We start from the raw sequence: 72,089 nt of genomic DNA on the forward strand, positions 1-72,089 counted from the left end.
TAATGATGCTAGATCTAGCATAATTTGCATTTCTTTAGATCTAGCATCTTGCTTTTAGCATCCTACCCAAATTTAGCATAATTTCAGCAAGTTTATCAAAAAGCCGTAAAACCTGAAGATGAGAAATAAGTTGGTCGTGGGAAGAAAAAGAACGGCAGAAATGTATCCTCTTTCATCGATTCATATAGTCGGTAAACCATACAGGCAGTCTTATTTTCCGAAGTAAGTTAAAAATGGCTTTGTTTGTTTGTTTTTTTTTTTGGCTTCACCCACGGTTTTCTAATTCTTTAACTGCGAGGCATGGTCGGAGCTATGGGGGCCATTATCCCCTGCCAACTTTTTGACAATTTCACCATCTTTATTTCTGACTTCATGACCACCTTTATTCCTGAAATGAAAGGTCAGGGACCAACCAAAAATTTGCCCCCCCCAGCAGACAATTCCCAACTCCGTTTATGCTGATAGGTAATTTTCTTTCAAAATATGTAAACAAACACTTTGCATTCATTTATACGATATATACGCCATTGAGTTTGGGAACGACTGCACTAGTTAGTTGAGTTAAGCTTTGGTGCGTGAAGTATTGAGTTCTATCCACGCATTCTTGACCTCTGCGTATTTTAAGTTACGTTATCGTATCTCAACTTCGTTTTTTTTCTTTTAAAACTCCTGAAATAGTAATTATGAGGATCTAGCATAATTTGACCGAATCTAGCATAATTTCGATCAGGTTTTGGAATAATTCCGAACTGTCAGTCTGGCAACGCTGATTTGAACCAGCGAGTTTTGAAAACAAATGAGTGTTAGATACTGGTGGATCATTCATTTGTGAAGATGAATACAAATAAATTGCTTGAAATATTCCTTCCATTGAAGAAAATAGTAACAAGTCAAAATGTTCAATAGAGATCACCTATCGAATTTAGCATTTGGAGCCTACTAAGACTACATTTAAGTCGGAGGCGAGAAAAACACTGTTAATAGTGATGAAGAAAGAAAGAAAGAAGCAAAGAAGCTAACATTTGAAACAAGTAAGTTTTTATTTATTTATATATTTATAACATTTGACAAATTTCTTCCATTTTCAGATTAGGGTAGAGCTTTGTATTTCTCTTAACGGCTTAAGTTTAGAGTTGCCCCTCAACCCCAAACTGGTTTGTGTTTTTTGCACGGGTTAATTTACAACGTCCGCTCCAGCAGATACTCTCACTCAGAAAGGAGAAATTACACATTAATAATTTTATGAAAAAGAATCAAAACTTACCTAACTTTAAGCTAAACCCTACCCTACTTATTTATATCTTACTCTACTTTACCATACCCTACTCTACTATATTTTTTCAAAGGGCCCTACTTATCGATGCGTAGTTGGGGCGTGTCTTACCCTTATGCACTGTAGTTTTTATGTTGTACGTCCATACTGTCCTTATACTGACCTCTCCTTATGTCAATCTGCACCGCTTTTTATGAAAATCAGGAAAATTTACAGGAGAAATGAGGTAAGAAATGATAATTTGAAGTTTTTATTTGATGTTTAGGAATTTAAGTTCGGTATGAGAGTTATGTTTAATACGAGAAAAGATATGTGGAAGTTAGTACTATTTGCCGGATGCGGAAGCATTCGCGGAAGGTTTCAGCAGCATGGTAGTTGTAAAATATGGCGAACAGGTGTAATGAATGCTCAAAAATAATGAAGAAAACCTTTTAAATTTTTGTAAAGCCAACGGAGTACTAAAGTTAAGTGAAATGTAATAATTTTTAATACTTTAAGCACTGTTTTTTGTATGTTGCAAAGTCCCAGGGCACCTACAGACTGGAGGGGCAACTCTAAACTTAAGCCCCAGTTTGTGCTAGGTAGCCACTGAAAAGCGCGAGTGCTATCTAACTGAGTAAGGACAGAAGTGCAGCACGAAAGCCCGAGTGATAAGGGTGCGCCCGTAGGGAGCAGGCGCGTCATCGACGGGGGTTACGCGCATAAACGATGATAGTGGAATAGCACACTAACAACTATTTATTCCGAAGTTGGTCGTCGCCTACTTTTTGGCTAAAAGTGTAATAATTGGTTTCTTTCTTTACCAAAGCTTTACATTTAATTCACATAATAATGCCGAGTGAGCGTTAGCGAGTGGAGACGGGTTAGTGCAACGCAGGGCACGTTGTTTTCTGTTTTTATTACTGCTAAATGGAAATGAAATGAAATCTTTGAGTTTTACGTCCCACGGTTATGCCGGTTAGGCTAATGGAGACGGTGATAATGGGAGATGAGTGAAATGGTGGAATGAAGAAAGTGGGAGGAAACGGGAGAACCCCGAGAAAACCCACGAGCACGGTGTTTGTCCACCACAAAGTTCACTTGGCGTAGGCAGGGTTCGAACCCGGGACCCCAAGCACCAGAGGTTACTGCTAAATGGGAAAACGAGCCTGTGTTCTAGAAGATTGCTGCCTTCTTGGTTATGTCACTAACCGTTACAGTAGACAATATATCTTTCTCCACGTTTCTTTATATTAGTATATATCAGGGTTGGCAAAAACCATGTTTTTGTTAAAAAAAACAAAAAAAAACTTTTTTTGTTTAAACCAGGTTTGTTTGATTTAAATAATTTGCTCTATATATTCATATCATATATGGACAGAAATAAGTTTGTTTCATCTTGATGTTATTATGCAACAACCGGGTTATCCTGAAAGGGGTCACATAAGCTTAATGCGGAATAAAAACCGCTTCTCGAGTTACATCCGAGAGAAATTGTCCTCTATTTGAACTCGGAACCAGGACTAATTAGCCACAAATGCGATACGTCTGCCGACTCACTCACGAAGGAATCCTCATAAAAATACGTTGAACTGATCTTTACATGCTTCTTGATATAATTGTCAAGAGTAATTTCAGAAGAGCAAAAAGATAAACAGCTCCACAAGTGAAACTATTACACAGAATTACATATGGACAATTTCAAAGTACTACGGAGTACAGAAGAACTAATTTAGTTCAAGTTAGTTAACAATGACTTTTATTGATACAAATTAAAGAAATACAGCGACTTAATTTGCATATCAGTAAGAAAAGTGAATAAAGATACGAATTATTTGAGTCCACTTTGGCTCAGACTCATTTATACATAAATAGATACCAGAAATACTTCTCATTTCACTAACTGCCTCTCGTGGGGTCTGTATGACTCCCCCCCCCACACACAAAGTACGGCATTTCGAAGTATTTTATCAATAGTAAACATTGAAACGAAACAATATTTAGTATTTTTCTTTGATTGCAATTACATAACAATAATAACTACAAAAAAATTACAAACATTTATAAGCTTAAAAAAAAAGTTGCTTTTGTAGTATAATCTTTTTGAGTAATGCATGGGGAATTTAGGTCTGAATATAACACGAATAATGGGAGTGAAACGTGATAACCCACAAATGTCTGTTCATCAAGATTTTACAAACACTTACACTTTTACGAACATTTTTCGTTTTTTGGTTTAAACCAGTTGGTTTTTTTGAAAAAACCAGCTGGTTTAAACCAGCCAACCTTGGTATATATATAGGATGTAAGAAAGTTTAAAGCATCAAACCTACAGAGGTGATTTGTCACATCAGAGCAAAGAAATAGTTGATATGGACCTGTGGTCAAAAGTCCATACTTCCGAAGCTATAGACTGTCGAAAACATAAGAAAATAAACTTTAAAAATCTATAGCTTCAGTGTGGGAGCGTGCGCAGTCAAGGAAGACATCACTTAAGAACTAGTATGTGCCCTATTCAAATACCCATGTTTCAGAATACTGCGGTGCTTGCGTATCAATGGACAGTTTATGAGCACTTCAACTTTTCTGAGTATTCCTCAACTGGCTCTATAAAAATTAATGTGTAAGTGCCACAAGATTCTGAAATATGGATATTTGGATAGGGCACGTAGTAGCTCTTAAGTAATGTGTTGACTCGACTGGGATCGGTCTCACAGTAGTGGAACTCTGGACCTCTAAATTTCCTTTTCCCACGTTTTCGGCAGCCTGTAACTATAGACGTTTGACCACGGGTCCATATGAACTTTTTTTTCTTTTCGTGTGCAGAGTAAGAATTAAATGATAACTTAGCTGCTGGTAGTCGAATTTCGGTTAAAACTACGCTAGAAGTCGTGTAGCCGAATAGTAACCGAGCAGCACTCAGTGAAACTACACTTTGCCTTTTCTTGGATTACTATAGTACGGAAGGTATAACGTCGTTGCTTTCCCGTGAAAAGTTGTAGTGACGTTTATGGGGAGTTGCCAGCTTGGTTACTCGTGGCTCGCTGAGCGCAGTGAATGGTGGCTGGTGATTTGCTATCCTCTTACCACACCCCCAGTGACGAGCAGGTCCAAGTGCGGGAAGCCAACGACGCTATACCTTCTGACCTTTAGTTACCAAGAAAATTGTCAAAAGGTGTTAACCAACTTACTTGATTACATTAAGCAAAAGGAATAACAGCTGTACAGTTTTGCGGTAAAAATAGCCGTCTCGTCTTTGTAATTGCTCATTGCACTTAATTATTGCCGGTACTTGGGCTGTTATAGACAATTAGTTATTTGAACCCCTCTTCCTTGGTTGAAGGACTCAGTTATTCAGGATAAATTAACACGTCTCAATTGATCTTTCTTTTCGAGTATCGAAATTCTTATATAATATTAAATTAGCTGCAGTATGGGATATTTCGAAGTAAAGTTTTCTGGTCACAGTATGAAACATCCTCAGATATGCTAGTTGTCATTGTCGTGTATGCGATGCACTAACCAATTAAAGTAGTGTCTACTAATTACGGCTCTCGATTAATTTAATCGTGTGGTTGGCGTAATCATAAATATATTCATCTTCATTAAAAATTAGTTGCTATATAGATGTATATGTAGTATATAAGCGAATTTTAAAGGGAAATGTAGACATAGTAACTCCCACAGGACTTTTTTACAGGGGGGAGTGGGCAAAAGGACCGACATACAAGCAAAGTCACGGATACAAATACCTAGAACCACATAATATTTAATGTAAAATACAATTATTACAACTCACTGCTAACTTTACTAACTGTTGTGTGTGAATAAAAAATTTAGCATATTTTAATACTAATTAGGAAAGTCCATTGTTAAAGCAAGTGCTCCCTGCAGCGGGCGGCTATGTTTACAGAATACAGTTTTAGTGTTATTGATACTTCGTAAGTGAAATCCTCATTTAGTTGGGTGAGGAATCTAGAATACGATAGTGCTATGATAAAGAAAAGAGTAAGTTTTTATATTTTAGGTATGTTTTGTATTTGTAACCTGTTCTTCTTTCCGAAAGTATATTCTGCTTTAGAACAACTTAACTCTGTGCATCAGAAGTGCAGAAGTACAACTCTTATGTAAATCAGGCGCAAATATATATGTATTGAAAATTGAAAGTAAAGATTACCATAAAAAAAGCAATGATAGAACGACAGTGCGAAAAATACGAACCAACCAGTGCTAGATAGCCACTGAAAAGCACGAATATTATTAACAGAGTGAGCACAAGGGCGTAGCAGGATGAGCTTAGTGTGCTTCCGTATGGAGCGGGTATGTCAGCGATGGTGGATATGCACGTAACCGAAGGTAGTGTAAAAATTTTATATCCCATACAACTATGCCTTACATCTAATATGGCTTTACTTCACTCCTGTGGTTCTGCATCATCACTTTACATAATGCCTTGAGTTCATAATAGCTTCCTTACGGAGTACTATGCATTACGTATTACGTATTTCTACCTATGATAAATATTATAATAGATATAAGGCTCCGATATATAGTTACATGTAGATTGCTATTGCAAAATGAATCAACATATAAATAACATAAATAATGGTTTGCGCCTTTCATTTCAACTCAGCAAAAAAAAAAAAAAAAAATAGCATCACCATCTCAGATATTATTGGAACTTTTTTTTATAGCAACTAGACATGTTTTTTAAATGACCCGTATTTTTTGTTGTCGGAAAAGATTTTCCCGCCAAGTAATGGGCCATCAAAACGGGAAGTACAATTTACGAATTTTAGAGGACGTGGAAAATGGTAAACTTCGTAGCCTCACCATTCAGCTATGGAGACAGATAGTTATAATTCTTGTTGTGGTATGTACACTCATGACAATAATTATTGTCGCATGTATATAAATATGTTGTTGTAGGAATATAATTTGATAACGAATTCGTCCGGTATTTCTTATAATGTAGTATGTGTATAATCGGGAAGGACGATGTATGTGGCAAATTTCATGTCAAAAGAGCAGTAAATAAGAACAATAAAACGAAAATAAAACTTTCTTGTCAATTTAGCAATATTTTGTTTTACTCATTCTAATTTTCGTGTTTGTAATTCTTTTCTTCTGAAATTTACTACGAGTGTACATTTCCTGATTATACATGTAGTATCAGTATCTATAGTACCCTGCAAAATCATTATCAAATTATATTCTTACAAGAAGACAGTTATAGATATGCGACAATCATTTTGGACATGAGTGTACATACGGATATAAATAAAATATATTTTATTATAGTTTGGTTTGCGCATGCGTATCTTTTGGTACATAAATTAACAAATGAACGTAAGTTTATCTGAAAAGTCGAAGGTTATGCTTTCTTTCGAGCACTTCCGGTTCGAATTTTAAAATTCTATTTTACGGTTGGTAAGACCTAGTTACCCGCTTCGAAAAAAATGTATTGCTTGTGTGTGCAACCGTTTTGTCGCAAAAAATTCGAGAAACCGTCAAGTTTTCAAAAATCACCTTTCTCGAAATCACCATAATTTAAAATCCTGAAATGTTGTCAAATTGTTCAACTTTACATGAATAATAAACACACCAAATAGCATTGTCGACCAATGCTTCACGAATGAACTACAGCCTCTTGAAGTTAGCGAGGTTTCATTAACTTCAATATCACCGTTGGCAACACTGAAAACAATGAAAGTGCAACAATTTGATGATGTTTGTGGTTCACATTCATTAAATAAAGGATAAAAGTTTTTCCTGGCTCCTTTTTATTATTTTGATCAAAAAGGCTCTCTGAAATAATATGAGCCTCCCCCTACTCCGTTTTCTTAAACCGATGTAACCTGAGATGAAAATTACGATTACGAAACAAATTTTAAACTTACTTAAAATGGTTTTCGGAAACAAAGTTTCACTGATTTTTTCCACTCTGAAGTAATTATTTGCTTGCTTAGTGTCTTCTTCGCTAATAGCATGTCACCATGGCAGATGCTCCAATAGGTGTTGGTGCACTCACAACTCGTAGCACGTTGTCGATAGTCACAAAACACTTATATTCTCTTCTCTTATTCTCTTCTGGAAACGTGTACCCTGTTGAAGGTCCATGTGGAAACAAAGAAAAAAATGAAATGAAATCTTGGGCGTTTTACGTCCCACGTTTATGCCGGTTAGGCTAAAGGAGACAGTGATTATGAGAAATGAGTGAAATGGTGGAATGAAGAAAGTGGGGGGAAACGGGAGAACTCCGAAAAACCCACCAGCACGGTGTTTGTCCACCACAAAGTCCACACGGCGCGAGCTGGGATCGAACCAAGGACCCTAAGCACCGGAGGTGAACGCTCTACCACTGAGCTACCGCGCCTCCTGGAAACACAAAGAACACTGCAATTTCATGTAATTTATGATTTATTGATAATATTTCTGCTATCCATCACTGGTTATCATATATGCATGTAACAAAAGTTCATTTTTGCAGATTTCTTAAATCTACACTTTGAATTGCAGAAGCTCGATTTTGGGGAAAGCATGAAGTTAGTCCATGATGAGCCGTTACTGCCATAAAAGCCAAAGATGACTTCGGTAAATACCAGTTACCGGTCGCACACTTTCCCATTTTTTTTTAATTGTCGAATTCGGTTTTTGGCAACAAGACGAGAGTAATACCCGGAGTTGGTACTTGCACTATACTCACGAATTTTTCTGCAGGTTTAATACTTTGAATCTGTTTTTCGTTTTCCCGGGTTGCCACATTCTTATCCCCCCTCTCTCCAGACACTTATTTTCACGTGTTCGAACCTTTTTCTATAACATATTATCGCTTTTCTTCGAGTATTTTTAGAATCTTATTCATGGCTATGAGTACGAGCCGAATTGTGTGTTTTGTCATCGCTTATTACGGCAAAACTGTCAGTTGTTTCATAATAATATATCACTCCCGTAAAGAAGGACATTTGCTCGTTTCTCCAGTTATCATTCTGAACTTCCCTTTGCAGAATAACAGTCCAATTTAAGCGAAGTTCACATGCAGTCAAATAGAATTTGTATCTTGAAATTTTACACGATGCTTTGCGGTAACATTTTTTTACACTTTCATTGTTTTCATTGTTGCCAACTGTGACTTCAAAGTTAAAGAAAGTTCGCTAACTTAAAAAGGCTGTAGTTCATTCATGAAGCATTGGTCGAGAATGCTATTTGGTGTTTATTATTCATGTACAGTTGAACCATCTCACAAAATTTAAGAATTTTAAATTATGATGTTTTCGAGAAAATGACGATTTTTGAAAATTTGACGATTTCTCGAATTTTTTGCGATAAAACGGTTGCACACAGAAGCGATACTTTTTTTTTGGGGGGAAGCGAGTAACTAGGTCTTACCAACCTTGAAAACGGAATTTAACATTCGAACCGGAAGAAAGCATAAACTTCGACTTTTCACATAAACTTACGTTCATTTGTTAATTTATGTACAAAAAGATACGCATACGCAAACCAAACTATAATGAAATATAGTTTATTCATATCCCTATGTACATACCACAACAAGAATTATAACTCTACATGTCTCCATAGATGAATTGTGAGCCTCCGAATTTGACCATTTTCCACGTTTTCTACAATTCATGAATTGTACTCCCCCGTCCTTGATGGCCCATTACTTGGTGGAAATTTTTTTTCGAAAAAAAAATACGGGTCGCTTAAAACACGTCTAGTTTCTATTAAAAAAAGTTTGAACAATATCTGAGATGGTGATGGTACAACTTTATTTTTTTTTTATTTTTGCCTCAATTGAAATGGAAGGCACCAGATATCTAATTTAAGTTAAAAACAATGTACGTTTTTCATTAATTTTTAGTTACTATAAAGATGTCTTAAAATTTGTAAAATACTGTACATATTTTAATTTTTTGCATTTTCTTTTTCTATAATAGATTATTAAAACACATGGTACAAAACATAAGAAATGTTTATTAAGTACTGACCTATTCCGAGAGATCAGAAAAGATGAATACGAGCTGGTTTTGGAATGAAAATGGTGTTCTTTATGCTATGTATTGGGTAGTTCAGGAAGTGAGTATTTATTGAATGTTTTATTATTATTATTCGATATGCCCATTATACCATATAGTTGAGACTCTATTGTATTGATAGAAAGTTGAGACACTATAATATTAATAAATTTTCATAGAAATAGGCACTAACTATACATTTAAATAGAAAGAATGTGTCAAATAAAATTTACTGTAGGTAGCCAATGACACCCCAAAATAAACAAACTTCTGTTCTTTATAATATATCGAACGTAAAGAAACGACATTGGTTGATTTGGCGCTTTATTGATGCATTTCGAAGGAAAAAAGAGAAGCAGGACACAAGGCAATGCTTCGAGAAGACGATTCGCCCAAGAAAAGAAGAAAATTCCCGACGAGAGCTCACGTCGTGGTTCGGATTCCACGTTAATCAGTAGGTTCACGTTTTGTATGGCCTCGCTGTTCACGGGACGTTAAACTCAAATTCAACTGAACTGAAAGAAGAAAATAGATTCAAGCTGATGAAAGAAGTCGCCGTACAGAATTTTGAAACTGTTGACATTGCAGAATAATGCTGGATTTGGCCCATAATTCCGTCATGGAATGTTAATGTCATGGTAATTGTAACATAAGACAAAGTAAATTATTCAATAGGTATATTAGATTTCACTGTTGTTTCCTTTCCAATTATCTGTGTTGCAAATACGTAGTAATAAGCAGTAGTGCAGTGTTATGAATTGCTATGAAGTTATGAATATCCTTTACGTTAGAGGTATTGTAAAGATAACTTCACAGAAGTTTACTTTGGGGTGCTGTAGGATGCCTACAGCAAATTTTATTTTAGCCCAATATAGATTCATGCTGAGAAAAATTTCTGCAGGTCATTGTCTCCGATTTTCCTGAAATTAGGATATATCATTCTAAAATCAAAATAATTAGACCCATTTTTTTTTGCATTATACAAAAAAATATTAGAACTACATTTGTTGCAACTGAGACTTTCAGTGACTGTTTGCCATGGCGTTTTAAAGAAAACGTGGATCAAATTTAACCTTTCCGAACTTCTTAATTTTAGGTTGTGCAGTTATTTTTTGAGTTTTAGTGATATTAATGCCTATTTTTAAGGCTTTTAGTACGTAATCATCCGGTTTCTATTTTTGAAGTACAATATATCCCATTTAAGTAGATTAACCTATTTAGATATACGGCTTTGCGTCCAAACGTCTCGCTCCCAAACGTCCTGCTCCGGTATCACAGGGTGGTATAGGAGCAGAGGGCTGGTGTTATTTATCACTAGCCTTTAAGATATATATATATATATAAGTGAGCATAGTGAGAAGGACCACATATACTTCTACCTTATTAATTTTTACAGTATGGCGCTAAATTCGGTGTACAAAAGCAGAGGGGTGATTCCTAAGAGTAAAAAAAAAAGTTCCAATAAACATAGGGCGAAAACCCCATCGTTTATGTGTTATAGGCTGCTGAAATCATGAAAAAATGAACTTTAAAGGTTCATAGCTCCAAAACTTTGGGACCTACCTTGGTCCCGTCAAGACTTCACTTAGAACCTAGTATGTTCCCTATCCAAAAATGCGTGTTTCAGAATCCTGAGGTGCTTCCACAACAATGTTTATAGAGTGAGTTTGACTACGGGCCTATGATATAAAGTATTCTCCAACTAGCTCCATAAAAATTGTTGCGTGAGTACCTTAGGATTCTAAAACATGTATTTTTGAATAGAGCACATATTAGTTCCTAAGTGAAGTCTTGACCCGACTTTGGTAGGTCCCATAGTTTTGGAGCTATGGACCTTTACAATTGATTTTTTCATGTTTTCGGCAGCCTATAACACGTGAACGATGGGCTTTTCGCCGTAAGTTTATTGGAACTTTTTTGTTTGTTTTACTCTCAGGACACACTCCTCTGCTTTTGTACGACGAATTTAGCGCCATACTGTAGGTATCGTTAAAAAAATGTAAATATTAAGCTAGGCTTAATCTGCACTTTTTTAAAAAAGTTTTTATCTCTATTACTTTATGGCAGGCATGCATATAGCGGAGTTGGGATTTGGGCGCCAGAGTCCAGCGGGCAAGTTCTGTGTCGGTTTTCTACATTATTTATTTACAAATACTGAACAAAAATTCAGAATAAATTAAATCTTTTAAAAGTTTTTTTCTTTTTAACTCTTTTTAAAGCGAGCTTATCTTCTTTATCTTTTAAGTCGAAGCAGGAAATATAAACCACCGAACGATTTCTGTGTATGAACTGTCAAACTCGTAACCCAGCTGAGTTACTTTCCTTCCTTCGCTCAGTAATACTCATGCATCTACAATTTCCATTTTCATCCTAAATTAAGTTTATTGTGTTCTGTAATATTATTTTAAGTTTGGATCATAGTTTCAATTCTATATCTACACTATAACTTTATTCAGCGTACCAAATTTGAGTGATATTTATTAAGATATTTAGTATGTAACTTCCAAAAGTATAGGAAACAATGTTTTAGTATTTTGGATAGCCTGAGGTAAGATAAAAAAAAAAACGCATAAAACGCTTCGTTTGACTTAACCTTGATTCTGAGATATCTTTCGTTTTTAAATTTTGCCACACATGCTACAAATAGTAATTTTACAATTGCTTTATTTTAGGAGTCCACTGTGTTTGGAGGCTATCAACCGAGATGATTTCAAGGTACGCCGCACACAGGTACTACATAGACGGTACCAAATTTGACCGTAAGTAAGGATGAATCCCAGAAAAAGGAAGAAAGTGTTGTGACTCACCTAGCATTTCAAAGTGTCTTCCTATGTGATGAACTATCATCAGCCTCCCATCATTAGCGCGCGGCTTGCTCAATTTGCAGATTCGACGAAAAACGTTGTATATATAGAGAGTTTGGCATAGAGACATTTAGTATAGGAAGCCCAAAATTCATAGCGTCAACATAACACCAATTTAAAAATATAGACTGAAGATCTAATTAATTCTTATTGACTGTGATTTTTTTTATTGGCGTAGCTCGTTTCGTGTGATGTGTATGGTACTCATTTAAGCTAATTTGCGTGCATATTATGCTGTTTTAATTTATGGCAGTTAAATCACACTTCAGATTCTAAAGTAATGTATAATATACCTACTTCGTATCGTTAAATATATTCTTAGATGAAGGTGACAGAGAACTTTTCAAGAAATAGTTTAACTTATTTTGTGTGTGTTGAGGGGAGGGGGGACGTAAGTAAATGCATGATTCTGCTGCTTGGTTTTCGGTGATTGGTACAGTCATCTTCTGAACTACAATACTAGGGTGTGGGAAAGAGTTTGTAAGATGCAACTCTGTTCAAACTTTTCTTACACAGTGGTGCCCACCCCCCCTCATGCCCATGACGCACCCCCCTCAATTGTCTATCCGTAGGAGTTCTTCCATGAAAAAAAATCTTTTCGATTATTTTTTTACACCTCCTCAAACATATTTATATAAATTTTTAACCCCTCCCCCAAATATTTCAATGACGCACTTTGCGTCATAGCCCCCCCCTTGTGGGCACCCCTGTCTTACAAAGTGTTTTTTTTAAATGTTAAATAAAACTTGTTAAAATTGATACACTGATGAGGTGTATATACATTTCAAACTATTATAATGTACGGTATGCAATTAGTAGACTTAAATTAATATAGACTTTTTGTTTATGTATTCACAGTAAATATATTGTGTACTACAAATGTATACTTAATGTAAAATTTAATAAATTATTACTGTAATTATTCTCAATAAATGTACAGGATTTTATTTTATGTATTGTCTTTTGAAAGTTCATTCCTTTATTTGGCTTTCGGTTTGTTATGTAATCATAAGGAATGTAGGATGGTGGAATTTAGATCATTTTAAGGATAATTTCTCTATTATATACGATAACTCAAAGAAATAATCGATTGTATATCGCATTAAATATTTACATGATATAAAATAAGTTATTTTCCCCATTTATCATGTATAAATCTTACCACCAGTGGGGTTCTGTAGTATAGACACTAGTTGCCCAAGTACTTCACAAGTTGCGGTATAGTCAATGCGGTCTGGTTGCTTGAGCACTGACTTCAGGAGTGGTAGAATGAATGACTATTCGGAAACAGTGAGTAGCCTAGTGGTTAATGCATCGATACGGTAAGTTGAAGTTACAGGTTCAAATCTTAGTCCAGTCTTGCATTTTCTTTCCTTTTATAATTATGTACTTTAGCTTAGTAGACCTGATTTCTTTATACTCGAGTTATTCCATCATGACTTTCAACACAAGGACGACATGAACCACTCACATGTTGATAACTGGGATGTCTTCCTTGTGCTCTGTCATTTATTCTACGCACTACAATAGCTGTTTTAGTGTTGTGTAAAACATACAACGTAGAGCACAATTAAGACACCTCGACTGTGGACATCTGAGTGGTCCACGTCGTCCTTGTGTTAAGAGTCATGGTGCAATAAAATGGTTTCATGATGATATGATCACGTTTTATAGTGACTCTTTATAAGAAAAACTTATTATATACACGTGTTTGTAAGTTTCGTATATTTTTAATACTTCTGTAAGAAACTGTACTATAGCATTTTTATTTTTTTAGTTCCATTAAGAATACTTTTCACAAAATGCATGTGATTTATTCCGATTGTTATTGTTCCTCCATATTTTTAAATGAATATTGACATAGATATAGAATGTGTGTCCGAGATAATTTAGTTTTCTCCACTTGTACTGCACAGTGCCCCCTGTGGTGTCGCCTTGTAATATTAAGGGATCCCGGGTACATGACAAAATATTTAGAAAATATTTTCTGTACATGATAGAAAATATTCAGAGAATATAAGGTAGACAAATCAAAAACATTTTCAAATTACTTTTCTTGGTGTTCTGTAGCATTAGCAAATGTTAAGAAAATATTAAACTAGTTTCAGACGAATTTGTGCTAACAAAGAAAATATTTACGATTTATTTTTCAAATAGCAATTGATATGTTTTTGATTTGTTATTGTATGTAGTTTCAGAACGTACTTACAGTATTTTCTAACATTTTCTGGTTTTCGCAGAGAAATATTTTAAATTCTTTCTGAATATTTTTCCGTCATTACCACCATAACACCTACAGTTTGAAATACATTTCTTTCTTCAACCCATAAGTTAGAATACTAGAATTTATTTCAACAAATTTATGTGATGATAGAAGTTTCCGTGTGTTCTAAACCGGTTCCAACATACACAGACTTCTACCACCCCATCAATTTGTAAAAATGAAATCCAGATATTTTAACTTACAAGAGTTGGAAAACTGTTCAGAATGCATTTCCTTCAGTATTGAAGAAAGAAATGTATTTGAAACTGTAGGTGTTATCGTGGTAATTACGAAAAAATATTCAGAAAGAATTTTAAAATATTCTATGTGAAAACCAGAATTCGTTAGAAAGTATTTTAAGTACGTTCTGAAACTACATGCAATAACAAATCAAAAACATATCAATTGCTATTTGAAAAATGAATCGTAAATATTTTCTTTCTTAGCACAAATTCATATCTAAAACTAGTTTAATATTTTCTAAACATTTTCTACTGTTACAAAACACCAAGGAAAATAATTTGAAAATGTTTTTGATATGTCTACCTTATATTCTCTGAATATTTTCTGTCTTGTACAGAAAATATTCTCTAAATATTTTGTCATGTACAGAAAATATTCTCTAAATATTTTCTGTCATGCACAGAAAATGTTCATTAAATATTTTCTGTGATGTACGGAAAATATTCACTAAATATTTTTTGTCATGTATAGAAAATATTTTTTGGTATGAGTGGAAAATATTTTAAAATTATTATTTTACAGAACATTAATTTTTGTTAAAAATGGATTAAAAATCTTCAGAAAACATTTCAACTAAGTACCCAATACATTGTAAAAATATTTAGAAAAAATTTCTTTATTTTAGACAAATGATTTTCAGTGTTATTGGCAAATGATTTTAAAATATTCCATGCGAAACATTTTAAAAACCATTCCGTTAACATTGTATAAAACGTTTCAAATACATTTTCAGTAATGTGTGGAAATGATTCAGAAAACATTTTTCGGAAAACTTTTCTAACGGCGTATAAAATATTTCTACAACGTTTTTGAGTATATTGCGAAAATATTTTCAGTATTATTTGGAAAATGTTTTCAACAACATATGGAATATATTTCCTTAAGGGAAGTAGGATACATTTTCTGAAGGAAAATGATGGTACGTTTTAGAAACGTTTTGAAAATATTTCATTGCTGTGTGGGAACCTTGTCTTGCTGAAATGATCATTTTCAGAGGCACAAGGTTCTAACTGCACTTAGAACCTTGTCAAACCAAAATGACGAAAAAAAGCCGACACAATTTAGGACGATAACGGTGTAATTGCACTTGCTTGGATTAACCATTCATATTTTGTTTAAATGAAATATGCGTCGAATACTAGTTGCAAGTTTACGAGTGCAGCATAATATTCCCTGCCTTCCAGGGGCATGAATAAAAAGAACTCTTTAATGTATTTTTTCTTTAATTTTGAAAACCTCGCACAATGCTTTTGTTTTAGTTTGGTATAAAAAAGAAAAAAAAATTCAAACTGCTGCTGAAACGCGAAACTTTAGACTGTCAATTTGATGTCTGCTGCATGAACAGACTCGTAATTGTCATGGTTTGATTTGAACAACACGGTAGTGAAGTGTTGAGTAAACATAAAGTTAGCTACTTGAGTGAATGGAATGGTTTTGTAATTTAGAAGTTTTGCTGTCGTCCCAAAAGTTTCTAAAATCACTCGGCCTCATCTGAACAACACGGTGTGGGTTGTGACGGTCTACACTCTTCACTATTCTTACGAGACCTAAACGTGAGTCCGTCTTGTTCATTGATTCTTTAATTGCACTGCGCACGCGATCAACTTCCTGAACACAGGAATGTCCTGGAAGAGAGTATTTCATTAATACAGAATTAATGTTTGGATTTTCTCTCAAATTCCAAAATTGCATGTGATATATAAGAATTACAGACTTGTGGTACACAGGAATCGACAAAATATCAGTTCCATGATCTCATTTTGTTTGAGCACTGAAACTAATATTCTCCTGAAAACACTCGCAACGTCATTCCCAGGAAGTACTGCCATTGTTTTTTTAAAGATAGCAGAATACATTTTTTTTTCAAGTACGTGGTCAAGTTGTAATCATTCAACTTTATTTTATAAAATAAGCTACTGATATCTGCATGGGGACATGTAATAACGTCTTGCTAATCGATGACAAGGACTGGAATTTTTTTTCCACTTTTGTGCTCTCAATTTGGGCCTTGCGCAAAATACGCGTCTCATAATTGTCCTTTTGCTCACCACTTAGAAGTTTCCGTCTCTTTCGCCACCTTATACGCCTTGCACACATTGCACCTGTCACTTTTGGCAAACGGAAATCTAAGTTAAACTCCATTCTAAATATTCGGTACTTTATTGATTTCTCAATTGGTGTTTTGTTTCCATTCTGATACTTTTTAATGTAGAAATCATAAAATTTTGCAATGTTCAGATGACTTTCTACTGGTATAATCTACTGGTATCATCATTTCGGTAGTATTGGGATTCCAGTGTTGGGGAAGGTTTTGTGTGTACCCTTGCAAAATCTTTCATCTTCTGGTTTCCGACGACTATTACTGTTTTTCCTATTGGATTTACAGTGAATGTGTTTGCATTCATAGTATTGGTTTTGTCTGCAGTATACACAGGTTTTTGGGAATGTCGATGGTCGACAGATAAACTATTTGCACACTTGAAACTTTGTCCTGCAATATTTAATAAGTAATGAAAATACTTCCTATGGAGTAAAAGTGGATCTGAAAAGGTAGGGAGACGCATGGCGTCACGCTGTTCCCCTTGCCTATCTTTCCCCATTGTAACATTTTAGAAAGTAGTGGACGGCACAGATATTTTCTGGAAGAGGTGGGACGACATCCCCGCTTTCCTCCTCACTTTTACCTCTGCTTCCTAGGAGATTGAGCTCTCTTTGTTTTCGTATTTTCAGTCTGGACTCCATTTTCCTTGATTCCTCTTCATTATCCTGAACACATTTTCTTTTAGGTTGATTCATTATAGTTAGAATAGTCGTATTTCGTAAAATTGTCTAATCTATCAAAGAATAGAATGAAACGTGAATGTCAAATCTTTCATCGGCACTGATTTTCTTGCTATATTCGTACCAACAACGAACCTGACATTTTTTCGTTTTAGTCTCCAATTCTATACAATGCACTATCTTTCCCCTCTTGCTCACATATTCCTTGCCTGCAAGTTTCATCAATCCGGTTTAACATCGACGATTTACCAATTTACTTTTATATAACACGGTTCAGGAAGTAGAAAAATGTGTGTGCTTAGAGTTGGAGTACCAAGATTATAAAAAGTAGTGAAAGAAAAATATCATTATTTACTTCTCAAGGTAAGTTAGTAGAATACATCTTACATTTTAATCATCTCTTTAATTTAAGGCAAGTAACGTAGAAAGTACACACGTAGCCATAAAAGAGAGGAACACTTCTGTAACTTACAGCTTCTCAAGCTGCAGCTAGAACCTTGTCAAACTGAATACTATATTAGAGTCACAAGTAGTTAGAACCTTGTCAAACTAGTAGACCGTCTAGTTTTCAAGTTACAACAACAAGTTATATATTTGAATAAAGCTCAATTTCTATTGTTAGGTATTACATACAACTCAATTTTCCCAAAAATGTTAGTTAAAACCTTGCCAAACCAAGGCCACGAATGACATGCTTCAGCTAAAAATTAAGACCACGACAATCAACTAAGTAAGAAAAGATACGTAAAAATTATTAGTTATTAATTCTTTATCAAACGCCATGTATTGTCTTGCCTGTGGTTGTGCGCTTCTGTCGCTCTGCTCCTGCAGTGACGTCATGTCACCAGCCAATCAGCGTCTTGTTTCTCCTATAGCCCAACCTTATTATCTATTAACCTTGCGTTGCAGATTGGTGAGTGTTGGTAGGGTTTGCGAGTGGATTGTGTTTCATGTCCCTGTTGTGATGGGGCAGATTAGTATTTGGTATTCAGAAGCATCCTGTAGTGGGATGTGCAAGGAAGCATGTGCGTAGGTTGCGCTTGTCGGTAGATTTGATAATTAGGAAGTTGATTATATATTTTAGTACATGGTATAATTCGACTGCTGTGCAAATATTGGTGAAGAAAAACTACTACCCACATTACTCGTATATATCATTAATGGAAATTAGTGAAGTGCTTGAAGATTAATACAAAGAGAGTAAATAGCCTGTCAAAAGTCTATGTAGTTCTATTTTCCATGTGATCTTGCGCAGTCTCCGCTGAATAAAAATGCTTTTGTAACGATTATACAATTTGTTATGCTATTTTTTGCACCAAACTTTTCCTTAAAGGTAAATAATGAATTTTCTGGTCTTCTGATGCTTCTGGTATTGCCTCCCTAGTCGTATTTATTTTGTAAAATATATCTGTCAATGTGTTCATTTTCTTCATGTTGAATATAAAAGGTTTCGAATTCCATCCTGGAAACCAGTAATTTAGGACGATTAAGATCTACAAATTTAAACTTTAGTTGCCTCTAAGTAAGAGTTGGGCTTTCAGTTGCACAACAAAATCTAAAGCGACGTCCTGCAAATACAAAAGAAGCAGTTCTCTCTTTTTGTCTACTGATCATGACTTAACTCTTTCACTACCATTTTTTACGGAGTGAGAAAAAATAGTATATATTTATTTTAAGTTGTTGCCGAAAGTATAAGTAAAAAGATCCGCCGTTTCGTTTCTCCACGTAGGAAAGGAGGGACATATGTATCCCACTGGTACTTTTACGTGGGACCTATATGTCTCAATAGCAGTGAAATGAGTGATCATCTTGCATTTTCAGTTATGATATGTATATTGTCCGAAAACTAGGCGGAAAACCTTCAAGTGGAATCTGCAATTATAAGAATTCTGTAAACCGTTAGCAGGCGTCTTTACTAGTGGAACATCGATTCATAGCAATAACATGCGGTAAATTACCACGGATTCTCTGAGAATGTATTGTTGGACACATATGTCCCAGTGGTAGAGAAAGGGTTAAGTAATGCTAAGTGGTCAAACAACTTAAAGAACAATCGGGGTCGACAGTAATGTATCTAATATATTGGTTAAACGTGGAATATTAAAAGATGGTCTAGAACCTTTTTCATATTTGTTGACTACGTGTTTTTACCTGAGCTAGTGTGAGGTTTAAAAGTGTTTACAGTTGAAAAGGGAATTAAATATTAACACAGTTTTTTTCCCAAAAATCTTAAAAATCCACATTCCGGTCAATAAAAAGTGTCCCGACAGGATTATTTAGTTCCATTGGTTCGGGTTCAGTCCGACGCTTCTACCATGTAAAGTCCTGCTGAAGCAGGTAGAGTAATTTTATAGGGGGATCATTTTCTCCAGCTACGAATTTTATTACAAAACTTTCAGGTATAGTACAATTTCACTAAATAAAACTTCTCCAATGATTAGGATACGCAGGGTCTCAACGCTTGATGGTCAAAGGAAGTATTCCTCACAAAGATAGACTGCAAGCTGCGTGAGGTGGAGTACAATTTTCAATGCTCCACTCAAGCAATAAGGGGTTAAAGTCTCGCAGAGTATCACAGGAAACAAAGCAGGAAAGAGGACCACGAAGCCCCACGCTGGCTGTGTGGTTTTGTGGAAAGGAGTCTCTCAAAGCTCCGCTGCAAACGGAGAGATTGGAGTTCCCAGCTGAGATCCGCTGCAAGCTAAGTGGGAAAGGAAGGTCCTAGAGTTCCATTGCAAACTAGAAGGCTTGGGTTAAGTGAAGATTCTCTTAGAACTCCCTGCAAGCTGGAAGGCTTGAATTGTGTTAAGGTTCTCCCACAGCTCCGCTGCAAACTAAGGGATGAGACTTGACCAGCCAAGTACTGAGTCATGCAATTTTCGTTGATCCTCTTGATCTTATAGCTGCTCCACTGTAACGGTGGTGCTGGCTCTTTCGCTTTATCACATGACTGGTGGTGGATCTTTCATCGCATGGCTAGAGGTAGGGCTGGTGTTACTGTCGTCTGCCTCTTTTGTAGTGGCTTGTTTAAATATACATGGTTTTATTTGGAAATAAGAGAATATGTTACAGTTTGCAAATAGAATCATGTACGAGATATTACAATATGTAATAATCGTATAAATTATGTTTGGAGTTGAAATGTAATTCTGTCACAAATGCCATTTTTTAAAAATTTTTATATAATTATCTTTCGACAAGATTATTTAAAGTAGGTATTTGTAAATCATTTGATGCAACACTGATAGTAATACAGATACTGAACTGAGGCGTCTAATATTGCCAGATTACTCGTAGGAAAACATATAACGGTAAATTCATTTAGTTTGATGTCTTTCCTAGAAGCAAAGCTATATAAGATTGCCCGAAATTTTTAAACTGATAGGTAGAAAGTAGAAAGAAACAGATGTTTGGTATACCAAAAAAAAGCAGGCAAGAGTAAACCAAGGGTATAAACAACATGACAATATATATATATATATATATATTATAATTTCAAAATAAGATAAATGCCTTTATCTAAAATAAAATTCAATACAATAATTTTCTATCTGTGGTACTAAATCTTCCAGATCCGTAAGTCATATGGTTAATTCCTAGTAATTGCCACATATTTGTAATGCAAATATTAATCATATACAAACTACATCAGTTTGTAATCATTTTTGATTTTATGGACCTTGATATAACGTTGTTTGAAAGCAATGTATAATATTTGAAAGAAGCCGATTCATTGCAACGTTTGACTAAAAAATGTTCAATTTTCTGTGTAAGTTCACTGTACTGTTTTAAAAAAGCAACACACGTATCATGTATTCTGTAAATGGCGTTTTTTTATAAAACATAGTTGCTTTCTTTAATCACAATTTACAGGTACCGAAAAAAATTTTTTAAAGTATTTCTTTAGTAAAAACACGAAATGAATTACATACAAAGACCTTCATTATAAGCTAACCTGTCTACTAGGAATACCTTGAAACGGAAATTTCTAACTGGGATATTTTTCTTATCAGTGCCAAAGTAAAAGGAAGTAGTAACAATAACTCCATTTTGCAGGAAATTGCTGGATACCTCTAAAATAGCTGTGTTATATAACTGATTTCATTGTAACCCTTAAAGTTTGCTTCGGAGAAGTGGGCTATCGGACTTAGAGATACATGGGGAAAATCGTGATTTTCTATCATATTTTTGATTATGTTACCTGCAGATCCCACACCTTCACTAGTAGTTTCTATATAAGACCAGCTCTAAGATCATGTTAGAATATTGTCCTGCGATAGAGTCAATGAAAGTATAAAGTTGGTGAAACGAAACGTTGAAGGTTCAAGTCCACCTCAGTGACAAACACTTTCCTAAGCAATATTGTGAAACAAGTAAGAACAAAGAAACATTTGGTAAGAGAACTCATACAAGGCTGAAAAATGAAATACTGAAAGTGATACCGTAACGTCATACAGATCGAGAAACAATTTAGATCGAATGAAAGGTCTCACCTGAATGATACAATACGTGTCAATATTTGCAAGATGTTGAAATCATAGTAAGAGGAAAAGAAGGGCTACTTATTGAATGCACTTACTTTTCACTGAAAAATTACTTTTCTTGATTGGTATTCAAGTGTAACTATTTCAAAAGCGTAACATATGTCTACACAAACTATATTGGTTTCTAATTAATAAAAAATGGCTTTGTGTATATATGGGTCTATCTTGTTAATAGTGCAGATTTGTTGTAATTATTTAGGATTAATTAATTATTAAAGATCTGTGCAGTATCTGTGTTGAGTGTCCCATTACGAGCAGTCTATTGCAAATGATCGTGCCGAAATAAATACTAAATACAAATTTCAAAGTAATTAGCATATGTGACAGACTTTTTGCTCGAAGTATAATGTATATTCTGATGTTTCCAGCTAGTAAATCGTGCAAAACTTACACAACACGACTGTCTTCTGTTGACCGATAGAGTAAGCAATTTCATATGTCTTTTAGTTTTTAAGTAGGTAGTGGAGAAAGCTAAATATTTGAAAGATAAAAGTTAAAGAAGCAGACATACTTGAAGAGAATATGTCAAAGTATATAGTAAAGGGTGCGGCAGAAATAGTTAGACGATAACGATGTAAAATGAACATAGAAAACGTGACCCGATAGATAACGTGCTCATTGTTGTTTTGTTTTGTAAAGTGGTTCAAATCATTATGTATGCATGTAGGTTTGTTCGACTGTTCGGTGCGCATGCGCAGTATCGGAAGAATTAAGTAAGTTTTCCGTCAGTAGCCATGAAGCTTTGGTCGGACGAACATCGCGCTTTCGCAGTGGAGTGTTTCTTCAAGAACAAAGACTCTGCAACAATTACGCAGCGTAAGTTTCGGAGTCATTTTAATATTGGCAGAAATGGACAAGTACCGACATGACAAACTATTCTTAATTGAGTGAAAAATTTCCAAGCTTCGGGTTCTGCAAGATCAAAGAAATCCCCAGGTCGTCGAGAACACCAGGCAACATAGAGAAGGTTCGAGAAGCATTAACTAGAAGTCCAAGTCGTTCAGCTTGTCGGCATGCTGTGTCACTTGGCATGTCAGATAGGAGATTGCGGCGAATATTACACCAGGACCAACACTTCCACTCATTCAAAATTCAGATGATTTACAAGTTGCTCCCTGAGGATTTTAATGCTCGCGTACAATTTTGCAATACACTGTTTCAAATGATTAATGAGAACCCAAACTTTCTACAGAGGTTAATCATGTCCGACGGGGCTCATTTTCATATTGAAGGATGTGTAAATAAGCAGAATTTCCGTTACTGGGCACCCAGAAATCCAATGTTGTTGCATGAAGTGCCCCTTCGTAGCCCTAAAAAACAGTATGGTGTGGTGTTTATTTTGATGGGATTATTGGACCATACTTTTTCAACGACGAGGATGGTAACACTAACTGTTACGTGTGCTCGATATGTGGTCATGCTCGAAAAATCTTTACTCCCAGACCTGCGACGGCATCGCATTAGACAGATGTGGTTCCAGCAAGACGGGGCCACGTCACACACAACAATTGCATCGATCAACATTCTTGGGAGGATGTTTCCAGGACGGTTTCTCTCTCGTCGCGGAAATGTTCCTTGGCCTGCACGCTCTCCCGACCTATCGAAATCTGACTTCTTCCTATGGGGTTACTTGAAGCAACAAAACCTACAACATTACAGGATTTGCGTGAATCCATTCAACATGCAATCCATCAAACCCCACTAGACATGGTTCAATGAGCCGTGAGTGTTGTGAGGCGACGTGCGGAGATCTGTTTGAATAATCATGGTGCACACCTCACTGACATAATTTTAAGACGTAGTTACCATATGTAATGCTTTTGTATGTACATTCTGGACATGCAAAATTTTTGTTCATAAAAGGTCATTAAAATAGTTAATTTGCAAAAAACATCGTCTAACTATTTCTGCCGCACCCTATATTATGCAGCCGAATATGTATGGAATGAGATTTGCCTGTAAAATGAAAGAAAGTATTTCAAACGTGAATTTTGTAAAATGTTAAAATAAATAACAATTTCCAACTTTAATTAGTCCTAAAGATAAACTGAAGCAGTTAAATGTTTAAAATGGAGATAACCGTAAAAATTCCGAATCAACAAATTCCCTATTGGTCACTGAATTAAAGTGGTACTCATTTGCGCGCTTCTTGGAAGTTTGATGTAGCATGAAGTGAGACTAGGGTCAATATGATGCGTCAAATTTCACACCACGAGTACTAGGTGGTAAGTACACGCTGCGAAAAAGTTTTGTAATTTTGGCCAAATCCACTGATGGGCTTCATCTTAATGTCCAACCAGTGATTTCTACGACAAATCGGTGACAGATTCTTTCAAAATTTCCTTCTTGATGGACCACTGGGTACCTGCTCTCGCGATGAGTTCTATGGTATATTTTACAATTGTCAATTAGTCCAATAAACGAAGGCCAAAAACGCTGATTAGAAAAGATAAATTATACACTTCCAAGAATTAACACAGTAATGTGGAAGTGCGGTAAGGAACATACTAAAATTCATAAGGATGGCAGTCGGTTGACATTTAAGGAGGATTTAAAATAATTTTTAGAGTTCTTTAATATCTTAAAATCTATGAGTTATTTCAAAAAACACTTAAAGTATGAAATTAAACAGCAATAAATTTTTCACGAAAGTAGTCTTACTGTTTTTTTCGTAGGATCAATAATATAGGAACAAAGTGCATAAATATTCAGATTCAAAAAGTTTTTATTGTAAATAAGAGTTCAGGTATTCCTCAGAAAAAAGAAACTTATGGGTACAGAACAATGGAGAAAGCCAATACATAATTTTATGCACAAACACCTAACGCGCAGACTGTCAGGGTGGTCCTAGTGATGGCAATGGGAAAGAACATAAAAAGTGGCTAGATTCTGGGTTATCCCTCTGGCATATGAATTCTCGGGACAGAATTTATTTCCTTTTCTTTACTTTATTTTCCAAATTATAAAAACTATATGACAAATTATTTTATTATCATCTACTTCTATTTTTTAAAGAAGTTCGAGGTTAAAAAATAAAATTTATTGATTGTACTTTATAGCTAATAAATAATAATATTTTTAAGTTCCATTATCATTTGCACTAGAAAGTAGCAAAGTACTAATTTGCAAATGATGAAAAGAAACCACTTTGTAAAATAACGTAGAAATTCTGTAGAAATAGAGACGAAATACTATGAACACACTGCGAACCACCATTAGTAAGAGACGTCGGTCTGTCTGCTGTCTCCAATTGGAATTTTTGAGCATATATTCCAACTTCCATTATATATGAATTCACACATTAAATTTCGAGAAATGGGTAGGTAGAAACTTAGTGTGTGGCAATGTTACGCGCAAAATTCTAAAGATTAATCCGTATCTTGAAAATGAAATGAAATCTTTGAGTTTTACGTCCCACGATTATGCTTGTTACGCTAAAGGAGACGGTGATGATGAGTAATGAATGAAATTGTGGAATGAAGAAAGTGTGGAGGAACGGGAGAACACCGAGAAATCCCACGCACACAGTGTTTGTCCACCACAAATTTCACTTGGCGGGGGCTGGGATCGAACCCGGGACCACAAGCACCAGAGGTGAACGCTCTACCACTGAACCACCGCGGCCCCCGTATCTTACAAATGTTTTGGACATAAATATGTTTGCGGAAATGTTGATAAAATGTTCTTACATGTGTTTCCTGGCAGTTAGTCAACCTAATTTCTTTATAACGTTTAAAAATTTAATGTTTAAAATATCAGTAGTAGGGTCAAGGTTACAAAATTCACTTATATATAAACTGTTTATCGGTGTAAAAGTATATGGACTTTTTATACCAAATGTTTTTCCAGCGTATGTACTTGTAGAAAATATACATTTATATAAATATATATTTATGCGTACTCTCCACATATAATAAAATCACATAATACTGTTCAGAACATACATTTGAAAGAATCCTCTAGCAACAACAGTAATAAATATCCTGCGATAAAAAAAAAGAGTTTAATTTTGAAATAGTCGACGTATAATTCAAGACGATATAAAATGAAAAGAAAAGAGACTGTAATACTTGATTGAACGCTGTTTCGGTTATCTGCGACAGTATATCATGCAAACAATATATCAAGCAGTTGATCATGCAATCCAAAGATAAAGGTTATTCCCGAATCCCCGCCTTCTTTTTTATGCTAGAGCACAAAAGCTTTTACGATTCAACGAACTACTCGTTTTAATATTTAAATATTTTTTATGACTTCCAAAATATCTGCTTATCATACACATTACCATAACTTATGCTTTAAATAAAGCGGCTACTATATGTACCTCATAATGTGTGTAATGGCGTAAATTGTTAACGTTGTTTTCATTTATAATATCTGGTAGGGAAAATGTTATAATTTGAATGTTTACTGTATAAATTATGTAAGTTTCTATATGAAATACAGACCTATATATTTGAAAGGAACGTCATTTTTTATTACTATAAATTAGTAACAGCAGTATCAATGTTTTCTTTGAGCGAAATTGTCTTTCATATCACCGACAGAAATATCTTACCTTTGAGATAAAACACCTTACATATACGATATGAATGAGATTACAATAAAATGCGTAATATTTTTGCAACTGAAGATGTAAATTAATTGATTTTCCATACTAACGAAAGGGTTTTGGGCGATTTTATGGCTTAGTATATGGTTTCTCAATTTGTAAATTATATTGTAACATTTTATATAATAATTGCAGAGATACCATTTGTGACATTTATCGTGAAGCTCCATGGGTAAGAATGTGTTGTTTCAACTGTTTAGAACAGGAAAATGATTTTCGGCATTTATCACAGGGGAAGGGTTTATTAGTTTTGTGTATAACCTGATGTTTTTTCAGCTGCTCATTGTTACGAAATAATTTCCCACAGAACTCACATGAATGGTGTTTATGTTCAGAATGAATTTGCATATGCTTTTTCAAATAAACCTTAACGGGAAATGACTTTCCACATATTGGACAGGAATATGGTCTTTCACCTCTATGAATTAAAACATGTCGTTTCAAATCTTGGCTCCAACGAAACGACTTATTACATTCTTCACAAGAAAATGGTCTATCATTTCCATGGCTTAACATGTGTTTTTTTATGTCACGTTCTAAGCGAAACGATTTTCCACATACGTCACAGGGATATGGTTTCTGACCGGCATGGCTTAAAATATGCCGTTTTAAATCTTGATTCCAACGAAAAGATTTATCACATTCCTCACAAGCAAACGGTTTATCATCTCTATGGGTTGACATATGCCTTTTCATATGAGTATTCGAGCGAAATGACTTACCACATACTTCACATGAAAATGGTTTTTCTTCCGTGTGTATTAACATGTGTTTTTTCATATCATGATTCAGACGAAATGACTTACCACATACATCACAAGAAAATGCCTTCACATCTTTATGAATTAAGATATGACGCTTCAAACCTTGACTATAACGAAATGACCTACCACATTCTTTACAAGAAAAACTTTTGTCACCTGTATGAATTACCACAGAGAATTTCAACTGATTACTCTCAGACGCTGAACTTTCATTGTTCTTATAGTAATTGTCGGTCATAAAATTTTCCACGTTGATATGGGCAGTTAGGTGTTTCTTTAAATCAACTCTTCGGGAAAATATCCTATTACAATGTTGACAGATGTAATCTGATCCTGTTGTACCCGCAAATATTTTTGCATCACCGCCAGAAAAGTGCCTAATAGATAAGAAAAAAAAGCATAGATACTATAATATGCTGATGTAAGAACATTTACTCTATTGAGTACGACAAATATGTAGGGCAGAAACAGGTTAAATACATTAAACTAAGTCAGGCAGGCTTCAAATACATGTAGTTCTGTCTCAAGTACTGCTGTAGAATAGAAATAGAAATACCTCCAAGAAACGGTTGTCTTATTAAGAAGCAACATAATTATCTTTCCTGGCTATTAAATATAGTTTATTCCTGATTAATACAGAAAAATTATAATACTCATCTTTGATACAGTTGTTGGCATTTTCAAGTTAGTAACTTATGTATATTTATTTTTCTTTCTTTTCTAGCTTTTATAGTATCAGAGATTCAAGTTGTCAAAGCTTGAGAAAATTACTCGTAAATATTCTTTACGAGCAGAGCGTTGCAGAGAAGACGTCGTAACTCAAAATCTAATGAACTTATCCGTTTCAAATCTTTAAGTAAGCAAATACCAACCAAAAAGTGTATCTTATAATAGAAGTCGTATCATGAATCTTGCGGATATGGATGGTGCAAAATTAAGTATTTTCAATGAAGACAAATCTTTGTGTATGCAGAATGGAAACTTAAAATGTGTTTTATCACCAAAAGGCATCAGAGTTACCTCTTTTCTTTTTGTTTTATAATTAACCTGATAATATACCGAAATATCCTATTAAATAGATGTACTGGGTCTCTGAATGAATAAAGACCTTAGCTGCATTCTCAAAGGTCTGTTCAAAAATATTTTGGCGTAAATAATCTGGAAACAAACTTTTTACTAGAAAATTGCTTGAGGAGTTGAGATCAAATTATGATTATGTTAAACAGGGGTAGAGTGCTACCTAATGTGGATATGTGAAAATCATGCCAGCCATTTTGAAACTCATTTTCTTGGGAAGATTTAATTTGATTTTGAATTTAGCGTCTCTTTCGGCAGCGAGGCTATAGGAGACGAGACCTACTGATTAACGTGAAATCCGAATCACATGAGCTCCAGCCGGGAATCAAACCCGGGTCCCCCATGCTAACCGCTTAGCCACGAAGGAGCCCATTTTATCCTGGAAAGAACTTGAAAATGATAAGTAGGATGGGATCGAGTGATGTATCGTTTTAGGTTGCTTTCTCAAAAATGGAAATGTAAGGTTACCTTTCACCTACGTTTACTTTTTCATGACCCATTTTTTATGTAGAAAAATTTGACTTTGTAAGTATTTTGTTCCTTGAATCTCTTTTTCATGTTTGAAACTCTGAAGAGAAAAATGAATATTTCGAAAATAATGTATTTTCTAATTAGCAATCTTTCTTAGTGAGGGTTTTACGCTGATCTTCAAAACGAGGACATATCAGAAAAGTTTAAATAATTGAAGAAAACTCCAAGAAACGATTTCAGGTGTGGCGAAAACCAGCAAAATTCCTATATATTAGCAGGAGTATCTCGGGTTTTATTTTAGCTGTACATATGAGATATGAAGAAATCTTAAAGAATCAAAACAGATTGAAAAGATGATAGGAAACGGCTTAAGAAAAATTATCTACAAAGAGTAAAAGGGATAAAGAAAGAGGATCAAGTAGTGCCATTATAAAATTTGAAGCTTTGAAAGAACAAATTAAATACCAAAATCTAATGCTACAGAATGATAGATTTGTTGATTGCAGATAATATAAGAGAAAACCAAATTATAATATTTGTTTACTTGTTAATGGTTATGAGTGCATTCTGAATTATGAGATCTTACATATATCATTAGTGCATAGATAGGACTGCTTCATTGTACTCCAGATACAGGAAATTTGAGTTATAATTGTATACAGTAAGAAGGCAAATTTATACCGTATTTTTTTAAAAAAAATACAGAGGGTTGAACAATTTCAAAGGGGATGGAAAATGTTAATTTCTTTTTCTAAACCTAACAATAAACTGTTTGCGGTGTCGCAGCTGAAGGAAAATTTGTTTAGTTATAAAAATAAACAGAAAATTTAGGGAATCAACAGCAGAATATCAATGTGAATTCTGTTAGCATTGTTAACAAAAACGGAAGTGCATTCCGAACCCTAAAAAAAGAAAAGAAAAAATTAAAAAAAAAACAGTAATTGAATCTACACAGGTATATCATGCAACTTTTACTAATGAAATATAGCATTCTTTTCTAAACATCGCAACTATCTTTTATGTACATATTCACAAATATGATGTTAAATTTACATGCAAGTTTCACACACACACACACACACACACACACACACATATATATATATATATATATATATATATATATATATATATATATATATATATATATATATATATATATATATATATGTGTGTGTGTGTGTGTGTGTGTGTGTAAAGTTCTCGCAGAAATAGGAATACAAATTAGCAACTGGATTTATTTGGCCAAGGATAGCAGTCAGTGGAGTGCTTTTGTGAACGCGGCGTTGAACCTTCGGTTTCCATAGGCCATAGAGTTTAGTTGAGTTGATTTTAGTTTAGCTTCCCTTTCAGCAGCGAGGCTATATGAGACGTGGACCTACTGATCAACGTGTAATCCGAACCACATGGGCTCCCGCCGGGAATCGAACCCGGGTCTCCCACGCAAAAGGCGCGTACGCTAACCGCTTAGCCACGAGGATGCTCCCATAGGCCATAGAGTCATATATATATATATAGTGCACCGGAAAACGTAGCACCTTAAACACATACAATATACAGTTGCACACCTTTGACTCTTTAGGAAATGTTCATTGGTAATTGCTGATTTTATAAAAAATGTACTTCCTTGTCACTGAAATAACACATTATTCAAGTTCATTTTCTTAAAGTTTAGTGATATGAGAGGTGATGTCACATAGAGCAACATATGAAATGTAATTTTACTCCTGGCACCAAATTTTATGAAACGATCGTGCCAGGCCATACAGATGCATGAATGTAAATTACACATGATCATCCTTCATATGGTGAGACAACTGTAATAAAAATTAAAAAAAAAGAAAAGAGAAATCATGCTCGTAATCACATACGATGTATGATATTATAGCTGCAGTAACGCTTTGGATCCCTTACATAGGTTAATATTTAGAAGAGAAATGAAGTCATCATCATCCGCAAGTAAGACGTTTCCAAGCTCCACGGTTTTCCACTAATCTCTTCCTCTTTACGTGCGATTTTTCTGTTTTGATATCGTCCATCAATTGTCCCATCATTTGCAACACTCTCTCATCAGTTTCTAGCTTGACCCAATTAATTTCCTTCCATTCTCCTCCACACCCATATTTAGAAAGTTTCCAGTCATGTTCATCATTTATTCGTAATGTCCATGCTTTTCCCTATACAGTGCAATACTCCATACGAGGCATTACTCCATATGAGTCTTTTTCTCAACTCTTTATTCAAGGTCCCACAAAATGGGCATTTCTTTTCTTTTAAAGGCTTGTTTTGCCATCCATTATCCTTACTTTTATGTCAGGTTCGCATTTCATACTATAACTAATAATACTACCCTGGTATCGAAAACTAGTCAGTTTTATTTTCTCTCCTATTTCTACATGTGACATTGACCGCTTCGTTCTAATCTACATGGCTTTCTTCTATCTAACATTTAGGTTCATCTCATATTCTACAGAAGTCTTTTTCAAGTTCTCAAAAATCTTTTTGTTTTTCTTTTCAGATTTCCTCACAAGCGTCATTTCATATGCAAAGCATATACACCTGATCTTTCTACATCCTGCCGTCTTCATTATGTAGGCAATTTTCACTATATCTTGTAGATAGATATTAAACAATGTTGGCGACAGAAAGCATCACTCTCGAACTTCCCTTCACACTGCACTCTTCTCAGCAATTTCCTCCTCTATTGTGACACACAGTGTTTGGTTCATATAAAAGTTTTAATGAGTCTTTGGTCTTTTCATTCCAATCCAACCCTTTCTAAGAACTCCCAACATCGTTTCTCAATTCACGCGGTCAAAGGCGTTTTGTAGATCTCACTGACCACCGTTAAAAATCCAAATGCATCTCTCTTGCCCTTAACTCTCCTGAACCCGACCTGTTCCTCCTCGACTTTTTCATTTGTTTTTCCATACAACTATCTGTATAATAATCAATGCAAAATTCTTGCTGCATGGGATATGAGATGAATAATTTTATAATCCTCACATACCTTTGAGTTCGATTTCTTAGCCATCGGTATCATGATCGCCTTCAAAAGTTTATTGGGGACTCTCCTCTTTCTTACGTTTTATTGCAGAGTTTGAACACTTCTTTCTTGCCAATCTGTCCCATATTCTTTGCGAATTTATTTTATACATTATCTATCCCAGTTGCCTCCTCATTCCTAATCTCGGATATAGTTTCTTCAGGCTCATTCCCAAGAATAATAAACCGTTTATCATCCTTGCGTTCTTCATTTTCTACTTTAATATCTAGGCCACATGGTTTATCTCTACTCTTATATAAACCAACGTAATTTTTTCATCTAAGACTATAATTTTCTCGCAGTCTACCTTCCTATTCTTAAAGGGAAAAATATGAAAAATAATGCTAAAGTTACCGTCGTTATCTCGTTGAGTACTTTCTTATTCATGAAGGGAGTAAAATGAAAAACAATGATAGTTTCCATTTGAACTCACCTTCACCGTTCCAAGATCCAAATAAAGCAGATTAAAGACAATATTCCCGCGTTCCTTGTAATGTTTTTGTTTGAAATTATTCTTCTAGGAGCTGGTAAGTTTTTGAAAGAATTTCCTTCATTATAATCGGAAATTCTATAACTTGAATTCTTGATATACAAAACGTAAGTTCTCGTCAGCTATATATATATATATATATATATATATATATATATATATATATATATATATATATATACACTGTATATATTACTTTATATCTGCGGACACTCCCGGTAAACCGGACATTGTAAATGCACGACGAGTGTTATTTATTCGAGGTTTCACATGGCTAATTCAAAAAATGCTTATGGTGCAGTTAAAGGGAAGACTTGATTGCGGTAGCATATGATACAGATCCTTTATCCTGTAAGTTTTACAGAATACTCGATATTAAATAGTTTGTGTTTTTCATCTGAAGAGTTTTGTTTGATGTATTGTGTGATTATTTTGTATGCTTGATACATAAAGGCAAGATTGTGCACCAGATCATCATACAGGATACAGAAGATTGAGACATAGTTTGCCAGCTCTCTATTAGGGCTTCCATAACACTTCCTGAAATTAGGAAAAAACAGCACCCATCTTTGCCTTTCCATTTACGTTTAATTTTTCTGGCACTTGATATGAGTCTCTCACTATAGGTAACTTCCACGTAACACCGATTGGACATTTTCTGAACTATCATAAACACGAATGTTTCTTATTTGAACCAAATGGTTTCTACAGTGAAAAATAATGTTTACCCAGGTTTTCTCAGGAACTCTTTCGTTTCCTCCCACTTAACAGGCTTAATCAGTGGAAAATTAAAATACCTCTAATTTTACAGTAATTATGCGCTATCTTAAAATAGATAAAAGATGATTGAAAGATGGAACGAGAGTGCGCTAGACAATATTATTTGGCATGAGGTACAGTCATCACGATTTACTGACAAGGAAAGTACTCGGGCTCGAACGGATCAATACGCACAATAAGGAAAACATGTTAGTGTTAGCACCCCTTAAGCAAATAGTGTTGTCTGTTTTTCTGCAAGATGCTGTAAACGTCCGCAAGAGCAGGGCAAAGTAGAGCACGTGCCGTAATTACAAGGCGTTAGCTCTCATAGCTCGCGCTTCATTAAACTTTGCTATGGTGCCCTGCTTGATTGTCTTTAACTATAATGTACGATTTCCTTTGAACGCAGCGTGTTTGCCGTTTCTTTGCTACATATTGTAACACAAATTTAATATTTGTTTTTTGTCTTTATTTTTGGGCATCGTTGCACGAATTTTTTATGAGTTGAATCTGCGTACATGATAATCTTCGAATAAATTCTCTAGTGTGGCATCAGTAAATTGTATGATCAGACTGTCGACACCTACATCTTTTCTGTGGCGGTTCTTTATTCACTTTGGCTATTTTCATTGTCTCTTGTAAGACTTACAGTGTCATTATAAGTCCTCACTTCTTCCTCTTCATTTTCTTCATAATGTTTACCACTGCGTTCTAATGTTCGGAGACTTTCGGTTTCTAACTGATTTCCATATTTTTCTGTAATTAAGTGTACTAGAAAACATGAAAATGCTTCATCTTCCAACCAGTTCCTTCCTAATGACGTACCTTGAGTCTCACTTTTACTCCAACCAATTGCACTACTTTCATTGGGTTGATCACCACTTTCCGCACCATTTGACATCTCACTACATATTCAACCTTCACTCATGCAAAGAAGTAGAGTCTGCAGCATCACTTTTGGAAGTAGTGTAGCAGTAGACATGAGGTGGGCTCTCTTTGTCACTGTGTATTACCATCTATTGGTGGAAATTGGCACCACCTTGCAGACAAACTGAAATCACCTATTGCTTTAGGGGTACTAACACTATTCATACTCTTATTTCTGTACGTATTTTTTCGGTCGAGCTCACATACTTTCCTTGACGGCCAAATACGCACAATATGAAAGCATGTGCGAAGTTAGCACTCCTGAAGCAAACAATAATGTCTATTTTTCTGCAAGCTGGTATAAACGTCCGCAAGAGCATGTGCCATGCTGACAGACAGTCTATAAATTGTGACTCCGGGCCATTTTTGCATAAACGTTTGAGTGGATGGAAGCATAAGCGTACACGTATCCCATTATTTTGGGGGAGACACATGTTGAATGAAAACGTATTGCCCCAGGGACACCCGCAGTTTTCACGCAGGGTACAGCTCACAATTTTCAAATGGTAAAGTAGGTAAAGTAATACATAGTTTGAAAGATATTGTGAAAAGAAACAATCTGCAACAATTCCCAAGTCTGTATGCGCACCCTATGCAAAATGGCAGTCACAGACTTTTTCATGACAACTATGTTGACATTTTGGCTGTCTACCATTTTGTACAGGGTGAGCATAGAGACTATGGACTTGTTGCATGTTTCTTTTTACATTATCTTTCCAATGATATACTACTTGTCCCCCCTTACCATTTGAAAATTTTGGTTGGATATTGTCTGGGACCCTTCGGGTTACCTTGGGACACACTTTTTTCGCTCAAAATGTGTGACTTTGAAATTATGGTATACATGTTTGCCTATTTTTCCATTCACCCTACCATTTTCTGCAAAAGATGGTCCGGGGTCAGACAGTATAGACCAGAGATGTTCACCCTCGCGAGGGTGGCCCTCTCGAGGGCATCCTCACCCTCAAGTTCCCTCGCCCACAGTGACGCGAGGGCGAGGGAGCGCGAGGGCGAGGACAAGTTTTGGCCGCGAGGGCGAGGGAGCACGAGGGCGAGGACAAGTTTTGGCCGCGAGGGCGAGCACAAGCTTCGATGCCGAGGGTGAGGGTGCGCGAGGGCGAGGACAAGTTTCGGCAGCGAGGGCGAGGACAAGCTTCGATGGCAAGGGTGAGGGTGCGCGAGGGCGAGGACAAGCTTCGATGGCAAGGGTGAGGGTGCGCGAGGGCGAGGAAAAGCTTCGACGAAGAGGGCGAGGGTGCGCGAGGGCGAGGACAAGCTTCGATGGCGAGGGTGAGGGTGCGCGAGGGCGAAGAATTCAATAACGAACTTTTTAAATGAATTAAATGTAGACACCGTAAATTGATAACACTTAGTGTAATCCACTTCATCAAAGTCAGTTATTAGTTGATCAATAATTTTAATTGATCTTAAATTAGGGTTATCTTATAAATCACTACTGTTAATGGTTTAATTGAATTGTCAATTTTGTAAATAAAATCTCATTCTAAGATAATTACGTTAAGTGTAGATCGCAACTATCTAGGCCAGCCCACAAACTGTTTTTAATTGAAATACTATCCGTTTTCCAAGTACCCAGTTACAAAACTATTAAGTCAATACTGAAAACAAAAAACGAAAATATTTATTGCAATTAATCGACTAACACGATTGGTATTATTGAACGGGAGCACGTTGGCTCAGTGCTACAGCCAATCTCTGCTTTCAGGGGTCACTCGTTCGATGCCAGGCCAAGTGAGTTCGTGGAGGACGAGAGCGTATACTTGGGTTTTCTCGGGATTTTCCCGTTTCCTCCCGTTTTCTCATTCCACCTATTCTTTCATCATCATTCACTTGCAATTCCATCAGTCTCTTTTAGCCATCGATGGCATAAGCGTTGGATGTTAAACTAAAGATTTATTTTTTTATTTTATTTTATTTATTTATTTATTTTTAAGATTGGTATCTTTGAAAGCGTTTTTAATATAGTGTAAGAATATGCAGCGCACAGTCTTGAAAAGGGAGACTACTTTGGGCGTCCAGTAGGCTTCTTTCTGTGATCTGTTACCCTTTATTATCGACGTTTTTATTATTATTATTATTTTTTTTCGCTAAATAGGATATTAAAATAGAATGATTTGGTTCTATATCGCAAGTTTTAAAGCTCCCTGACAACTGATATTTAGTCAGCAAAGCATAGGAAAACTTAGAAATAAAGAAGCAAAACTACCTGAAGTATTCGGCTATGGTTCATCTAATCATGGGCGTCGTAACGAGGGGCTTGGGTGGTCGCGTTTCTCCCAGATTTTCGTTACACGTATTAAGCAAACTAAGAAAATAAAAGCATATATTCAGGGGTGTAGTCGAGAGTATACGAAGGTGTATTGCTCAATCTTAGTCTTTTGCGCATACTTTCTGCTTCAAGGCGTGTAGTACTATATTCAAAACTAGCATATATAACCTGTGAAATTTTTAAGACTAGCGTATACTCTGTGAAAATTTTAAGAATATGGTGTACGCCGTGTGAAATTTTAGGACTTGAGCAGGAAGTTTTTGATAGTCTATTATTACAAAACAGCCCCTGCCCGCTGCAGCCCCTAGTTATTCGCCTCTACTTTCTAAACATTTTCTATATATTTTACATCCCTGGAGTTGGTGGCCCCGCATCGTGGAGGTTGTGGGGACATTATCTAAGCCTTTGGTCAAGTGACCTTACATTTGGACCTGTCAAGTGACCTTACATTTACATAGATTACTATTGAGATAAGTGGGTAAAACTGCATTCAGGTTTACACCTATAATTTCATGATTCTTAGTGTTCATCCTCCCGAAGGGGAACTTTCGAAGATGTCCTCAATTCTAACTATAGAGAAACGTTCTCACACAACAGAATAAACATAATTTCAAACCGTTCATGATCTATATTTAGAAAAAAATAGCACTTTACTAACGTAATTTGCTGTTTTGGAAAATATAAGTTTTACTTATGAATATCTGGGAATCAGTCGATCTGTCTGTATTCTGACGTATTAGAGTTAATGTCCCTTTATAATTCATCACCGATGCCGATGCTAAATGGTACGTGAATCTATAGTTTATGGTAGGATCCGAACCACCATAATGCGTTCAAACTTCACTCAAGGGAATCGAACCTGAGACTTGCTGCAAAGCAGACATGCTTGCTAGACACTATACTAACTTCCTTTGTATATTTCAATATCATTAACTTTCAGTAATCACCGGTAATCGACCTATAACCAGAGTCGAAGTCTAAGAGATTGAAAATGTTTAATTATCCTAATTTTTATGTAAATATTTCACTTTAGAATATTAGCGTTTAAATACTCCTCTCCCCCATACAACCATTACACACGCTAATACTATGTAACAAGCAGTAACGACTACATATTATCAGGTGCAACATTTAATCAATCAACATATAACATATAAAGCTTATAAAATTTTAATTAGTCAGCTGGATTACATCTTATGAAAAAAGTTGAATAATTTCCACCTTATATGTTAGTTGTTTGACGTAACGTAAGCATGAAGGTAAGCTTAGATCTTTGTTCGAAATTCGCATTGAAATGATATTCGCAAAGAATCTTCAGTGGGCTGAATCTCTTTCGTTCCAGGTTGGCTACAAGACTGCGATAATCGTAGGACGTAAAAATGAAGATTTTATTCCCCAGTCAGAATTTTTAAACTATCCTATCTCTTCAAGTCAATAATTGTCTGTTTTGCATTATTACTTTTCAACCACAGAGCAAAATAATTCAGTCACTCTATTCCTGTTTTAATGATGTATGGCAGCGTGTAACAAATTGTTGCGAGGTCCTGGGCAAGAAAAGTTTGTGATCGCCCTTTCAGTTTTTAATTGCTAATTATAATAAAATTTCTGGAAATCAATTAATCTACACATTTAATTATTTGTGCTAAAGAAAATAAAGGTTTGTTCTCTTACTTTCTCGTTCCACCATTCGTTTCATCATCATTCACTTGCAATTTCATCCATCTCCTTTAGCAGTTACATAACTCGGGTCGCTAAACTAAAGATTTCATCTTTTCTTTCATTACTACAATCTTAAAGTTTGCACGACATTATTAATTGTTGAATTGGTGGATTTATAAAAGTCAGTGCTAAATCATTTTAGGCTCGATAATCTTTCCAAGGCCCCTGGAGGCGCTAAGCTCTGAGCGTGCCATTTAGGGAGGAACGGTGGCTCAGCGATAGAGAAATTACCTTTGTTCGAAGGGTCGCATGTTCGATTCCCGTCCAAGTAAGTTCCTGGTGGAGGACATCGTGTTCGTGGGTTTTCTGGGGATTCTCCAGTTTCCTACCACGTTCTCATTCAACTATTTCTTTCATCATTCACTTCTGTCTCCTTTAGCATTTAGCTTGCATAATCGTGGGATCTTAAACTAAAGATTTCATTTTTCATTTGCCTCTACGTATTTGTAGTGTAAGGAATCCTTGAGACAACGTTTGAAAGATATCATTTCATAATTGTGGGAATTACTGAAAATAAACTTTCCAACAATGATAGCTGCCAAAAATGAACCAAGACCAAAGTGATAAAGTGCACAAATTGGCCCCTAGGGTAGTTTCTTAAGACAAAGTGTCATATTTATGGCAATTATTGAAAAAAATTAAAAATTTTAACATTGTTAAGGTAGGACAAATGTATCTCTATTAGTGGTGAATATTAACAATATTTGAGCATCGAAATTAACCTTACAAGCACATTGACACATTTCAGTTTATATTTTAAAATACCAATTAACTTAGATTCACATTCAAATCAATGAAGTCATTCATGTTATAGGTTAGAGTGGGTATATATTTCCGAGTGATAATTCAACAATAGTGTTCTGAAGTATTTTATTTGTTTGCTGACGGAGTTTCAAAATTAAGCTCTTTAGATCTTTCCCTTTGAATTTGTTCAAATTCCTCACTTACGCTACATACATCAGGGATGGCCAACGTGTTGACTGTTAAATTCTGACAGATAGTCCGCGGCAGTCACTCTACCGCCACTCATCAAACCTTGATTTCACCCTCACCCTCATGAGAGCCGCCCTTGTGTGGCTGAATACTTATGCTTGCATCGTAGTTCAAGGAACATTTTGAAGTAAAGGCATTGGATACTGTTGATAAATGATGTAAACGTCACTATCGACCGAGATGTCCATTGTAACAGTTGTTCCATTTTAGGTATTCCACAGTAAGTTATACGATGATATGTTTAGTTTCCTTTCTTTAGGACGTATGTTAAGCAAGGGCGGATCCAGGACGGACTTCTGGTGGGGGTGGTGGGTTGTAATACTGCTTTAAGAGCTCCAAACTCTGGGATGCGTTTTATTTGTATATACAAAATAAAGAAGATTCCTCTTCTGGGGGGGGGAACGATCGCCCCGATCGCCCCCCCTGGATCCGCCACTGACGATAAGGAAATAATTCAACAAATAGGTTGAATAATTGATGGTCTGATCCTCACGAAGGAGGCCCTCTCGAGGCCTCCTCACCCTCAATTACCCTCGCCCTCAATGATATGAGGGCGAGGGTGCGCGAGGGCGAGGAAAAGTTTTGAGCACGAAGGCGAGGGCGAGCGAGGATAATGGACAACTCCTATCGCGAGGGCGAGGGTGCGCGAGGGCGAGGACAAGCTTCGATGGCGAGGGTGAGGGTGCGCGAGGGCGAGGAAAAGCTTCAACGGCGAGGGTGAGGGTGCGCGAAGGCGAGGACAATTTTCGGCAGCGAGGGCGAGGACAAGCTTCGACGGCGAGGGTGAGGGTGCGCGAGGGCCGAGGAAAAGCTTCGATGGCGAGGGTGAGGGTGCGCGAGGGCGAGGACAAGTTTTGGCCGCGAGGGCGAGGACAAGCTTCGACGGCGAGGGCGAGGGTGCGCGAGGGCGAGGACAAGTTTCGACAGCGAGGGTGAGGGCGCGCGAGGGCGATGGACAATTCCATCGCGAGGGCGAGGGTGAACGAGGGCGAGGGCCAACTGCTACTGCGAGGACGAGGGTGAATGAGGTCGAAGTAAAATGAACATCTATGGTATAGACGCCCTGAAATTATAGCACGTGCTCTACTTTGCCCTGCTCTTGCGGGCGTTTACAGCAAATTGCAGAAAAACGGACATCACTGTTTGCTTCCGAGGTGCTAACACTACACATGCTTTTGTTTTTGTGCGTATTCACCGTTCAAGCCCAAGTACTTTCCTTGTTAGTAGCTCTCCGTTTGCAGCCATTTTAAACGCGAAAATAAATGCTGATTTTTTCAAATGACTGGAAATCGAAAGCACATAAGTTTGTCGTGATAGCGATATCTTATGTAAAACAATATTATTTAGCAAGCTGTTTTTTTTTCTGTTTACGACTAACTTTTATCTATTTGAAGATATTACTAATTACTCTAAAATTACCGATATTTTGATTTCGCCGTGATGTGGCCTCTTGATTTTACTATTCCGTTCATTTTCACTATCACTATAGCCGTGAACCGTGAAACACAGTTGCCAAAGGTTTAACTCAAAAAAAATTGTCTATTAGCAGAAATACTAGGATAGACGAACACTTAAATTTATCAACAAACATAAAAGTGGATGTACACTCTAAAGACAATAATAAATAGGGAAGTAGTACGAACTTTACACCTGGAGTGGAAGAAAACCTGGAAACATCTTTTGTTTCGCCGACTGTAAGTGCATTAACATCAAATAATACATGTGTGTAATATTTGCCTAACGGTTATAACCACCATAACGGTGACCAGAAGACCCGCCGTAATGAACATGATCTAACAATTTTCTAAAAATAAAAAGTGTATTGTTTCACAAATACAACAGTATGTAAAATATAATATCTTTTAATTTTTGATAAGCCATTAAAAAAAGACCTGAATTGATGCCCTGGCGAGTAAACAGTTTCAAGCTAAATCTAAACGACAGATTTCAAGATGCCATCACGTTTACATTTTATCACGTAGTCCTCTGCTTCTTTTATTCATATCCATAATTGGAGATCAATTCCTCAAATAATTCTTTATAACAAAAGTTAGTAGATTTTTTGCCTCAAACAGTTTATGAGTAGGCCGTTAATGCCTCAATATAGCCTTGTAGGAATTCGAAAACTCAGTGCTCTTATTTACCAGAACTTTTTGGGCTCACCTTCAGATTTATTACGTAATCAAAAGGAAAGAATAAATTCTTAAGCCGTTTGGTGATAAAATTTATTTTCTGACTACTTATGCAAACTGAAACATTTATCTTAATTTTAAAAATGTAATATTTAGTACAACTTTCGCATGGGTAAGATTGATGGAATGGTTCTATTTAGAAACCGTATTCTTTGGTTGGTATATTTGGTAAAATTTTGTCGCGGATAAGGTCATTAGTTATGAGTAATAACTTTTACCACTATGTACTTCTGGCGCTGGTAAAAAATATTTACGAGTAAGATTTTGATATGCTGACAAATTGGATTCTAACAATTGTACTGTTTTAAGAAAATCTGAGTTTCTATCATTTTCACATTTTTCTGGATCACTAGACATGGAATGACGTAAACATAATCTGGAAAAAAGAGAGGAAGTTTTCGGGATGTAAAAAAATATTTGTAAGAAAAGAAATTAAGTCTATATACATAGTGGAGTTGTAGGAAGTATTAAAACGAATCCTTGAAGGAATTGCTGTAACTGACTTTTTATACACACAAGAAAAATTTATGTAGGAATGTACTATAGAATCTAGCTACCACCGAACTAGTGAACAGTTCTGTACTACAATCTCTACCAAGATATGCCATATCTTAATTCGGTTTGTTAAAGTTTAGCGCGCCTTCTCAGCACGGAAACAATATGGGATAAAGAGGGATCTGAACAAGTATAATGCCTTCAAATTTTAAGATTCTCGCAATTGAAAATGATCTCCACATTGTAGACTGAAGGTGTGCACTAGCTAGTAGTCGCGGAGAAAGTTAACAAATGTTTTATCTTATTCGGGCTTGCTGCAAGCATTAGTAACAGAAGTACTGAAGGTACTTTGATTGGAGAGCCTTAACAGCGAAAGTTCCAAGTTATCGCAAATTTGATTGTTATTGAAAATATTTTGACCACGCACACTTTTTCTTTTTCGAAAAGCCTGTTCCTTTTATCAGCAAGCGGAAATAAAATAAATAAATACATATTTTTTTCACTTTCAAATATTTTTCTTTTGAGACATAATACAGGGCAATGTTTCTTATATCTAGTTGAAACAATATGTCTCTTTAAAGAGATTGTATGACTTTGAACACACTAACCTGTTGGTTAGGACTACATGTAAAATATTACAGAATAATACAAAAATTTCAGCATTACCTTTCGCTTGCTGTTGAGTCATCATGTTTGTCTTCTGTTATGCTAACTGACAATGCATCGTACGGATGTCCAAGTATGTCGCCTGGTTCTGTTTCCAGATCATCTCCAGAAACATTTGAAGCAAGTATGTTATTCTTAATATCAGGACCTGACTTGATCCCCAGATTTTCTGCCGCCAATATCGGAGTAGGAGATATGCTTTTGTTCTCTATCAGACCTTCATTCTCATTGTCTCAGGATCCTGAATGTATGTTTTCAGTGACAATCTCGACTTTGATATCTGATAATAATTGTTCTTCGTTTCCAGAAAAATCTGACTGGCTCTCTTCCACTGGTTCTTCTTTTATATAAACAGCATTAATTTCCAGATTAGTATTAGTTTCTTCATTTTCCGTTCGTAGATCTGAATCCATCTTTATACTCACACAACTACAAACGTAGATGCAATTTGTACGTTATGAAATTAATATGAATCGCAGAATTATTTAGCATAGGTTATTGCTGATCTAGAACTGTGCATTTAGAAAAATATAATCAATATGAGCATAGATTCGGCTCTTAAATATTTCAAATAAGAATCCCTGGAAAAAAATAAAACATAAGTTTCGGAACAGTAGAAACTATTAAAATATATAGTAAATTTAAATAAGAAACAATACTGCTTTTAGTTTTCTAATACACACAAGAAAAAAGTATTTTCTAAAGATGTAGTTGGTTTATCATTGACTAAATCCAACCAAAGAGAACATATCGACAATAGAACAATATCTCAATCAGCGTCAGAAAAAACAATATTCTTTAATTTAATATATTATGATAGGAGAATAGCTGTATTGAGGAAATTATGGATGATTTTACTTGAAATAACAGTAGTGATCATTAAAGTTCGCAGGATATTAAAAAATATGATAGTTTTTACAATTCGAGTACAAGAGTAAACGTGAACACAGGCACAATTAATTATATGTGTCTGAAATGCGTCGAATACGTTAGTTGTGAACAAAAGTTAAGGCCGATTCTACCTGTATCATCAATAATCTGAATTCTCACTTCATTCTTAAGAATAAAAACAATCAGAAATAAAGCATGCGATTTCTGAAGTACTGTCATTAATTCTTCCTTCAGCGACAGTGCCTTAAAACAAACATTAAGAATAAGAAATCTATAGCAACACTTATAGACAGTATTAACTGCAGATAATAAATATTGGTTATTTACATAGCAATCAACTGAAAGTCTTTAAATCAACAATAATTCAGTTCACCACAAATACCTTAAAAGAAAAATGTATAAACAATGTGAAATTACACTTAAAAGATACGAGTTATGACGATGGAATCAACTGTGTGTTTCAATTATATGATTGGAACAAGTTTTATTTATATATTTTTATTAAAACTACATCACTGAAGTGGAAGAGAGAAGTCAAGACAAGTGTCTAGATTTGCCTAATTGGGAATGTTACAATCGAACACATGAAATACGAAGAAGAATCAAAATCAAGGATAGGAATCTTAGAAGAAGCCGTATGGCAGAAGAGACACATACTAATAAGTGTTTCTATATGAAGGAGAATAATAGTTAATTATTTCGTGCCATGTATTGTGCTCCACGACGAAGAAACATCGACAAGAAACAAGATTGATGAAAAAAAGACACTCTGGAATATCGAAGTGACGAATATTAGAATGAATGTCATAAGAAAAAAAGGACATATAAAAAGAAGTATGGTTAAAAATGAAAATAAAAATAACAGAGGTAATTAGAAAGAACAAGGAAACAAATTCGATAGAAGAAAAGTAATGATTGAAAAGAATGACACAGGGAAGGAACGAATAATATCTTGAAATAATATTAAAGATGTACTTGTGATTTGTAGAATACCTGCTAACATGAGGTGATATTAGATTTTGTAAAGACATGTACGCTAAAATAGGTAACCTCCAAAAATCTTTTAAATTTCTGGTAGTTATTATTGAGATGCATCTACAGAAATAAATTTAATGAGTCTAAATTCATTTCGAAAATAATTCTGTTTTCATGAAATTTGTTGGCATTATGTTTTCAATTACAACCGAATTCTTGTATATTTAAAGTTAAAATTGAAATAGGAATCACATCAGTGGGTGCTACAACATTCCATACGGGCTCTAACTTTTTTAATGAAGCAAGATAAATTACGAGAGAAAGCAATTTAACACATTCAGTCGTAAGCCCGAGCGATATTCCTTGTAAAATTAACGCAAATGAGAGAGATCGGCAATATTGTAGCAACACCATCCCGGAATACCTACAAATGTTGTATTCATTTTAAAATAGAACGTTTGCGTATTTATTTACCATGCAATTCACATGTCTGCTTTCTTTTCTACTAAGAATACTCACACACTAAAGTGACAACAAGATAGAATTCGTTTCGTGAGACAAGTAGTAAACATATTAACGCGATCCCGAGTCAGTGGCCTTGCCAGGAACCGATGAAGAGGGGCCTATCTCCACATGTATGCATATATAAAAGTCTCCATAATCCTAAACTTACATGTAGACCTACATAAAAGGCTCGACAATTTCTGTGCGTAAATTTAACATGGTCCCTAAAAATACTGGTTTGGCGTTATTTAGATATGATTCACTATGGGACGGTGCGTAGTGAAATTAAATGAAATTTTGAGTTTTACGTCCCACAATTATGCCGGTTAGGCTAAAGGAGACGGTGATAATGAGTAATGAATGAAATGGTGGAATGAAGAAAGTGGGAGGAAACGGGAGAACCCAGAGAAAACCCACGCACACGGTGTTTGTCCACCACAAAGTTCGCTTGGCGGGAGCAGGGTTTGAACCCGAGACCCCTAGCACCAGAGGTGAACGCTCTACCACTGAGCCACCGTGGCCCCTGGACGGTGCGTAGTGATGGGCAGTGGGAATATTCCTCGTGGGAAGAAATTTAAAAAATGGGAATATTCCCGGTTTTTTTCCCGGGCCTATAAATTCCCAGGAAGGAATTTATTTATTTTCCAAATTGTAAGAACCATATGACAAATTACTTTATTTTAATATATTATGATTTACTTCTAGGTTTTAAAGAATTTGGAGTTTAAAAACTTAAATATTCTATGACTGTACTTTATATAACTAATAATATGATTTTTGTGTTCCATTTCCATTTGCAGTAAAAAGTAGGGTAATTGTTTAGTATTCAGGGCCAAAACTAGCAAGAAGTAGGATGATTTACGGAAGAAATGAGTTGATAGTGGTGTTCAGGTAGTCAAGAATGTATCGAACACAATTTTTTAGGGCAGTACAGAATTTGTACAAAACGTAAAGGTAAGTGGAAGTGATTTATGTGAGGGAAACAAGTAAATTGTTGGTAACAAAGATAGACAACAACGTGCCCTGCGGGGCTCTAACCCGCCTTCACTCGCTTACCCTCGCTCGGCAATGCTGTCCGAATTTAATGTTGGTAACGTAATATAACGTATGAAACTATAAAGCAACTGCATATGGAATAGAATATCGCAAAAAAGGAGCTGCAAAATCTGGCCCCCATAGCTAAACAATATCCGAAAGTACTAAGTTAATTTACAAATGATGAAAAGGATCTATTTTGTAAAGTAATGTAGAATTATGTAGAAATAGAGATGAACTACTATCAATAAACCGTGAACCACCGTTAGTAATAGACGTCAGTCTGTCTCCTCTCTCTGATTCGAATTTCTGAAAAGGTACTCGGACTTCTTTTTGGGCGGAAGAAAGGTCGTGTGTGGCACTGTTACATGCAAAATTATAAAGATAAGAAAGTATCTTGCAAAAATTGTGAACATACATATTTATGCGCAAATGTCAAAATGGTGGGATGTGTCTTATGGCAGTTACCAAACCTAATTTGTATATAATATTTAAAAATTTAATGTTTATAATATCAGTAGTAGTAGGCCTGTAGCCAGCCCAAAAATGTAGGGGGAGGGGCGATCCAACCATATGATAGTTCATCACCATATTATAGTTCTTTTGCAAGCCTACTGTAAAAAATTTAGGGGGCCAGCAAAAATTTAGGGGGGGCGCCCTTCCTTGGATACGGGCCTGAGTAGTAGTCAAGTTTTAAATATCCACTTACATGTAAATTTAAACTGTTTAGCAGTTTAAAAGTATGTGGACTTACTATACCATTTCTGAAACATATTTACTTTCATAGAACATATTGTAAATAAGTATCCATATATGCGTACTTTCTAAATATAATAAAATAACATAACATCGTTCAGAATATACATTTTAAAGACTCCTTTGGGGACAAAAGTAATAATATACTGTGATATAAAAACGAATTTAACTTTAAAATTATAATATAGTAATAAAATGCATTTTTCTTTGAGATTGTAAATAAATTTCCGGAAATTTCCCATTTTGGCGAATCTTCCCGGGAATATTCTCGAAAAATATCTTCCCGGGAATTTACCCATCACCAACGGTGTGTACGCATTCCCCAAGAAATACTACACTTGTAATGATTTTACTATGAAAACTTTGACTAACTAAGAAGGTTACTCCAAAGTTTGTTTTTTGTAAATTGTTCTTTCATTTGTAATAACTAATCTGAACTGACGCTGGCAATAATCATCTATGTTTAGCGTTTATAAACTAACCCTACAAAATAAGTATTTTTGACATATCTTTACCCGAAGCTATATTAATGCACGAACAAAAAACTAACCTCCCGTGCCAAAGGTCTAAGAAGTTTCGCATCGCTTGATTTACTTTTAGTATAATGTAAAACGAGAGTCCGCCGCGAGTAAGGATGAACAAATTTTTTAAAGTTCTTGTTTCGTATTAACAGAATGGATTTGATTGATTGATTTTGAGCTTAACGTCCCTTTTAGCAGCGAGGCTATATGAGACGTGGACCTACTGACTAACATGGAATTCGAACCACGTGGGTAAGAAAATGGAAATATTTGTATATACTTAAATTTTCTAATTCAGAAATAATGGGTGATGATTAACAATCTTATTTATGTAGGCGGAATAAATAGGAGTTTCTGTTATGTAGAAACAGCGTTAAAAGTATAGTATTACTATGCATTTTTAATATAAAAGTAGTTTGCAGTGATCACCTAGAACACGTTTGCACATTTCTTTTTTTGTTATTATTATTCGCGTTCTAACTTCCTGCTAATATGCCTGTTGCCTACGGACACATCTGCTTCGCCCTGCCCTGAAGAGTACATATACTATGCTACCTTGTAAAGATTACCTACAGCAGGTTAGTGAGATTTGACACAGGAGTAACCGTTCTAATAGCATATATGTTTGAAGTCATATTATTCATGGTGTATAACAGTGTATTCTTATTGTTTATGGCATATATGTTTGCAAGTGTATTACAAATCAATGTACAATTGGTGTCCAGGCGTCAATAAGATATTTAGTCCAGGAGTTTTTAAATGCTAACTTAGGAAATAATTAAAATTTTTCAACAATTATTCCCGATGATGTGTCTCAACGTCATTTCAAATTGTGCATTAACATATTCTAAAATAAGTTACAAAAGACATGAAGTTACGGCTTCCATTAAACAATATCGGGAAGTTTCTAGAATGCTTGCCCGGACATAAGGTGAAAATGCGTTAGTAGTGAGGTTGGATCTTTTCCTTATCAAATCTCAATACTGACTTGACATGGTAAAGCCAAGCGACTGAAGGCTGGGTAGTAATCAGGTGGATTATAACAACTAAATGGGCACGTGGGCCACTGCTCTAGAATCATGACAACAATTTGAGTCTTACTGTTATGTATTAAATGTATGCGTAATCTTTATCTGTGCGATGTCCACACCAATACAAGTTCATTTGCTGTTTCGAATGAAACAAATCTAGCTGTAGATTAGAACAGACTTCGCAATTTCTTCACCCACCTACCTTTTCTACCAATATATTAATGAATTTGTTTTCATTTTGAATGAATTATAAAGAAAAAAAAAAAACAGAAAACCAAACGTCACAAATGAAACTCTTGTTCAGGGAACAGAAACTTGTCTCTTCCTACATCACAACAAAATTAAATATATATATAATTGTTTATAGTATTTACTTAAAACTACTCAGGAAAAGTTCAGTTGTACAGAATAGTTTCTAAACAATTGTATCTATATACCAAACTCTGTATACTTAAGTATATCTAAATTCAACTAACAGAACGCAAAACGTTTTATTTCTTGTTGTTAATGCTAGTGCATTTACATGCAATAAGCATCATTTCACTATATTAATTTAAGATTCCCTGCGGTAATTACATTCGAAAGATCCACTATATATTTGCTGCTTTTGTATACAGTTGTCTTGTGTTGTCGTAGACCATTACCGATCAAAGAGGTAGGTACATCAGCTCGCTTGTCGAGTGTGCTAAGACTACAAAATTGTCAAATGTGTACCTCACACGGAGGATTTATGATACAGGAACAAAAGTGAATAAGATACAGGACACAATTGGGAAGAAAGGACAAAATAGGGAAAAAGGTCAAAATCGGGAAAGAAGTACAGACAGTGAAAGAGGGCCGAGGGAAAAAGGTCAAAATCGGGAAAGAAGTACGGACAGTGAAAGAGGGCCGAAAGCCAAACAGGGCAGTAAGTTAGAGGAAAGTGGGAAGTGTAAAATAAAAAAAAAAATAGATAAAAGAAGGGGATGTATGTAAGCATCAATGGAAAACAAAGTGTAAGTGTAGGGTAGGTGTATAGGAGATCCCACTCAACTCTCTTTCTCACAGAGCACCACCATACACGAGGCACTCTCCGTAACAGCCACTGTCCAACCTGCAAACATTTCGCTGCAAGATGCATGAATGGAATTTTTTTGGTTTTCATTGAATATCAAACATGTTTAGTTTTCTGTCTGCTTTCAGCGACTGAATACGAATCCATTGTTTGGGCAGGTTATTGCTTCTAAAAGAAATAACTGGTAGAAGTCTATGAAAGTTAAATAATATATAATGTTTTAGGGTCATCATATTTAAATGAAGATTTATATTATGATTATGATTTAAAAAAAATAGAATCACGCAGTAAGAGTTATAAGATGTACAGTTAATAAGCCTATCCGTTATTCGAAACGAAAACTTTTTAACGGATGCAAATTTTTATACATTATTCGGCGTAAGCTCTAAACTGCGATAAACAAAGCCACGTGAAACTAAATCTCGCTGATTTGCTGTTGTCCTACCAACGCTTGTACTCCTCTGCAAAATAATTCATGTGATTGCATTATTACTTTTACTATGAAGCTTCATATAAAACTACTATATTATTATAAATGACAAAAATATAATACGGATTATCTAATAATACTGCAATCGAGTGTGGCTAATGAAACAATAGAAACAAACAGTACGCATGCGCAGTAATTATGGCGCCAACTCAACTGTGGACGGGTGTTCTGCTTTTAATGTCTGAAAGATGACTGGCATGAATCCCAGTTCCGCGAGTGTTGTGGTGAAACACCAACTAGGCAAACCTTTACTCACTAAGCAACAATTGTTTACGAGCGAAATTCAAAGCCTTTTTTTATCTTTCGAGTTTCTTTTCTCTTTTCTGCTGCTGTTGGAAGTATCTGGACGACACGAGACAGTATTGTCAAAATGGAGGTGTATAATTTGCTCCTCCCCGTGGGGAGTGAGAGTGATACATCACTAGCCAATCGTATTTGCGACAAGCGGAAGGATACAAATATTTTGTTTATCGGAGTTTAGAGCTTACGCCGAATAATGTGTAAATACTGTTATTTACAATATATATCTTAAGACATTATTTCAAAATTTACAAATTTAAGGGTGGACATTGGTAGTTCTTCCAACAGTTAAGAGGAGTGCACCTATGTACACATCTTATGAAAGGGAAAGACCCATGCATACACCCATATAACCATGTAAGGTAATAAGACCTCATGAGACAGGATAAAATAACTCACAAACAACGGAAACTTAAATATGGCAAACGAAGTGAGGATACAGTGATTTTTATTTGGGTCGTAGAAAGCTTTTACCAAATTTAATTTTTAACAATTCCTAAATTTAACGAGTGTTCCTATGTACCCTTCCCAAAATATTAGATATCTGTTTCGACTCGACGAAACCCTGCCAGTAGTGGCACACTAGCGGCAATCCTTCGACGCTTCAATATTTCGACGATCGACATTTACTCTCAAGTGGACCACTAAGTGCTGCGACGTTTACGGCATGGGGAAGCCTCACTGAAGGGGACAAAATAGATCGTAAACCTTCGAAATTTACATTTTGGCCTAATTTTACCCATGGAAACGAAAGGGATGGGACCCCAAAACTTAGAGGTTCTTCCCCTGGTCCATGTTATATTTTGAAATTTTTCAATTTCAAAATAATAATAATAATAATAATAATAATAATAATAATAATAATAATAATAATAATAATAATAATAATAATATTGGAGATAGTTCCAAAGTACGTATAAAGAATAGTAGCCCAGTCTTGGCTAAACGAAGAAAAAAATGTGTGTACTGGAACCTTGATGTGACGTAGGAGAGAATGTAGATTAGATCACAGTATATGTTCAAAGGAAGCAGCTTTTGTTAGAAGCGCGCGCCTTTTTCAGTGGTATATTTTAAAGAGTATACTTAGTTTTCTTGCTTTTCCTTTGGTATTATTGAATAATTAGAAATGACAGTCACAGAGTTCGAGAGTATATATACGTGTAACTGTGTGTGAAGTGACTTGTATTATTCTGCCTAGTGAGTACAATTTTAAAAAGACAAAAGTTATTACCTTTTTTAAATATCCACAAAATGTTATTGCTCACCGAGAGGAGATTGGAAGTGCAAAAGACAGTACAACTTAAATTCAAAACTTTTTGAGGGTGTTCAAATTATTTCAAAGATAGAATTAAGAGAGAAGTTCTGAAGCCGAATTGTGAAATTTAACTAAAAGTTGGACCTCCTAATTGCAAAACGAGAACTCCGAATATTCATATACCGTCTTGATTTAAAAAATTAAAACTTTCAATTGAACATTCTCCGGACTCTTTTAGATTTCAGTGAAGTCAATGTGTAATTTTTTTCCTCAAATAAATAAATAAAATGTGCCTTTACAAGATTGCAAACTCGTTTCGTTATGCAATCTTAAGAACAATTACAATATATATATATATATATATATATATATATATATATATATATATATATATATATATATATATATCGCCTCTTCATTACAGCCCACTTTCTTCTCCCTGAGTATTATGCTTGTCTTTGTGTCCGGGCTTTCTTACAGAATTATTCTTCAAAGGAGATAAGGCATTTCTACAAGAAAATACATATACCAGTAATTTGAGATCACTGTCCTTAATTAAATCGTTTAGATCATAAACAATTTTCACAATATAAACTAATTGTATATTATGGATTTGATGCCCAAAATGAACAAATATACGGAATGCAATTTCAACGCTTCTAGAAGATGAGATTAGGGTTGCGGATCCCAACGATCCATCAAGCAATATCTGAACCATATCTTTTGAATATTAAGGAACCGTTGCTTTGATAAACTATTTGTTCCTTTCCAAATATTCTCTAAACGAAAGCAATAAGTTAACCTATTTTATGCAAAATTTACCGCAAACTTCACTTGTCTCTCTGCCTGTTAAGTATATTTTGTTGCATTCAGCAAAAGTAACGAGTTTATATGCAACTCACCTGTTTTCTGTAGAAACAAATGCAGCCTTAGAATATTTTCTTGTTGCTGGGAAAAACACTGCTGATTTTTTCTAAGAAACACTGTCGCCGTCGGTAGATGACAGTTACAGCCCGTGAAGGTCACGTGCTACAACATGAGTAAATCAACGTATGAATAGACTGCAGCAGGTACACGCTGTTATACTCACCTTTTGCGCGTGATTAGCGTGTGATAATCTGTTATGGTAGTTCAGTGCAGAAACACCACTTACCTTGTTATAAATTAATGACTGTATTTGTTGTAATAAACTATGTACATTCCTCTACACATTTGATTTATTGGAATTACGCAGTTAGCTTACACAAGTGCATGTGCCATGAACTACTTGCACACTGTTCCCACTGTCACAAAAGTTTTACTCACAATCTTTACACTACTATATATTTGACAGACCATATATCTGACACAATCTACGTTGTCTATATTTACTTTTCACAATAACACAGTCTTCGTTATAGCCCGGAGAACTTAATACTTTCAGTTTGCCTTTTTGCACATCAGTCGGCCGAAAAACCTACCATTCCTCTCTTCTTCTTCTTCCTCTTCTTCTTTACCCGGTTAGTTTTTATTCTCTTGATACCGACTGAGTATTGTCCTCACCTACGGGTGTAAACGTACTGCGACAAATGGTGCCCAGCGGGGCTATTCCACGATGATCAATAAATCCTCGTGGATTCGAACCCATACTCCTTACTGTGGATAAACACCTTTCAATATCTTTACTTTAGTGACACCCTGTATGAAACATAATTAAATACTGCTAAACTAAGACATGAACATACTAACTTAAACGAACAAAAAACAAAGAAAAGACAAGCAAAGTACACGAAAAATCACTAATAACACACTTTACATACAACTTATTATTTTCTGGACTGTCCGAACAATTACTATTTACACACGTCCATTGTGGTTCTGCTCACTCCGCTCCAACCATTTCCTTTTAACTTCTGGGGTTTGGTTCCAAATTTTCACATTGTCCATGGATTCAAGTGGTAAGGTTTGTCCATTCTGTGGATCTTCCAGAAGAAGAACTTTATCATTTAAAATATCTCTACATATATAAGGACCTTTGAAAATGTTGAAGAATTTCTTGATCTTCAATTGAGGTAAGTTGCTTAAGTTATGCTGCCGGACAAAAACAAGGTCTCCTCTATGGACTATTGGTCTATGCTTTTGCTGGCTGTTATGGCGATCGTTGTCCCGGTTTATCTTATACTTCTTTCTCATGCTGGCCATTAATAACTTTCCTTTCCAGTCTCTCTGATACACTTCGTGATCAATAATCTGGTCTTGCATTCCGAAGTAGCGATTGGCTGCTGCATTGTCATTTATATTCAGCATCAGGGCAGCTGGCGACGTCCCCAGTGAACTAGAAATCGCATGGTTCATCAGCCTGACGCACTGTTGGAGATGATAATACCACTTGTCATGATGGCTGCTACACAAGTTTCGTATCAACTTAACCAGGTCTCCGTGATTTCTTTCACCGTAGTTACTTTGGGGATGGTATCTAGTGGTATAGTGAACTTTGATGTTACATTGGTCCATTCTATCTACGAATTTCTTGCTTTTGAATACCATGCCATTATCACATACTACTGCTTCAGGGATATCTAAATGTTTAAAGTAATCTTCCAGACTACGTAGGACTGCGTTCGTGTTTGCATTTCTAACTGGATAAGTTACCAAATAACCTGTGAATCCTTCTGTTACAGTTAGGACGTATTTATAGCCATTATAACTTGTAGGCCACGGACCTAAGAAATCTAAACAAATCCATTGTCGCACTCTGTCAGGGTGCATGGGTTTCAACAAACGAGCCGTAGGGTGATAGTCAGGTTTTATCCTCATGCAATGATCACAATTAGCTATATGGTTCTTCACCTCAACTCTGCAACTCTTCCAGTAGAACGATTCTTGGATTTTGGCCAATGTTCTAATAAATCCCCAATGTCCAGCGTTATCATGGTATGCCTTCACTACACATGGCACCAACACCTTAGGTATGCATATTCTCCACTTGTCAGGAAAGTGATAGTCCCTTATCCTTAGTATTCCATGGTCGATTTGATAGTGTTCTTTATATCTCCTGAGTTCATCTTCTGACTCGTTGTCTCCTTCCAAAGCCTGAATAATAGGTAAGAGTCGTTCGTCCTTTCTCTGTGCATCCTGTAGTTCACGTGGTTTGACAGCAAGAACTTCATTTCTAAACGTCTGGTATGTATGGATATGGTATTTTTGTTCATCTTTGGCTGCTACTCGGGAGAGGGCATCTAGTCCTATATTGTGTGTCCCTTTCACATGAACAACTTCATAATCATATTGCTGCAGTTCCACGCTCCATCTGAGCAATCTCGAGTTCCATTCTTAGCATTTCTCAGCCAGGACAAGGCTTGGTTGTCACATAAAATTTTAAATTTATGTCCTAGCAGTAATTTGGACCACTTTCGAACTGCAAACATTATTGCTAGGCATTCAAGTTCCGAAGAGCAGTAATTCTTCTCAGCCGGTGTTAGTGTGCGACTAGCATAGTGTATCACCTTCATTTTTCCACTCTGAACCTGTTGGAGGGATGCTGCTAGCGAAACATGTGAAGCATCCGTTCTAATAATAAATTCACTATTCAAATCAGGATGGGCTAACATGACATCTTCGCCTACCATCTGCTTCAACTTCTCGAAAGACTGCTCACATTCTTCATTCCATCTCCATTTCTTGCCTTTCTTCAGGAGAGTGTACGGAGGTGCGGCTACTTCAGCTAAATTCTCTAGGAACCGATGTTGGTACTGCAGGAACCCCAAGAAGCATTGTAACATCTTTATACTGGTGGGCCGAGGATATTGAAGTATTGGCTTGATGGCTTCCGGATCCTTCTTGATCCCTTTCGGTGTTACAAGATACCCTAGGAAACGGCGAACCATTCGACAAAAACTTGATTTCCTTAAATTCAGGTTGAAATTGGCTTCACGAATAGCTTGGAATAATATCCTGAGGTGTTTTAGATGTTCATCGAAGCTGTCGTCTGCAATTTGAAGGTCGTCTATATACCTGACAAATGATGAACCAAGTTGTTGGATCGGTAGCACGTGTTGCAAGGCCAAAGCCAGAGCTGATGATCCATTAATATAACCGTAGGGCACGACGGTAAATTCCCAATTTTCACCTTCGAAATTGAAAGCGGTAAACTGTCTGGACTCGGGATGTAATGGTATCATATGGTAACTTTGGACGAGATCAATTTGTGTTTGGTAGGGCTTATACTGAATCTTTGCAAATATATCTTCGATAGGCTCCGCTTTAATAGGTTTCAACGATACGTGCTTGTTCACTTCACGGAGGTCTAAGCACATTCTTATATTGTCCGTTCCCTTCTTTGGGACGACAAGGATCGGATTGCAATGTATAGACTCACTGGGCTGGATTAACCCTGCTGCGAAAAGTTTCTGTATCTCTTGTCTAATCTGTGGGCGATACTTCAAAGGGATGGGATATTGCCGGCGTACAATTGCACCATCTGTTTTTACCTCCATCTTATACTGATAACCTCTGCAACGTCCTGGATGATCCTTAAATATATCACGATATTCGCTAAGTAAATTAAATAATCTTCCTTTTTGGTCTTCATCTAAAGCGTCTGCATTCCGAACCACTTCTTTCAGCTCTTCTTCATTGGGCATGTCATACAATGGCTGGCATGACTTGTCCTTCTTCTGATTATGACACAGATATACTTCTTCAGCGTTCTCTTCATCTGGTAATATAGGTATCATCTTGCATATACTATCATTTGTCAACGACTTCAACATTACAGTCTTATCTCGGAAATTTATAATGGCTCCTAACTTCTCCAGGGTATCTAATCCTAATAGCAAGTCCTGGCTCATCTTTTTAACAACAAACACTCGTATATTCATTTCAATATCTTCGATGTTTGCCAAGATTTCAATTTGACCAAGAACTTTTCTACCTTTACCCGAGTAATCAACTAAAGTGATATCCGATGCAGGAAATAACCGAGGATGACACACATCATAACTCACCTTTTGCCACGCTTCTTGAGTCATCAATGACACTTCACTTCCGGTATCCAAGAGAGAGACTAAGGTCACTCCGTTTACCTTAACCTTAATCTTTGAACTTGAGTGTACCACCTCTTCTACCAGTTCTTTATTATAATCATCTTCAACATCACTTCGTTCTTCGGGGTTACTCCTAGCATGTGAAAAGCACACTAGATATCTCTGCTGAGGTGCCCTAAGCCTTTCTGTGGACGTGGGTTGCGGGCCTACCAACCAACGGTCGAAGCATTTCCCGGTTGGTTGCCGTTTTTTCCTCTGATGTGTTCTGTCTGATTCAATTGTGCATGATGGGTTAAATTACTATTGTCCCTCAACAGGCTATTAACCGCAGGTGGATCACTTTGTCTGGACCTTACTTCAAATTGGTTCCTGATCTCTTCGTTCATCCCTTCTTCGGATGCCGATCCGTCACTTTTGTATCTTCTCCGCTGAAATCGTTTCCCCTTGCGTTTGTTGCCCCGCGTAGATTTCTGCTGTTGGTAGCCTCCTTCCTCGTCACTTTGTGCAGTCCGCTTGCTAGACTTGCTCTTCACAACTTGGTGCACACTAGGTTTAGGACTCACTTTATGGTAACTCTTATCTTGACGGTTCTTCATCTCTCAATTTCGTAAAGACTCAACACGCTCGATAGTAGACAAAAATTCGGGGAAAGACTGCGCCGGTTTAATCACAAACACCTTACGGTATTTCCATGGTAGTAACGCAGTGACGTCTGATAACAAATACGTTTCCGATAACGTAGGACACAATTCACGCAACTTCTGAAACTGTTCGATTGCAAACTGCTTCACAGACTGGTTCACTCTTGGGTCAAACTTAGTGTTCTTATAAGCTGCTAACTTGCTAGATATAACCTGAGTTGATTGAAACGTATCTAAAAGAGATATCTTGAATTCTTGGTAAGTCTTAAATGGCTTGTGTTGTAGTTTGAACCACGACTGTGCCGGTTCGTCAAGTACTAATGGGATGATACTTAATAACTGGGCATGGGACATATTCATAACTTTAGCTTCTTCTTCAATCTTGCTTAAAAATGACGATACCAAGGGACCGTTAAATTCACCTGAGAAGCGTGAAAGATGCTTGATATCACTCATTCTCAATAGCGTTACACTTCCACTGGAAACCTTTGAACACGGTAGTTCCTTATGGTTAATATTTTCTACGACTTTTCCTGGATAGACTCTTCTTTTTATTGGGTGTACCATTAAATAGTCGGTCCTTGTTCCAATTGGGCATGTTTGGCGATTCGTCATTAGACCACACAGAAATACTCGGTCGTCCATCTTGGGTTATTGAATTTTCTTCTGATATATTATGGTGTGATGATTCCTGTCTTCGGTGTTTTCTATTTCTACAACATCGTGAAACTAACTCATCTTGATTCGAAGAACCCTCTGAGTCACTGTCTGGGCTTGGATCAACGATTTGGTTCATTGGTCCCTCTGTCACTTTCGATGTTTTAGGTAGTTCAAATTGGTGACTAACCATATGGTCAAATTTCTGTTTCAAATTTTGGATTTGTAGTTCCTGTTCACCTTGACGTTTCTGAATTTCCACCTGATTTACTTGCATCTCTTCCATGTCCTTCCTCATTGTCTGCTGCTGATCCTGCAGCTCGTTGCTAGTAGTCTTCAGTGTTTCCACTTCAATATACAATCGACTGACACCTTCTTGCACTGTTTGCATGATGTGAGTTACTTCGTTTAATCCGGAGCGTAAGCCTGCTATCTGCACTTCTGTAGTGTCACGGCAATCAGATATCTCTTCACGGAGTGTCTGTAATTGGTTTTTCACCTCTTCTTGATTACTATTTAATTCAGCCTGCACTAACATAATGTCGGTACTCAAATCCTGTTGTAATGACTGTAACTTCACTGCTGTGTCTTCTTGGAATGACTTGAACTGGTCACCAATTTCTTTGCGAATGTTTTCATTACCTTGTTGTAATGATTCCAACTTTACTGTTGTGTCTTGTTGAAATGAGTGTAACTGTTCGGCCATATCTTTCAGCAACACTTGAAGAATGTTCATGTTTTCTGTCGTTGTTTGGTTGTCTGCACTCGCCTCCATACTTACACTGTATATTTTACCACTTCTAAGCCTAATGTTGGCTTTAGTAACTTCGATGCACTGTTACACTAATACCGTTCAGATGTAAACACACTTATAGCACTAATTCACACGCGGATATGTGTGAGTTTTGAGTCGAACGTAATCTTTATGTCGCCGTCGGTAGATGACAGTTACAGCCCGTGAAGGTCACGTGCTACAACATGAGTAAATCAACGTATGAATAGACTGCAGCAGGTACACGCTGTTATACTCACCTTTTGCGCGTGATTAGCGTGTGATAATCTGTTATGGTAGTTCAGTGCAGAAACACCACTTACCTTGTTATAAATTAATGACTGTATTTGTTGTAATAAACTATGTACATTCCTCTACACATTTGATTTATTGGAATTACGCAGTTAGCTTACACAAGTGCATGTGCCATGAACTACTTGCACACTGTTCCCACTGTCACAAAAGTTTTACTCACAATCTTTACACTACTATATATTTGACAGACCATATATCTGACACAATCTACGTTGTCTATATTTACTTTTCACAATAACACAGTCTTCGTTATAGCCCGGAGAACTTAATACTTTCAGTTTGCCTTTTTGCACATCAGTCGGCCGAAAAACCTACCATTCCTATCTTCTTCTTCCTCTTCTTCTTTACCCGGTTAGTTTTTATTCTCTTGATACCGACTGAGTATTGTCCTCACCTACGGGTGTAAACGCACTGCGACAACACATAGGTAATAAATTTGATATAATGTGCTTACGTGTGACCGAAAATTGCGTTAATAAATAAAAACGTATATTCTGTCTATAAGACGGTTTGCGTCACAGAGAAATTACCTTTGTAGTTTCCACCGAAACCTACTACCGTTCCAAAAGTGTGTGTTGCAGTCATCAAATGATTGCAGATGATTGTTGAAAATGAAGAATCCTGTCATTTAACATGAAAGTAAGAGTATTACAAGTGTAACAATTTATGGTTCATAAGCCAAGGTTTTAAGTAAGACCATTATGACTTAGATGAAATAGTTTCCGAGACTCCGCATATATCTACTATTTTCCACGAGACGAGAAGCGTATTTTCAAATTCGAAAAAAGACGTTAAACATGACTATTCTCATCTTGTTTTGAGACAAGAGATTTGTTGTCTCATGGGTAACACAAGTTCTATACACAAGTCTTATATGTAAAACATCTATTTAGTGTTGCTTGATTAATAGTAGAAAACTATAAATTGATAAAGAGATTGTATAAACACAATGAAGGGCATTTTCTATGTTTAAAGATAAGAAGCCATTACATAATATACTGCAGTAATAAATATGTTACGATCGTTATATCACAACGGTTGTCGATTTCTCCTGACGTGGAAGGATCCTGATAACTTTTATATCAAATTGAGAAAAAAAACAGATTTTCTATATGAATTTACAAAACAACGCGTAAAAGAATTTTTAGACAAGACGAGGAAATCTCTCCGAGAATCGCTGAGACAAAAAATAATTTTCGAAGAACTGAGACGGGACAAGAATTCCACTAAATTTTACGAAACAAGACTAGAAAACCTGAGATCTATGCAATGCTGTCACGAGAAGAGAGAGAATTCTTGTCACGAGATACCAGACGAGACATACATCGTTCATATTTTTAGGACAAGACAACCTGAAATCTTGTCTCATGAGCAGCATTTTAAATACGGGATGCAAATGATCAAATATCATGTCGAAGCTTCTATTACTCAACAGAATAATTTATTTACAAGTGTTGTTATGTTAATTCAACTCGAGGAAGTCGAACTGATGAACATTTATAAAAGCCAGGAGGTCAGTTTATTTAGTATCGCATAGAGAACTACGTAAACTACATGAATTTTTTTATTGAATATTTAGAAGGCGCAAAAGGCATTTTGCTCATATCATTCTTGAACCAGATGAAACATAAAACGAAGTGCCATTCAAAATATTAGGAAGATTCTAAATTCTATGTTCATAGATGGAAATAATAACGTCACACTATTCGCAAAAATTCGAACATTCATTTCAATGGATATCTAAGTATGTAACAACGCAAAACAGTGGGTAAAATTTTCAGAGGTTTCGAATATTCTACTATTATATTTATTGCGTGTGTATATTTTCCAGCCTGCCAAAGCAATATTTATTTTCTAATGCATACGATTAATATAACTTGTCAGTCTTTACGTAGTTTAAACAAGTAAATTTATAAATCTTCAGTATCTGTTACATCACAGACATAAGTAGTTTTCTTCCTCATTCGGAACCTGTTGAAAATTTTCATGTTTATTTTAGAAATCTACTTTAATTTTGGGTACATCGGAGACAGTCCTTTACGAATCATTTAATTAAATTAAAAATTACTAAAGAGAATCAATCCTTTACATTGAAAAGCAGAAGATCATTGCAAATACAAAAAGCAAGAGAAAGAAACAATAGGAATGAACGGGGAAGGAAGGCAAGCGCTGCTGATACGCTCAGAAATGTTATCGCGATGAGTAGCAGAAACACATGAAGCACAGGCTCGTACGCCCTGGGTTTTTCTGTGTAACCCTCCCAAAATATACGAATGGGCCATGGTACCCTGTCAAAGCCAAACGAAGTGGTCCTAGGTACCTTTAGGTCGTTGATCTTGGACCAGACCTGCCTCATCAAAGGGTTAACTTAGGTCCGAAATTTACATTTTTAGTAACTGTTTTAACCATGAAAGGGAACGAGATGAATCACCAATCTTACAGTACTTGATACCATTGTCCTATGCTAACACACCAATTTTTAAATTTGGTAATTTCCAATATTTAATGATTGTGGTTTCAGGGACCCCACCTGACTTAGGGCTTGAACCATGGTACCTTGCCAAAATTTAGACGGTTGGTCCTATGCACTCCTGCCCATGAGTCTACGTTACGACCACTATTCAATAAGTAGTTGTTCGAGTCCTTTGTCCCGAGGGTCTTTCCAACAGTATTTCAAATTTCTGTATCTCTGCAATCATTTGTTTATCATATTTTGTTTTTATGACGTTTTTCTTCCTTAGATCACCTGCATCACATAATGTTTAAAATTAGAAAGTTATTTGTAAGTGCTGATTTTAGGCTGTTATGTGTTGTTACGTAATTGAAGATATTCGATTGGTTAATAATGTGAAATTGACAAATGCCAATATTCGTGTATATGACATGACAGCTTAATAGTAGTAAGGACGTGACCTGAAAACACTTTTGGCCATGAGTCCTTGCTTTAGGACCCATACGCCGGCCGTCCACCTTGGCTTACCGAGACTGGCGTTTACTTCTGGGTTACGTGGTATGACGTCATAGTGTCACCTGATGTTAGGCCACGCCTCTTTGGGTCATGTGATGTTAGGCCACGCATTTTTGGATTATGTGGTGTTAGGCCATATCTTTATGGGGTAGTTTCACCGAGGGAGTGATTTTGTTCCTTTTTACGACATAAAATTTTGGAGATTGTTACCTTTTGATGGAATACAGGTGTATGTACAGTTTACTTTGCGGTATTTAATTTCAACTTTTGCGCCCCCGGTGCCCCTAGGCCACACCCCGTCCGCCTTTATGGGGTAGGTTGTTGATTTCGTTCCCTTTTACGGCATAAAATTAGGAGATTATTACCTTATGATGGAGTACAGGTGTATGTACAGCTTATTTTGTGTTTCCTGATTTTATCTTTTTCGCCCCTGGAGTATGACCCCATTGAAATTTTGCCCCCCAGTCCCCTCTAGTTTACATAGTTTTACGCTCCGCCTTTATCAGGTAGTCCCACTAAAGCGGTTTATTTTGTTCCCTTTGGGTATAAATTTGAAGAATGTTATTCCCATTTTTACCTTATAGGGTGTATGTATATGGCCTACCTTATTTTTGTTCCCTTTGATACGCCCCTGCGCACAACTCAGCATCGCCTTTAGGATCACGTCATGGGGTCACGTGTGTTAGGCTATGCTCTGTGTTTAAGGGGTAGATCTACCGAAGGTGTCGATTTTATTTTCTGTTTTGGGTATAACATTTTGGAGATTGTTATCTTCATTTCTTACCTTATAGGGTGTATGTATAGTCCGTTTCCTTTGATGAGTATCAACGATTGAGTTTGAAGCCTTATTACGTTATATGATTATTTGGAGGTTTACTTAAGAATATTTCCTTAAATTTGATATGTACTTCGTGATCCATTTCGTTCCACCTCAGGGGTGAACATGGATACATTACATGTGTATCCATGGTCTGTGTTGGCATCTTTTTTAGTTCGTGTGCGACTTTGACCTTGAAGGAAACCTTACTGACTCAGTGCTAAGCGTTGGCATTAAAACGTATAAACATCACCTTATTGTTTAGTTGGTTGTATTTAGAGATGAATCAGACGTATAGGATTGTTAGTTCGTGCCTAGTTTTGTTTTGATGTAACAAAAATGTATCGGTAAGAATGGTTGCGCGATTTTTCAATGTTGCCTACACTATCAGAATGAATCGATTCATTTAGTCGGAGCAGTTTCGTGACGAAAACTGATTTTTGTTTCGTACACAAACAAATTCTGAAACAGAATTTTGTTTTGTACACAAAACGTTTTATTTGGTACACCAAAAAAAAGTTCTGAAAAAAAACTAACGAAAAATTAGTTTTACCAAAATATTGTTTTCAGAAATTTTATTTTACCGGTAAACTGATTCAGAAAAAAAAAATTGAATTCACGGTACAAAAAAAGAATTTGATTTTAGGATATGAAGTAAAATACAGAATTACTTTTTTTCATGTTTCTCTACATTTATTTTTACCATGTGAAATAGAATACAGAATGTCTTTTTTCTCCATTGTTGTGTGCATTTATTTTTCTTCAAAGAAAGATGTGTCCGTGAAAGGTACAAATCCTGTAAAGAGGAAATAAAACATATGAATATACGTTGTAATATTTATTTGTCTCCTGTAAAAGAAGAAAAACAGATTATTAACATCTAACAAGAACATAAACTAACTGATCAACAGGGAGTGAGGTGAGAAAAGAAAAGCAAATGTAACGTACCTGAATTCCTTTTTTCCTCCACTGGTTTCTGTAAGGTCATGTCACTTGAAATTTTTTCCGCTGTCATCAGAAGGAACTCGTGAATAGTTGAACCATGTCTCGTGTTGCGGTTGGCTTTTTGCCCGCCTTTGGGAGGTGATGTTGGTGGGATTAGGGAAAATATGGCTGTTATTCTGTTTTGGTTTTTTTTTATATCCATAGGGCCAGGGGTGCCCATCCCCTCCAAAGCCGATGGCGCACTCCCCCCAAAACTAATAATCTCTTCCCTCCTCAAAACTCAAGTCCTCTAGAAACAATTGGCCAGTGTAGCAGTAGTTTTTATAGTACTAATAATTGTTATTTTTGTTGTTGTTTTTATTTCCTGTAGTAGTATTATAGAATGCTTGTAGTAGTAGTAGGGGCAGTAGTAATTATAAAAATGGCATTACTTTTATTAGTAGTCTTGGTAGTGCACAATACTAAATATGTTCTAGAAGGATATTGAAGGGTATAAAAACTTCTGCACACTGTGTATGGCACAGATATTCTTTTTTTTACAATTAGTAGTATTATTTTTTTCTTTACAAAATATTGATATAATTCCCTTGTACATGAAAAGTAAGACGCAAGTTACAAGTTATTGAGTTTTATACCAAAAGAAAATGTTGTCCTCGAAATTAGCCTACAAAAAGAAGTGATATCCAACAAAAAACATTCCTGTAAAAGAGCCAAGTAAGAGTGGCCTTAAAAAGAATTGAAATCAAAAAATGGGCGCCAAGTTCTGGTGGACAACAGTTAGAAACACTCACTGGTTCACTTCAAATTTAGATTTGAAACTTGGCTGTTGTCTGTATGGTTAACACTAGCTCACAATTACGTCAAACTCCTTTATAATTTTCAACAGACAACATAGGCAAGTTTCAAATCTAAATTTGTAAGTGATTCCTTGAGTGTTTGTAACTGTTGTTCACCGGAACTTTGCGCCATCCTTTCATATAGCAACTTGCGCGGTACTTCATTCATAGAGTTTCTAAGCAGGGAGTAGGGGGATTCATTCTCGAGATTTGAAAAAAAAATCGCATCGTGTTCCAATGTTATTCTGACGACAGCAAAATTACTTATTCGACAATAGAGTAAAATTCTTCCCCATTTTTTTATATCCCCCAATTTTTTTCTCGATGGCACAACTTGCGCCATTCATCCCTCCTGTGCGCGGCCCTTCTCTCTTAAAACGAACCAATCTTTCCTTTCATACGGCTACTTGCGCGGTACTTCATTCATCGAGTATCGAAGCAGGGGGTACGGGGGTTCACCCCGGAAAATTTTTGAAAATTAGCTTCTCAAAATCGTGTTTTAATGCTATTCCGACAGTAAAATTGCTAGTTCGAAAGTAGAGTAAAATACCCCCCAAAATTTTTCTCAATGGAGCAGCTTGCGCCATACATCCCCCGTGTGGGTGGCCCTGCATAGGGCAATGTTTCGTATGTATCTGGTATTAATCGGCGTTTTTTATAATTGAAACTGTACTTCTTTTCTTCAGGTTTTGTGACAAGATGATGATCGTGGGTTCTGTAAATTTTGTGTGGCGTGCTAATGGAGACTTTTTCACTGGATTGATTAACGATCACTTGCTCCGGACTATTGAAATTTAATTTTTGGCTTGCTGTATCGTAGATTTCTAAAGCGTATTGTTTTGGGCTACCAGACACGAATTTTTTAATGTATGCTTTCGGCCCAATTGATTCCAGTTCATTTGACATTGAACCAAGAAATACTTTTGGTTCTATTGTGGGCTCTGATAGTCGCTGCGTGAATATCACGGAATCTGTATCGAAATATAATACTCTTTCTTGCAGCAATTCTAAATATTTGTAGAGGTCCAGACGAGCTTGACACGTCGTAAATGCTCCAAGGACAACATTAGCATTGTTATTTTGTACTGGAACATTATCTTTCCTACTGCCAATAAAGGTATAAGAAACGAATCATTAACAGATAAAATTTGGTTGACTTGTATATCTGGAGCAATTAATTTTGATACAGGTCTTTGAGGTTGTTAATGATGGTCGTTCGTCTGAAATTGTCTCTTATAGCGAGTCGTTTCCAGAAGGCATTGAAACAGAGTTTTGCAATACTACGACGTGCTGAATTTTTCATTATATTTGCTGCATCTAAAGTTATGCCTTCACGTTGTTGTACCATTTGAATATACTGCTGCTTTTCTTCTTCGGTGACGCAATTTGCAGGCCATCCAGAAGTTTCCAGCTTAGATTTCAAAAATGTGTTGATGTATTCGCTGAATAATCCGCCGGTTTTGGTTTCTGGATCATATACGGTGATTTCGTAATCCCAAATTTCGTAAATTTCAATTACTTGATACCCAAGTTCTATGGCTTTTTGAATTTGATAAGCTACCCATGTTCCTGTTAGACTTCGTTCACTGTCGGAATGTGTACACTCAGAATCTTGATTTAATGCTGTGGCACAGGCAGCACAAAGTGAAAACAACATCTTCTTATTTGATCGAAATGGCAGTACTGGATGAAAGACATTTCTGCTAAGCGAAATCTTTAACTTGATTAAACCGTTGACATCTTGAATGGGGGGCATTTCTGGATCTCCCTGTAGATATATTCGCGGGTGTCCTATTGGATACCATTCACATTTATTCACATATGGATACAGTGAAACACTATCCAAAAATTGAATTTCTTCGCCTTCATTTTCATTTGCGACGTGATACAATTTAATGGCATTAACACGGCCACCATAGAAGCTGTGTCTTGGATTTAACGGTATCTTATTAGTATAAGGATGTGTGCTTAAAGAAGAGGCCAATGCTGAATTGGATTTTAACACTTGACGAAATTCACATTCCCACATTTCATGTACTTTGCATCCCATGGATCGTAATAATTTCATTTTAGGCTGTGTTCTCTCGTAGCGATAGTTCATAGTTTCTTCGGAGTTCTCATAAATGGGTTGATCACGGCCTGTAGGGACACAGAGAGGACAGGCGTGGAACCTACAACCTTGAAATTCATACGCGTGTTCCTCTTCAGTGTCGGGATGTTTTAGTAACCGTCCAGATGAAAACTAGCAATAAAAACTTCTGTTCCTCTTGCTGCATGTAGAATTGGATACCCCTCTTTTTCTTCCATGTAGGCAAGCCACTGCAAAGCAATCCATGACTGATTATTCCTGTGACCGTATCCTCGTGCAGGAACAATGCTAATAGCATTGGGTTTTAAGAAATTTCGTCGAAATACTAAATTGGACGTACTCGCCAAAGTGATAGCCTCCAGGAAAGGATTAACGTGGGTTTCTTGTTCAAAAGATATACAAGGCATTCGAAGTACGTCTACGTCCTGGACACAATATTTCACCAATTCTTCTTGGAAAATAAATGTATCGTTCTGGTGTTCGTTGTACCATGTCATGAATTTCTCTCGTTCGTCCACTTTCATTTCATCTGCACCATAATAATGCATGTACGGTAATTTTCCCACATACGTTTGATTTGGAGCAGTATTTTGAAAGTGTGGAAAATATCCTTTGGTCGCTGGTAAATGAAATGCCTTGGATAATTTACTTAAAGCCATTCGCATGAAATTTAAGGAGTCAATAAACGGTAAGTGATTCACTTTCATGCTTAAAATTTTTGCTCCGTTCAAGATCAAAGTAGGTTTCAATTCATGTTCTTCCACTAAGGCTTTAAGAATAAAATGACAATCATACCCCTTACAGTTATGTGCCAAATATAAAATAAGTTTGATGTTGCGTCTTGGTTGATGTAAATAAGCAAGAAAGGCATTAATCGGATCATCTTGTAAGATATGTTCCCGCAGTCCACAAACTTCACACGGATGATGTACATCTTCATCTTGAACATAGTTGTAACATACCTGTTGGGCCACCAGTAAATTGGGCTTATGAATGAACGTGTCTTTATCGAAGAAAGTATCCTGTGTGGTTTCGATATCATAAAAATCAATCATAGCCTTCTTGTCATGTAACACTGACGGGACTCCAGGCTTTAATTGAGTCGTATCAGGCTTCATGTAGCATTGGTGGGTAGACACAACATGTTTGCGACACACATTACAAAAATAATCTGTACAATGGTGTTCTCTTTGTCCTGTACGGATAAACGAATAAATGCGTGAACATTTGGAACACTGTTTCACCATCTTGCATATTGGTTGATCTTTATGGTATGGTACAGTCAGATGATTTGTAAAGCATGTTTCACCATAAAATTCACGATTGCATTCTGGACACTGCCCTCCGTATTGGTCTTACTGCATGGCGGTTTGTGCAAACATTTCTCCCTCAGGGTCGAACAGTTCTTGACGTGTCTATTAAGATGATCATATTTTTTGTGGCGTGCAACACAATAATACACAGTAGAAAAAACGGACGTTAATGACGTGATGACGTCATAATGAGAATTGATGCACGTTAAATTGATTGGAATTTTATCTTCGCCACCAGGCCCTTCATCCAGAATATCTTCTCCGGAAAACCTGGTGTATATGGTATGTTTATAATCTGTCAAATAGCGTTGGAATTGTCGCAATTCTTCCACAGATTCTCCATGCTCCAAATTCACTGAGGATATGAACAAAAGTTCATGTACGTCAGGGAGAACAACACACTTGTGCGGTTTGCGATATTGATCGTAAACTTTTTTATTTGTATCCTTATATTTCTTCAGTCCAATAGCAATCACAATTGCATACGCTAAACACTTTTTGTCGGTGTTTCTCACTCGTAGAATGCCATTCTTGCGTTCTAGTAACTCGTCATTTGATAAAAGACCTTGACGCACCAATCCAAATCCACGGAGCACATCCACATGATGATAATGTACAATGAACGGTTCGTTCATGAGAAAACTATCGTTACTTCGAAGGGTGCGAACGAAGAAAGCCCATAAAGTTTCTAGTATCAAATTACTTGCACGCCGAAAACATAAATAAAACAGCTTGTTCTTCTCATCATGAGATATAATCGATAATCCAACCATTGATGATTCGTCGACATTTTCCAATAAGTAATCCAACATATATTGAAAGGAGGTCTGAACCCACTCAACAATATCGGTGTCACTGGTCGGAGTATTGATTTGAATTTCAAGCATTCGTCCTTCGAAATTAAAACGCCGATAATGTCTATTGATTTCTCGCAAAACAGTAAACCCAGAGGTAGCCATATTCAAACAGGAAATGGGAAGGAAAACAAAAAGAAATAGGCAAAGAAAACAAATATCTAAAACGAGAGAAAAAAAGCACGAATTAAAGCTGAATTAACAAATCAGAGATCGCTAACACGTTTAACGGTATCAAAATGACGACATGATCAATCCTAAAAGAATTAACATATCTCAAATAGTTCTAATGTTAAAAAAATTATTGTCGTCATACTGGAAATCAAACCCGGGACCAACATCAACATGTAACTGGCCAAAGTTTCTGTAGTGATAAAAAGAATGAATGAAATTGTTTTTCTGACTGCTGAGAGAATCATTGTAGTAAGCATTTTTCTCCTGACACTGTACTTTGAAACGTATAACGAACATGAAACGGAAACAAAATATCATTCGTCTGCTTTTTCAAGCTAAGCGGTTAGACAGAGGAGACTTGAGTTCAATTCACGGCGAGAAATTAGATTCCACGTTAAGCTGTAGGTTCACGTCTCGTTTTTAAACTTTCTCGGGGAACAAATCCGTGCGAAGTTTTTAGAAAACTAAAATTTTGTAATTTTAAAATTACGTTAATGGTAACTTTCAGAAACTGAGCTTCCTCATAGCTAAGTGGATGGGGTTACACACCTCTGACCCGAGTTCAACACCCAGTATGCGCTCAGATTCAACATTAAGCTGTATTCCTACCCCCACTACTGAAGGGACGCTAAACCAAATCAACAAATGATATCATTTTCTCGTGCTTACTTCTAATGTGTGGGATTCCTAATTCGATCCCCGGTCAAGTAAGTGAGAGTACTCCCATTTGCTCTCCCATAGACTAAATAATTAATGCTAAATAAAACTGTGATAACAATGTTATCCTCATGCGTAATACATTTCAAAAGCACGCCATTGATATTAAGAAACGCGGTTGATAAACTCTTAATAACTTACCTCAAATCCAGTCAACGGACTAAAGTCACGCTGTCACAAAAGGTACACCTTCGTTCATTAACGATCTTCGTGGAAGCAGGACTTGAAAAATGAAAATGGATTTTTATTTAGGTCAGAAACTATAAAGTGACATCACTATCAGTCAAATAGAAAACGAGAAATTAATAAATGACATCACGGAGAACCAATGAAAACACAGCTCTCATCATGTATCATGAGCCGAAACGGCATGTAAGAATCGATCGTGACGTTATTCACAACTGTCTTTGACATAAATGTAAAGGTTTGTTTTAAAAGTTCGTGGTTGCACTAACAGCTGAAAAAAAAATGCTGATGTAGTACTCTTCTGAAAGTTCACAATAACAAACTTCTATGCGTAACAACGAGCAAAAATGTGTAATGTAACATAATCTGTTTAAATCTGCTCGTCTTCTTTTCATACGCAAAACTGCTCGCACAAAAAATTAAAAGTTCTCAATGGGGCACGGTTGCTCAGCGCTTGTCTCTGATGTGTGAGGTCTCTGCTTCAATCCGCAAGTAAGTAAGTTTATGATGTTTTCTCATTTCATCATTTCTCATCATCATCCTTTCGATTAGCTTCGAAGGGACGTTAAAATTTCCTAACACTAGCACCAAGAATCAAACTAGGAACCATTGCATTGTTTATAAAATAGTAATCAACAAATTAAAATTTCTCAAGTCACTTAGCGCTTGTCTCTAATGTGTGAGATCTCTGCTTCAATTCTCAGTCAAGTAAGTTCATGATGTTTTCTCATTCCACCATTTCTTATCATCATCGTTTAGCTTAGCCACGAGGAGACGCTGAACATAATATTTCCTGTAACTTGCACCAAGAATCGAACTCGGACGATTGAAAATGTCTATAACGTAGTAATCAACACATGTAATGTATCCATGTTCACCCCTGAGGTGGAACGAAATGGATCACGAAGTACATATCAAATTTAAGGAAATAATCTTAAGTACACCTCCAAATAATCATATAACGTAATAAGGCTTCAAAATCAATCATTGATAAGCATCAAAGGAAACGGACTACATACACCCTATAAGGTAAGAAATGAAGATAACAATCTCCAAAATTTTATACCCATAAAAGAAAATAAAATCGATCCCTTCGGTAGGTCTACCCCTTAAAGACAGAGAATAGCTTAACACCACGTGACCCCATGACGTGATCCTAAAGGCGATGCTAAGGTGTGCGCAGGGGCGTATCAAAGGGAACAAAAATAAGGTAGGCTATATACATACACCCTATAAGGTAAAAATGAGAATAACATTCTGCAAATTTATACTCAAAGGGAACAAAATAAACCCCTTTAGTGTGAGTACCTCATAAAGGCGGCGCGTCAAACTATGTAAACTAGAGGGGACGGGGCCGCAAAATTTCAATGGGGTCACACTCCAGGGGCGCAAAAGATAAAATCAGGTAACACAAAATAAGCTATACATACACCTGTACTCCATCATAAGGTAATAATCTCCTAATTTTATGCCGTAAAAGGGAACGAAATCAACAACCTATCCCATAAAAGCGGACGGTGTGTGGCCTAGGGGCACCGGGGACGCAAAATTTGAAATTAAATACCGCAAAGTAAACTATACATACATCTGTATTCCATCAAAAAGTAATAATCTCCAAAATTTTATGCCGTAAAAAGGGAACAAAATCACTCCCTCGGTAAAACTAACCCATAAAGGTGTAGCCTTACCCCACATAACCCAAAAAGGCGTGGCCTAACATCACGTGACACTATGACGTTATACCACGTAGCCCCGAAGTAAACGCCAGTCTCGGTAATCCCAAGATGGACGTCTGGCATATGGGTCCTAAAGCAGGTACTCAGGGCCAAAAATGTCCTCAGGTCACGCTCTTACTACTTTAATAAACCGACAATTAGACATTTTCTGTCAATTCTTATTTTTCTCTTATCCGTACTGAAATCAGAGTTGCGATATCTCACCTTTCTCTACAAAATTCGTTGAATCGGCACGATGTAACTCTGAAACATGGATATTTAGATAGAGAGCGTACGAGTTCCTCTGATATTTCACCGCCTTTAAGGTCTCTCGAGCTAGGTAGCCTCAAAATCACACATTCCTCGTTTTCAAAATAGCGTAACCTTGAAACAACGCTGCTTTTACTCTATGTTAATATGAACTTCCTTAATAAACATAACCATAATCATAAAAACTTTAGTTACATAATAAATAAATAATAGTGTGAAATTCATATCTTCATTTTCACCTTAATCAAAATATATGATGTAAGATTCAAGCTGTAAGTTTCCAAGGGTTATACGGTAGTGACATAGTGTTTCCCACATAGATAGAATGATAGTTGGTCTTGCATTTGTTCAGGAAGAGGGTGTTTCTGCTTCTTTTGAAGTTTTATCCGGAAATTTAGAAAGTACGATGTAGCCTATATTTCACTATTTTGAAGACTATTATAATGAAGGTAAGTGCATAAGTAAGTATAGTCTACATAAATTAACAATTACATTTTGTTCCATTTAGCCTTTGA

General features: G+C 36.1%; 1 long non-coding RNA gene across 1 annotated transcript; it reads left to right on the top strand.

Moving 5' to 3' along the window:
* Window positions 1-789: 789 nt before the first annotated feature.
* LOC145689092 (uncharacterized) lies at window positions 790-12,580 on the top strand. Its single transcript, XR_014132092.1, has 3 exons — window positions 790-1,031; window positions 9,196-9,334; window positions 11,946-12,580. It is a non-coding gene; the product is annotated as an uncharacterized LOC145689092 (long non-coding RNA).
* The last annotated feature ends 59,509 nt before the right edge of the window (window positions 12,581-72,089 follow it).

This window comes from Thermobia domestica, chromosome 7 (genome assembly GCF_964235325.1).
Source record: "Thermobia domestica chromosome 7, izTheDome1.hap1.1, whole genome shotgun sequence".
NCBI lineage: Eukaryota > Metazoa > Arthropoda > Insecta > Zygentoma > Lepismatidae > Thermobia > Thermobia domestica.